We start from the raw sequence: 71,095 nt of genomic DNA on the forward strand, positions 1-71,095 counted from the left end.
AGGCAGCTAGGGCGCTCCTGACAATCAGCATGTTGCATTACCTGCAGTTACCACCAGGAAACCACTTCTTTCAGGAGCACAGTTACTAACAAACTTCTCGCATTAGACAATCAGTAACATACACTTCCACTAATGTGGTTTATTTAATTGAATGTAACCAAAAAAAAGGATGTCGTATGCAATGTGTAGGGGAAACTACAACGGACCTAAGAACAAGATTCCGTAACCACAAATTTCTGATCCTTACCAAAAAACTGGAGCAGCCTGTTGCAAGCCATTTCAACTTATCTGCGCATAGTCACTCTGATTTACAATAGAACAGTCACTGACGTGCTTGACGAAAGGGAAAACTTCTGGATCTACAGACTCAGAAGTCTTAGTCTAAATGACCTTAATCTGGAGGACAATTCAAAAGCATTACACCAATCATACCTCTGTTTTTTCTCCAAAGGAATTTTCATCTCCGGACGTTCCAAACTGCCACTCCTGGTATCCTTTTAACAGCATAGCTACTGACGAGGGCAGAAGCTGAAATGTTTAGCTCAAAATATATTTAAAATACTCTGTTGTTAGTCTGTCTGCCTTTCATATACATCTCCTTCCTTTCATCCAAAGCAGGAGTCCCCAACCTTTTTGGGTCACTAGGCACATTTGGAATTTTGAGAGAGTGTCATGGCTGTGCTCACAAAATAGCATGGCTGATCACAAAACACTGATTTCCCAGAAACCAATCTGGTGAGACTAAAAAAAAATTACTTGCCCAAGAACCTAAGTACAAGGCAGAGGTAGGGTCCAAGCTCCGAAATGCAAAGCCACTCTTTGGAACCCAAATAAAGATGGTGCTGGAGGGTAGCCCTTTGCTTTGCAGTATGCCAGCCTCCTAGTGAATTTTGTAGCAGAGCAGGGATTTGAATCTGAGTCTGCCATGTCCTTGTCCAACACATGAACCACTCCATCACACTGGTTCCTTAGTTTAAGGAGCAGGTGATCAGATCCAAAGAGGGTACATACCCAAGCAAGATCGTGCGAATATGACTTTGTCAGCCATAGGGAACTGTCAGAGTGGAGTCAGAAGCTGGGAGTTTTGTCAGGACATTATTATTATTATTATTATTATTATTATTATTATTAATTTTATATCCCGCCTTTTCTCCCATACTGGGACTCAAGGAGGCTTTACAACATTAAAAACTTTTACAGTTCAAACATGTAAATAGAAATATACAAAAGTTAAAAATATAATTAAATCATCAATAATATTAAAATTGTATAAACATCAAAAATTTAAAACAACAACAACAATATAAACAATAAACTCCCATCATATTCTCACAGGTCCAGACTATCTATCCCCATAGGCCTGCCAGAACAAAAATGTTTTTGCCTGCCTGCGGAAACATACTGTCAGGGTGGACACTGAGCCCATAGAATCCCAGAGTAGTTCCGATTCTAAGGAAGAGGAGTCGCTCCTGGGAGAGGAGCGCGCTCCTCTTTCCCAGGGCCAACAGCTGATGGAGATTCCTCCCACCGGCTTTCCTAGCTTAGATAGCAGTCCTGGGACTGACAGAGTGCGGGAAGCAGACTTGATGGACGCGCGACGCTGACGCAGAGAGTGGCGCCAAATGGAGGGCGCAGAAAGGAGGCGTAGTGCCCAGTTGGCGTGCACACAACGGCTGCGCCCAGAGGATCCAAGGGAAAAGGGGAGGGACTTTCCCTAGCCCTTAAGTTCAGGGGTCTGCCAGTGATTCCCTTTCAAACGGGGACCAACTGTTCCCACTTAGGGCATAGGTACTCTGCTGCTCATATCTAGTTGCTAACAGTAGAGTTGTTAAGTTTTAAAAGAGGAATAAAGCTTTGAAAAGAATCCCTTTGTCTGTGTCTGGACTTGGCTACTGGATTAGATTGAGAGAGGCCTCCAAGGAGCCCTTGACACATACCAAGGAGGGTGCCACTCTCACCTCCCTGGGTAGGGAGTTCCAGAGCCTTGGGGCAGCCACCGAGAAGGCCCTCTCCCGCATTCCCACCAGGCGAGCCTGTGATGGTGGTAGGACTGCGAGAAGGGCCTCCCCTGAAGATCTCAGGGCACGAGCAGAGCAGGCTCATAGGGGAGAATATGGTCTTTCAGATAACCTGGACCCGAGCTGTATAGGGCTTTATAGGTCATGACCAGCACTTTGAATTGTGACTGGAAACAGACTGGGAGCCAGTGGAGCTGTTTTAGCAGGGGAGTTGTATGCTCCCTGTAGCCAGCCCCAGTCAACAGTCTGGCAGCAGGTCTTTGAACCAGTTGAAGTTTCCGAACACTCTTCAAAGGCAGCCCCACGTAGAGCGCGTTACAGTAATCCAAACGGGATGTAACTAAGGCAAGTGTCACTGTGGCCAAGTCAGACCTCTCAAGGAACGGGCACAGCTGGCGCACGAGCTTTAACTGTGCAAATGCACTCCTGGCCACCGCTGAAACCTGGGCATCCAGGCTCAGGGCTGAATCCAGAAGTACACCCAAGCTGCAAACCTGTGTCTTCAAGGGGAGTGTGACCCCATCGAGCACAAACTGAATCCTTATTCCCTGATCTACCTTTCGACTGACCAGGAGCACCTCTGTCTTGTCTGGATTAAGCTTCAATTTGTTTGCCCTCATTCAGTCCATTACTGCTGACAGACACCGGTTTAGCACTGCAACAGCTTCCTTGGAATTAGATGGAAAGGAAAAGTAGAGCTGGGTGTCATCAGCATAAAGGTGACACCGAACCCCAAAGTTCCGGACAACCTCTCCCAATGGTTTCATGTATATGTTAAATAGCATGGGGGACAACATGGAACCCTGAGGAACCCTACATCTGAACTGGGAGAGTCAAAAGCCAGGAGTCAAGCAGGGCCAGCGTCAAGGGTAGGTATGGCTGGGCCCATTCAGTCTTGCCCAAGAGCCGTCAAAAACCAAGGCCCGAACCAGAGCCAGGGAGAGCACTGTTGCCTAGGGGCAACCAATCTACATTACAACTTTAAACTGGTTTCAAACCTGTTTTTAACGATTACGGCTACCAAATACAGGAATTCTGGGAATTGTAGCTCTAGGAAGAGGGGCCGCTTGGGCAGGGGACAGGGGTCTCTAGCAAAGAATTCTCAGTACCCTCATGAAACTGCAGGATCCCTTTAGATAAACCAGTTTGAAACCAGTTTAAAGTTGTAATGTAGATTGCCCCTAGACAAAGTCCCAACCCAAACAGGAAGCCCCTTATAGGCCATCCTGTCTAGAAAGAGACCAGTGGCCAGCTTGGTTGGGTGGGGCCAGTCTGGAGCCTGAGAACACTCCACAACTCGGAGATGCTCTGAGTTATAGTCTTGGTGGGGCACCACACAGAGCAGCTGTGCACAGAGTTGAGAGTCCCCTGCTTCTAGCCCCAGTGGCTCCTGACTGACCTGAGGTAAGCTACCAGCTGGGGCCAGTTCGTAAGACCAGTCCTCATGGCCAGTTCTCCCCCATGTTTGTGGCTTATGGTCCAATGGGGGGGGGAATCATTGGAGGCCAAATGGCTTGACACCAAACCTATGGCACGTTTGGTGAATATTTGCAAATTCAGAGGGAAGTTGGAGAATTTTCGGCAAAATTCAAAATTTACCGAGAATTTTTACAGCCAAATTGGTTTCAGCTCTGTTCCTATCCGCTGGCTTCCTTCTCCTATCCATATTTACTATAAATGTCTCCTAATTTTTAAAGCTCTTCATGATCTTGCTCCTTCCTCTCTCTTTTAAGTGTCCTCTTGTTCTGCTCAATCTAACCTTTCCAGTTAGGTCTCCTGTTCTCTTGGCATTGCCTCATCTTTGCCCTTGCTCTGTGGCTTGAACTCTCTCTGCCTCTTAATAGCCATTTTACCTCTTCTAAAAACCTCCTTCACATCCACATCTTTAGCACTGCATTTCCTTGTACAAACTCTTAAGAGGTTGTAGTCCTTGGTTCAGAACATATTCTTCCTTTTGGTTCCTTCTCTCCTCCCACCCCTTTACATTTCCAAATGTGTCGGTTAGTATTAGCTTGTGGGCCCACAAAGAGGGAATTCACTTTTTGAAAACTGCATTGCCCAATAGAAGGATCCCTGACCCTTTTTGGACCAGTGGTCACATTTGGGAATTTGAGGAACTGCTATGGGCACCACCACAAAATGCCTAATCAGTGGATCGCTGTTTTGGCATCTGCCTGTTGCAATTATGGATCTTAAGGATGCATCTTATTTTGCAAAAACCTTTGTTTGGTGTCTATTGGACACCCCAACATCTCTTCAATAAGGGATTGTCTAATTCGGTGAATTGCTGGCAGTGCAATAAAATGAATGCTTCTGTGATGTATCACCTGTCCCCTGCCTGTGATTATTATAACATCACCACTCTTCATAAATATTTTTACAATACCAAGTATTGATTCTAGCTTCAGAGTTTCAGTACCTCTATAATCTCTCAACCTCTTCCTTGAGGTAATAACTTAGAGCGAGTGTGTGTGGAAGGAATATATCACCTATAACCTGAGCAACCACTTTATTAGGATGCTGCCAGCACCCTCCTCATGAGGAGAGATCCTTCCATTTCACTGTGTGTGTGTGTGTGTGGGGGGGTGTAGATTCCTAGACTTTGGCCTTTTTTCCCATTTAACAGTTCCATTTAACCCTTTTACTGGTAACAAATGAGACCGAGAATGGCGTGGTTTAAAGAACAAATTAAACACGAAACTTTATTTACACGGTATAAGATGTTTCAATGCAGTTTGAGTTTTATGTGGTAAAATTCTTGTTTCAAGTTTTTATTAATTCCTTACCTACTCTCTACCCTTTCTAACAATAATACATCAAAGTAATAAATATACCTCCCAGGGGAATCTAACCACCTCCAAAGCTAGAGCCCAGTGACCTAATCCCACCCCTCAGAAAGCCAAACATTATCTCCCCCTCTAAAGAAACCCAAGTGCCTTATTCTCTCTCTCTCCCAACCGAAAAAGCAATAGCCAATCAGGAGACACCATTTAAATCTAACCATTCTAACCTATCCCTCCCACCTACAGCCGTTAGGAGAAAGGATGTGTTAGAATACATCAATCAAGCACATAAGCATTAAACTATACAGTTACACAACAAAACAAACTACCATTTCATCACAACTTCTTTTAAATACTTCCAGCTAGTACCTTGGAAGACAGAAACAGAATTCAAAGTGATCTAGATAGGCTGGAGCCCTGGGCAGAAAACAACAGAATGAAATTTAACAGGGATAAATGCCAAGTTCTGCACCTAGGAAAAAGAAACCAAATGCACAGTTACAAGATGGGGGATACTTGGCTCAACTATACTACAAGCGAGAAGGATCTTGGAATTGTTGTCGATCACAAGCTGAATATGAGCCAACCATGTGATGTGGCTGCAAAAAAGGCAAATGCTCTTTTGGGCTGCATTAATAGAAGCATAGCTTCCACATCATGTGAGGTTCTAGTTCCCCTCTACTCGGCACTGGATAGGCCTCATCTGGAGTACTGTGTCCAGTTCTGGGCACCACGCTTTAAGAGGGATGCCGACAAACTTAGAGGAGGGTGATGTAGATGATCAGGGGGCTGGAAACAAAACCCTATGAGGAGAGGCTGAAAGAACTGGGCATGTTTAGCCTTGAGAAGAGAAGACTGAGAGGAGATATGATAGCGCTGTTCAAGTACCTGACAGGTTTTCACAGAGAGGAAGGCCAGGATCTTTTCTTGGTCATTCCAGAGTGCAGGACATGGAATAATGGGCTCAAGTTCCAGGAAGCCAGATTCCGGCTGAACATCAGAAAAACTTCCTGACTGTGAGAGCAATACGACAATGGAACCAATGACCTAGGGAGGTGGTGGGCTCTCCCACACTGGAGGCATTCAAGACGAGGCTGGACAGCCATCTGTTGGGGATGCTCTGACTTGGATTCCTACCTTGAGCAGGTGGTTGGACTTGATGGTTTTGTAGGCCCCTTCCAACCCTACTATTCTATGATTCTATGATTAAACATATGTTTGGGCAATATTCAGTAGTTGCTTTCTTTTGAGGGGGAGGTTATTACACAGATAAATTTTGTACTGGAACAGTCTTTAATATTCATTGATCTACACTCTCTTTTAAATTATTTACCTGCTTCATAGAAATAACAAATGGTCAGTGTAAATTGATTCTCCATGCTATTTTGACAGCTAAAAGACTGATATTACAACATTGGAAGGATAAACTCTCACCTCCTATAATGCAGTGGATTGAGGACCTTACAGTGTGTTCAATATTTGAATGGGTGGCATATAGACGCCACTTTCAAATAGATACTTATTTGGATATTTGGTCTGCTTTTGTTGAAGCCTATGTATAATAGCTAGAAAGTTGTATGCATTTCACACAAATCTGAGTATGTATAATAATAATAATAATAATAATAATAATAATAATAATAATAATAATGGGGGAAACCCTTTGGGGACCCCTCCACAGATGCCACATTGGGGACCCTGGCCTAATAATTTCAGCAGGAACAATAAAGATTATTGTGGCATCTTAAAGAACAATGGGACTCCAGTCCATGCAAGCTTATGCCACAATAAATGTGATGGTCTTTGACATGATGGTCTTTGTCATTTTTGCTGCAACAGATTTAACATGGCTTTCCCTCTGGAAATGATAAGAATTTCAGGTAATTTGAAAATGAAATCTAAACAAATATTCTTTCCTCCAACCTCCAAACTGTGGATGGTGGAGAAGGCGGACAGGACAACAGGAGCAGGTATCTTTTTATACTTCTTTTTCACCCCCAGGCCAAGCCAGCTTCCTCGCTTGCCATAGCCAACTCTGGATAGGAGGTGCCTAGCTGAGGCAGAGGGGTTGAAACAGGTCTCCCTGAGGCAAGCCACGCCAGCTGCCGCTTTGCTGGACCTGGGAAAGGGGGGCATTCTGTGGAGCTGACAGACAAAAGGACCTAGTAGGATCACATTGGCTAGAATTAAGTGGGCTATGTGTGTTTAACAGAAGCAATGTAATTTATCCTGTGCTTTAAGCTGCAAGGGGAGGGCAGCCTTCCATGCAGTACCATGTTTCCTACGTGCGGGGAGGGGATTTGGCCCAGAGGATTATGCCCTGTCCTCCCCCTGGGACTATTTACGCACCCAGCATGTCTGCATGCTCAACCCCAGTTTACTAACAGAGAGGGATATGATGATGCTTGTGGTGGTTGCAATGTGTCCCAGGTAGGGGAAGTTCCCCCACCCCCAGCTCCCTTTAACCTCAGACAGCACCATCATCTTTTTTTTTTTTTTTGCATTTATTTGTTATGTTTATATTCTGCCTTTTTGTCCTCCAAGCAGCCTAAGGGTGGGTATGCAGCCCTCCTCCTCTCCCTTTCATCCTCACAACAACCCTGTGAGGTAGGGTAGGCTGGGAGTCTGTGACTGGCACCCAGTGAGCTTCACGGCCGAGCAGGGACTGGAACCTGGCTCTCCAGAGTCCAGGTCCAACACTTGAACCACTATACCACATTGGCTCTTGACCAGTGGATTCCACCAGTCCAGTGCCCAAGTCCTTTCCGCAATGCATGGTAATTCCAGGGGAAGAAGCATCTCCTTATCATAGGCTGAACTGTTTGTTGTTGCTGTGGCTTTCCTGTACGTGAGAAGTCCCTCTGTTATCTTGGGGGTCTGGCGCCCTGCAGCAGTGTTTGTGGAGGTTTCTTCTACTCCACCTGCCCCTTGACACCATGATGCATTCCGGAAGGACAGTCATAGCGTAGCCTCCTTCCTCCCAACTAGTAGTTGGGCTTCCTTCCTTCCTTGTTCACTGGGGCCTAATCCATTTCGGCTACAAAAAGGACTACTTTTTTTTTTTTTTTTGGTGTCACAAGAACTGTTCTTCCTGTGAGGTACCCCAGCATGGAAACTTTGGCACATGTTGTGGCTTCTGTGAAAGGGGAGAGAGGCGGGAAATAAAACCTAGCCAGAGGGAATATTAAAAACTGTAGAGGCCTCATTACGGGGGGAATGGAACTTATATGGTGTGTGTGTGGGGCGGGGAATGACATGCCAAGGGAAGGAGGGAGGAGGAGGCCTGCCATCTAGCGGGTTCTACCGGCTGCTTCATGTCAACAGTTACATAACCTCTCCTGGTGAGGAATTATTTTTAATGCAAATCAAGGGAGGGAGCTGAAACACAAAGGAATTTTCCAACGTTGTGCAGAACGTCAGATTCTCCCCACCACCACCCCATCCAGCTGTGTAGCTGTTAGGAAACAGCAACTCCATTTGTTGTTACTGTGATAAAGCAGCAGGCAAAGCAGCTGTCTTCTAACCCTTCTCTCCTCCCCCCATTTACTTCAGAGTAGTCCAGTGAGGCAGAGTTGTTCAAACTGGGGTACTACAGAAATGTCTGCTGTTTGGTATCAGGATTCTGTTTGTAGCTCTGAGTTTGGTTTCAAGACGAGCAAAGGATCTTGGGGTCTCTCAGTGACATGTTGTTGCTCACTGGCAATTCAACCAGCAAGAGAAAGCAACCCTGTTATTGTCGGGGACAGGGATCAGCAACAAGAGACCGGCCCTCTGAAGAATACCAGTTGGCCCCCATTTGCAGACCAGCATCATGACCCAGCCCTCATGACCTGGACTTCCAAAGGGGAGGTGCCAAAGAGACCTGGTCTGCACAATCACTGCAGCCCACCATAGCTTATTAGGAGGCACCAGGTTGGCAATCCAAGCCCCCTCTGCCACAGCTTCTGGTTACATGCGAACCCAGCGAAGGTTGACATGTAATCCATGGGCTGTTTTAGGGTTGTGGGTGGCTTGTGTACCTCCGCACCCACCCCCACTGGGTTCACATGTCATGAGAAGCCACGGCACCACCACCTGGCCATGCCTGAATATTCAAAATGGCGGATGCTGCTGCAACGAGAAACCCTGCGGGGAAATTCTCCCATGCTGGCTTCTCATTATGCGTACACCAGGCCAGAGTCTCGGAGGACCCTATAGTCCTGCTGAGGAGAAAGGTACAGGCCCCAATATTGATACTGAACCAGGCTCCAGCAGCCGGAAGTAGTTGTGTAAGCCACTAGACCTGCCCGGCCAGGACCCTCTGGGGAACTGTCACCTCCTGCACCCGAGGCCTCACGACCTCCGTCCCCCCATTTTCAAAGATGCCAACAAGTCCATCTGGAAAAAAAACTGGACAGCGGTGGAGGTGCAAGGACATGGGCAAGGTTGCGATCCCTTTAAGAGTTCTGCTCCTGGGAGAGGCAGTAGTACTGACACAGGGATATATAATGGAGCAGACCGGCTCTGGAGCAAGTCGCCTGCTCATTGGGAGCAATCCGGGGGGGTTGGGGATCTGCCTCCAACGTTTGCTTGTGCCTTATTTGTTGGAGCCTAGCTTGAGTTGGGCATCTTCTTGTCCAGCTCTTCCCCGACCTCATGTCCTGTGTCAGCAGGTTGGGAAAAGCTGCTCTTGTTTATCAAATGGACAGCTCCTGCCTCCTGACTGACAGTCAGGCAAATATAGCCCCGCCCCCCTGTGGGTTCTGACCCACTAAAAGTGGGCATCCAAGGGAGATGTATGGGGAGGGAGCAGTGGCTGCATCAATGGGGTTATTAGCTGCCCCTGGCTTGTCACCCTCCTGTTTCTCCTTGGAGTGACCCTCCCATAACAGTAGCTGTTGACCAGAGATCCCAGATCATTTAGCTTTATTTATTATTGCATTTATATCCTGCCTTTTTTCCTCTTGCAAGGAACCCAAGGCGGCTTACGTGATTCTCCTCCTCTTCATGTTATCTCCACAACTACCGTGTGAGGTAGGTTAGGCCAAGAGTCAGTGACTGGTCCAAAATCACCCAGTGAGCTTCATGGCAGTGTGGGGACTAGAACCCATATCTCCCGAGTCCAGTCCAACGCTCTAACCACTATACCACACTGGCTTATCTTTATACGGAAGAGAGAGGCAGGATCTCCTGTTTTTAACCAGGATTGCAGTTCTTTCAGCTCACTTGAACTTCTGATTCACTCCTTGAACACATGAGCAACCCAGAAAATTCACATGCGAAGAGAAAAAGGGTTGCTATTCCAAAATAACCAATAATACAGAAACCATGAACAGCTCAGAAAGAGAACCCATGATTTGTTGTTGGGTTGTGAACTCTGAGTTGTTTAAACCATGGGTTGTCGTTATGTATGAACCCAGAACCGTAGGCTGTTCATGGGTTGCTTCACCAGGCTACAGAGGTGGCGAACAAGAGTGGTAAAAAACAAACAAAAAACCAGCTGTTCTACATGCCAGTTCTACAGAGCTGCAAAGGCATTTGGGATACAGGGACAGACCAGGAGGAGGGTAACCAGTAACCCAGGGATTAAGAAAACAAACCATGGTTTGTTCGATTGTCTGGCAGGCAAACCCTAGGTAGGGCCAGGGCCGGCCTTAGGGGTGGACAAACTGAGCGGTTGCCTGGGGCAGCAAGCTGCGGGGGGGGCAGCAAGCTGGGTTGAGGGGGGCGGCAAGCTGAGCTCAGTGGCTGTGTGTGTGTGTGTGTGTTTTAATATACTGTCTGCAGTGAGCTAGGGTGGCAAAAAGGATATGGCTGTAACCTTTGTTTCTACAGGTTGCTTGGATACGAACTAAAAAAATGATCTTCCTTCAATTACCTTTAGGGCACAATCCTATGCAGGTTTAGACAGAAAGAAGTCCTACAGTTCCCAGCATGCCCCAGCCATCATGCCCAACTGGGGCATGCTGGGAGTTGTAGGACTTTTTTTCTGTCTAAACCTGCATAGGATTGCACCCTCAAAGTATGTTTCCTTTTCAGTTTCCACTGTTATTTGCACTAGGTAAAAATCAGTGGAACACAGCTTTACTTTGAGGCAACGTTACTGAGCCCTTAGCACTTCAAATACTGTTAACACTATAAGCGCTATATAAATAATAATAAAATAAACCCGTAAGCTGTAAGAGGACAGCCAGATACCGTTTTTATTTATAACTTTATTATTTTAAAAGATAAAAATAATGGATATTCTAAAATAAAGAATGTGTACCAAAAGGCAGGAAGTGCTACAAAAATAAATAAATATTATAAGTAAAGCCTCTGATAGTTCCGAGATAGTTCTGTTGCAACTGCTCAGAATGTGGCTTTTCGAATGTTGGCTTGTGCAAACTGTAGCACAGTGGCTGAGAGATCAAGGTTTTGAGCAATGGTGTTCTCGATGGACATCATATGTGCACCACGCCCCTTAAATCTTCTGAGTGGCCCTGCAAAACTGACTCCTCGCCCAGGGTGCTATTTATCCTAGGCTGGCCCTGGGTAGGGCAACAAACCATGGGTTAAATAAACCATAGGTTAATGTTATGTGCGAATCAGGCCATAATGTATCACTGTCGAAGCACTGATGTGATGCCAGACTGTGTTCATGACAGTTTCCTTCTCTCCTGTTTTGCTTCTCTGTCCTAGCAGGTTTGAGGAAAGGTAGGCAGTTCATATGCAGGTTGGCAGGAAAAAAAAAATAGCTCCTTCTCCAAGTTGGCTTGAGGACTGCTTTTCATACCTGGAGCAATGTGGTTGCAGCTAGTTCCCCAGTTGTTCCCACACTGCTCCAGTAACACACAGAACTTCTGCCTGTGTGATTCAGGTGCACAACATGTTAAGAACATAAGAAGAGCTATGATGGATCAGACCAGGGGTTCATCTAGTACAGCATTCGGTTCACACAGTGGCCAACCAGCTGTCCATGGGAAACCCAGAAGCAGGTCATTGCTTCTGGGAAACCCAGAAGCAGCAACAGCAGCCTCCCACCCAGGTTCCCCAGCAACTGGTGTCCATAGGCATACTGCCTATGACACTGGAGGTAGCATATAGCCATCAGGACTAGCAACCATTGATAGCCTTTTCCTCCAGGAATTTGTCCAACCCCCTTTTAAAGCCATCCAAATTGGTGGCCATCACTATGTCTTGTGGTAGAGAGTTCCATAGTTTAACTATGTGCTGTGTGAAGAAGCCCTTCCTTTTATCTGTCCTGAACTTCCCACCAATCAGCTTCATGGGATGACTTCTTTGGGTTCTAGTATTATGAGAGAGGGAGAAAAATGTCTCCCTATCCACATTCTACACACCATGCATAATTTTGTACAGCTTTACCATGTCTCCCCTTACCCTCGTTTTCTCCAAGCTAAGCAATCCCAGCTGTTGTAACCCTCCCTCATAGGGGAGATGCTCCAGCCCCTTGATCATTGTATTTGCCCTCCTCTGTACTTTTCCAAACTCTACCATACCGTTTTTTAGGTGTGGTGACCAGAACTGTGTACATAACATGGCAGCATTGCCCACCCTGTTGGGAAGAGCACTGCTGCCTTGTTAGGTAACATGCAGTCCATCTGAACCATCTAACAGAAAATGTGCACGTTACTCCAAGCACTGTCTGCACCAAATAACAAGTAAAGCAGCCCTAAAAAATCATACATACCCTCCATGAAATAAAGATATCCTTGTGTGATTGCTGCCTCGGCCTTTTACAAAAGGCTTTTCTCCACTACTTTTAATGTATAGCGCAATCTCGAGCATGTCTGTTTTCAAGATGCGGCCCAGACCCCGTCTACATGACACCGTTTTCACCCTCCACCCCATCGCAACTGCGCAGCATTTCAGCTTCGAATCAGCTTCTGCTGCGATACACTCACGATTTACTGCACGCTTCCCTAACAGACTCCACCGCCGTGCCCTTGCCATCATACTTTAATGCGCAGCTGTGCAGTCCTGTGAGTGTGGGGGTGTGACACTTCAGTGGCTGTTTTGTGTTTAGGGGTTCTGTTATGTCTGCCTGTCCCTCGTTAGGTAAAAAGTGGGTGTTCTGTGTGCCTTCATTTCCACGCCTTCTGTTTGTCAGTTCCCCAGCCTGAGACTCTCGAAATGGTGGCTGGAGTGAAGTTCGTCCTCCCCCAAGACCCCGCCCCCCCGGCCCTTGGGCACTGAATCCAAAAGCAACCGTTGCGAAGATATGAAGCTGCAATGAAGTGCGAAAGTGTGATTAAATAAATGAAAATGCCTCTCTGTGCCTCTGTAACTGCACAGCTGCGAAGGGACAGGGGGAGTAAAGGGGCATCACAGAGCTACGCAAACAGTAAGCACGCTTACAATACGCCCACCGCAAAATGTGAAGCCAGTTTGGGGAAAGGACAGGCAGCTTGCAACCACAGGGAAACCTGCAGCAAACCAAAAACATTGCAGCAAAACGCCTCCTCGGAAATCCGCATTTTCCGGGAGAAAACCACGGATGGCTGCGAAATGGTGACTATGTCATCTCTCCTGAGGGAACCTCGACTTGCAGCCGCCTCGGAGTAAAAGTCTCGTGTAGATGGGGCCCCACTGTGTTCAGTGGGACTTACTCCTTTGTAAATGTGTTTAAGATTGCAGCTTTAGTCAGCAATTGCCTGTCTACAGTGGCTTCTTCCAGAGCAGTAAATTGGCCACAACGGTGCCCTTTCTGAGAACTCAGGACTCTGTTTAATACAACGTTTAATAGAACATTTAATCTCTCAATGGATCTGGTTGCACTTCCATAATAGCTGCAGCTTGGCAACATTTACTCTCCAGAGAGCTGGTTAAAGGGGGTGGGGGTGGGGGAGCAGGAAGGAAGGAAAGCAGTACACGGGCATTTTGCATCCACCCACCATTCAAGGTTTGCAGCCTGATCCTATCTGTGTTTATTCGGAGGTGGTCCTACTAATTTCAGCAGCATCTAGTGTTGAAATCTGAGAAACTGCAAGCAATTTACACTAGGAGAAAAGCAGCTTCAATATCTCTTCAAGTGACAAAATAGGGACAATGATTTACCAGGGGCAGAAACCAGAAATTGTCTTGGGTAAATAAACCGTTGGAATGTTTGAAACAGCAATGACGACTGTTGTGCTTAGAATTCTTGCCACACAACTAATGAGTGGGATCAAAGGTAGGTTAGAAAGAGATTTAAGGGACAATCCTATGTGTGTTTAGACAGAAAAAAGTCCTAGAAGTCCCAGCATGCCCCAGCCAGCCATGCTCACTGGGGCATGCTGGGAGTTGTAGGACATTTTTCCTATCTAAACATGCGTAGGATTGCACCCTTAGGCTCTTTAAAAGGCTGCCATTTCTTAGAAAGAAAATTAAAACTGAAGACAATTAAAACTGGGAGGAACCTCGCTCTGTACACAACTACACCATGATCATAGAACATCCCGTTCTTTCCTGCATCACTTCAGCTTTGTAGTTTACAATGAGAGTGATTTATGGCTTTAATAGCAAGGGGCCGTTAAGTCTTGCTGTGATGGATATGACAGCTGGAGTCTGCACCGCACGACGGTGACAGCATTGGCAATCAAGGATGCAAAGGAGAATGTGCCAGTGCCACTTGTTTATTTAACGCCACCCCGCTCTCCTGAACATCTCCGTAACGGCATGTGTTGAGCGGCCTTATGTTTCGAGTCAGGATGAGCAGATGGAGACAACAGGGCTCTTTGGAAACACACTGCATCCCCTCGTCCTCATTTATACAAGATCCAAAAACATAACTTGGTGACAGAGGTGTGATGAACTCTCTTTACAAAGAATGACAAGGAAACGGGCCAGTGTGCACTCCAGTCCGATAGTAAAATTTACCTGCAGATTCAACTGTGGCCAAATTTGGTCCTCTTCGATGTTGCACCTCAAATGCTGTTCCTTCCTTAAATTTTGCATCCCACATGTTACATCTCCCAAAGAGTGCTTGCCTCTGATTTTGTAAAGCCCAAATTCCCAGGCTCCAAATTCCCTAATATTTCAAATTAGAACTCAAAAGACACTGTGCCACTTGACAAATGCCCCAAGGACACAAGATATCGTCTGCGTGTTTCCTAAGGTACTATTACTTACTTTTATTTACTACTATATAAATTGTCAGGGACTGGAAAGCTACATTCTGGGGCTGTTCACATGACATGACAGCCCTCTGTGGGTTATTTAATCCATGGTGAGGCTGCAGGAAATGCCAGCTTTGCGCTGCCACCAGTTTGAATATACAACCCCTGCTCACGGGTTGCCGTATCGTGTGAACCTGGCAAGCATGGGTTATGTGAGGCTTAAACAACCCTCACATAACCCATGGTCTGTTTTAGGATTATGTGAGGGTTAAAACATGCTCACTGGGTTCTCAAGACATCATAACCCCCCGAGCAAGGGTTGGATATGCAATACAGTGTTTGTGGGCACCGCAGTTTGTCATGGGTTAAATAACCCATGACGAGCTGCAGCATGTCATCTGAACCTAGTCACTCTGATAAACAGGTTCCAGTGCATTATCCCTTGGGCTATTTAGCAGTCTGCCAAAAGAGGAACCCACTGTTCAGCCCTAAGAGGAGGCATGATAGAACCTTATAAAATTATGCATGGTGGGGAGAGAGTGGACAGATAGAAGTTTCTCTCCCCCCCCCCACCAATACAAGAATTCATGACCATCCAATGACATTGCTTGGCATTAGATTCAGAATGGACCAAAAAAGCCACTTTTTTTTTGCACAGCGCATAATTAACATGTGGAATTTGCTGCCACGGTATGTGGTGATGGCTACTATAGCCTTACAAGCTTAGTTCCTGGCAGTATGAGCTTTAAGCTAAAATATGCTGGTATACTTGGTATCTTGACTTCGCCCTTTTGCCTTTGGTTCTGCTAACCGAATGCAGCCCCTGAGGGCATCTCCAAAATTGAATTTGGCTCTTGGGCTGAAAGAGGGACCCCTACAGGAGAGCAACAGAGGGACAGAGCTGTTGCCTTCAAACCCTGCATGTGGTAAATTTTTTTTAACGTATTTTCCACGACTAAATTTGCCTCAAATTCCAGAAAGTCAAAAAACCGGTCCACACGTCCACGGAATCCGTGTGAGTTGGGAAAAGCTGTTCCGCCGCAGAATCCATGGGTCAGATTAATAGAAATCCGAAATCATTTTATTCCATTGCAGATTTCTCCAACATTCCTAGTGCCTGGTGTCTTGGACTACAACTCCCAGCATTTTATTTATTTATTTCTACACTGCCCTAGCCGAAGCTCTCTGGGTGGTTCACAGAAATTAAAACCAAAAAGCACACAGTAAAACAATATAAAATATAAAAGCATTAAAACCACAATATAACAATACAACCAGAATAAAAACCGAGCAGCAGTACAGGAGTTTAAAATACAGATTTAAAACAGCAAAGCTAAAAATTTAGAAAGCTAAAATGCTAAAATCCTGGGAAAATAAAAAGGTCTTCACCTGGCGCTGGAAGGAATACAACGCAGGTGCCAGGCGAACCTCATTAGGGAGCTCATTCCAGAGCCGGGGTGCCACAGCAGAAAAGGCCCTCTTCCTAGTAGCCACCCGCCTCACTTCCTTTGGCGGGGGCTCATGGAGAATGACTGCTGAGGATGATCCTAAGGTCTGGGCAGGTGATCCTTCAGATAACTTGGCCCCAAGCTGTTTAGGGCTTTGAATGTTAGTACCAGTACTTTGAATTGGTCCCAGAAATGGACTGCCAGCCAGTGCAGCTGGAAATGTACTGGCATAATATGAGCTCATTGGCCAGTCCCTGTTAAGAATCTCGCTGCCCTATTTTGGACCAGCTGAAGTTTCCGGACCGTTTTCAAAGGCAGCCCCACGTATAACGCATTGCAGTAATCCAGACGAGAAGTTATCAGAGCATGGATAACTGTAGCTAGGCTATCTCTGTCCAGATAAGGGCGTAGTTGGTATACCAGCCGAAGCTGATAAAAAGTGCTCCGTGCCACTGAGTTCACCTGTGCCTCAAGTGACAGTTCTGGATCCAAGAGCACCCCCAAACTACGAACCTGATCCTTTAGGGGGGAGTGCAACCCCCTCCAGAACAGGTTGAATATCACCTAGCCGGGCAGACGAACCACCCACTAACAGTACCCCCGTCTTGTCTGGATTGAGTTTCAGTTTGTTAGCCCTCATCCAGGTCATTACCGTGCCCAGGCACTGGTTCAGAACAGCCACTGCCTCACCTGGTTTTGATGAGAAAGAGAGGTAGAGCGGGGTGTCATCTGCATATTGATGGCACCTCAGCCCACACCTCCGGATAACCTCCCCCAGCGGTTTCATGTAGATGTTAAACAGCATGGGGGATAAAATAGAGCCCTGTGGAATCCCATGGCACAATTGCCATGGCACAGAGCAATAATCCCCCAGCACCACCTTCTGGAATCGGCCATCCAAGTAGGAGCGGAACCACTGTAGTGCAGTGCCTCCAACTCCCAACCCAGACAACCTATCCAGAAGGATACCATGGTCGATGGTATCGAAAGCCGCTGAGAGGTCCAGGAGAATCAACAGGGTCGCACTCCCCCTGTCCCTCTCCCGGCAGAGGTCATCCCACAGGGCGACCAAGGCAGTTTCCGTTCTAAAACCAGGCCTGAAGCCCAATTGAAATGGATCTAGATAATCCGTTTCATTCAACAGTGCCTGGAGCTGTCGTACAACCACCCGCTCAAGCACCTTGCCCAGGAAGGGGATGTTGGCCACTGGCCTATAATTGTTAACATCCTCTGGGTCCAGGTTAGGCTTTTTTAGGAGTGGTCTAATTACCGCCCCTTTTAAAGCGGCAGGCACCACTCCCTCTCTCAAGGAGGAATTTACAACCTCCTGGACCCAGCCAGACAACCCCTCCTTGTTTGATTTAATAAGCCATGAAGGGCAAGGGTCAAGCACACAAGTGGTCGATCCGACTTGGCCAAGCACCTTGTCCGCATCCTCAGGCCTCAGGGTCAAGCATTCCAGACAATTGGCTGTGTTGGCTGAGGCTGATGGGAATTGAAGTCCAAAACATCTGGAGGGCACCAGGATGGGAATGTTGCATTTCTTCAGGGTTTCAGACAGTGGACTTTCCTACGCCTTCCTGGAGAGATGCCAGAGATTGAAAATGGGCCTTTTGCATGCAATCCATGCGCGCTACCTCCGAGTTATGGTTCCTGCCTGCCATAACACAAGGGACACAAGAGACCAATGGGGTTTCACCTTGACCTATATCTCCCCAGAATTTGCTCTGCCCCTTTAGTCCGGGCACCTTGCTTCCACAGCTAAGGCCTGGCACAGCTGTCATTTTACTATGGTAGATGGCTTGCCTTCCAGATTATTACTTGAGGTTGGCTAGGCCTGACATAATCACTCATTCTACCTACATTTATTCTTTCTTGGTGTTTCCGGGGGCTTGAGAGGTTGCCATCGTTTTCTATTTGTTTTTCGAAGCATAAAAACAACCCACCCACACAAGTAACAAATTGGGTACATGGGACTTGGTGAAACACACGTCAATCATCCAACTGTGGAAAACAAGCAGCTTTCTCAGCTTGTGAGGCCATCAACAGACCATCAGGACTGAGCAAGGAATCAACCAATAGTCCAGTTTAGGGAATCCCCATTTTTTGGAAAAGGCAAATTTGGGACCCCAGCACCAAGTTTTGTGGGCTGGAACTCTCCACCTGTCACAGCAGAAGGAAAACCTGGCTACTGCCTCTCCTCGCCATAGCCCCTGCTCTACCAATGATTTACGGTGGGAATTGTATTTATGTATTTATTATTTCATTTCATTTCATTTCTACACTGCCCTAGCTGAAGCTCTCTGGGTGGTTCACAGAAATTAAAACCAAAAAGCACACAGTAAAACAATATAAAATATAAAAGCATTAAAACCACAATATAACAATACAACCAGCATAAAAACCTAGCAGCAATGCAGAGATTTAAAATACAGATTTGAAACAGCAAAGCTAGAAGACTAGAAAGCTAAAATGCTAAAATCCTGGGAAAATAAAAAGGTCTTCACCTGGCGCTGGAAGGAATACAACGCAGGTGCCAGGCGAACCTCATTAGGGAGCTCATTCCAGAGCCGGGGTGCCATAGCAGAAAAGGCCCTCTTCCTAGTAGCCACCCGCCTCACTTCCTTTGGCGGGGGCTCACGGAGAATGACTGCTGAGGATGATCCTAAGGTCTGGGCAGGCGATCCTTCAGATAACTTGGCCCCAAGCCGTTTAGGGCTTTGAATGTTAGTACCAGTACTTTGAATTGGTCCCGGAAATGGACTGCCAGCCAGTGCAGCTGGAAAAGTACTGGCATAATATGAGCTCATTGGCCAGTCCCTGTTAAGAATCTCGCTGCCCTATTTTGAACTAGCTGAAGTTTCCGGACCGTTTTCAAAGGCAGCCCCACGTATAACACATTGCAGTAATCCAGACGAGAAATTATCAGAGCATAATATAAGTTGGTAAAGGCCCAATCCTATGCATGTTTAGACAGAAGAAAGTCCTACAAGCATAGCTGGCTGGGGAATGCTGGGGGTTGTAGGACTTTCTTCTGTCTAAACATGCATAGGCTTGCACCCTAAAGCTTTTCTTGGTGATGGCTCAGCTGAATGATGCAATCCAGAATTGGTTTACATCATCCTTTCCCAACCACATGCTCTCCAGACATACTGGACTACAGCTCCCAGCATTCTGCAAGGCTGATCTACTCGGTTTGAATATGAAGCCTCCACTAGGTTACTGCTGAGTGCATCACAGAAATGTAGCCTGGCGCCTGGCTCCTCGGCTTTTACTCAGAAATACTTCCAACAACGTTCAGTGGGGCTTTCTCCCAAGTACGGATTTGTAGGGTTGTGGCCTGGCAGCCCAATCCTATGCGAGTTTCTGGAGGAATAAGTCCCGTGAGTGAGGAGGAATGCGGGAGAGCTTTGAGACTGTTTTTCTCAGAGCAGGGGCAATAGTGTCATCTGCTGGAGCAGGAGGTTAATTGACAGGCCTTCCTTGCTCCAGCAAGTGAATGAAGGAAAAATGAGACTTGCTTGCAGGTTTTATGGTTGTTTGTGACAGATTAGCATAGGGGAAGTCAGAGAATGAGGAAAACAATCAAGAAGAGGCTGGAAACTAGGGATGTATGGACTGTGTAAAATCTGTGCTGTCTGCATTTTGAGGAATGTCAGGCATCTTTCGTTCCGCCATCTACTCATCAATGAATCAATTTCTTTAGTTTCTGAATTTGCTCAATATTGCATTTGCGCAAAAACGCACTTGCAAAAATGTGCAAATCCCCCCAAATGTGCATTTTCATGCTTCAGCCTATGGGGGAAATGCACATTTTTTGCCATGTTTTAATTTTGCCTACTTTTCTATTATTACATGTGTGCAAAATTCGGGAAAGATAGAAAAACGGTCTGCAAGTCCGCAGAATCTGCCCAACTGGGAAGATATGGTTTTCTGCAGAATCCGTGGGTCAGATTCATAAAAATCAGATTCATAAAAATCAGATTCATAAAAATCAGATTCATAAAAATTGATTCTGTTGTAGATTTTTCCGACATCCCTACTGGAAACCCCTTTCCTTTCGATGGAGCTCCTACTTAATGCTAGCAGTTTAAATGGTAACACTCCTTTGCAAGACTGTTTGCATTTCTAATTAAAAGCTGAAGGTTAGATTTCAGCCTTTTGTTAAAGCTCAGTTTATTTATTTATTTAGGGCACAATCCTATGGCTGCTAGTCAGCGGCTAGATGGCCATAGGATAGGTCGGTTCCCTGAGAACCGACCTCCACCCCCTCCAGCCCTGCGCTTGGAAGAGGAGCTTTGTTGTTGTTGTTCAGTCGTTCAGTCGTGTCCGACTCTTCGTGACCCCATGGACCATAGCACGCCAGGCCTTCCTGTCCTGCGCTCTCTCCCGGAGCGTGCTCAAGTTCATATTCATTGCATCCGTGATGCTATCTAGCCATCTCATCCTCTGCCGTCCCCTTCTCCTTTTGCCTTTAGTCTTTCCCAGCATCAGGGTCTTTTCCAGGGAGTTTTCTCTTCGCATTAGGTGGCCAAAATATTGGAGCTTCAGCTTCATTATCTGTCCTTCCAATGAGCACTCAGGGTTGATTTCCTTTAGGATGGACTGATTTGACCTCCTTGCAGTCCAGGGGACTCGTAAGAGTCTTCTCCAGCACCACAGTTCGAAAGCATCAATTCTTCGGCGCTCAGCCTTCCTTATAGTCCAGCTCTCACAGCCATACATTACTACTGGGAAAACCATAGCTTTGATTAGACGGACCTTTGTCGGCAAGGTGATGTCTCTGCTTCTTACTATGCTGTCTAGGTTGGCCATAGCTTTCCTCCCCAGGAGCAGGCGTCTTTTAATTTCATGGCTACAGTCACCGTCTGCGGTGATCTTGGAGCCCAAGAAAGTAAAATCTGTCACTGCTTCCATTTCTTCCCCTTCTATATGCCAGGAAGTGATGGGGCCAGATGCCATGATCTTAGTTTTTTTAATGTTGAGTTTCAAACCAGCTTTTGCACTCTCCTCTTTCACCCTCAACAAGAGGCTCTTGAGATCCTCTTCGCTTTCTGCCATTAGGGTGGTATCGTCTGCATATCGGAGGTTGTTGATAATTCTCCCAGCAATCTTAATTCCGACCTTTGATTCATCCAGCCCGGCATTTCTCATGATGTACTCTGCATATAAGTTAAATAAGCAGGGTGACAATATGCAGCCTTGTCGTACTCCTTTCCTAATTTTGAACCAATCGGTTATTCCATGTCTGGTTCTTACTGTTGCTTCTTGACCCTCGTACAGGTTTCTCAGGAGACAGGTAAGGTGGTCTGGTACTCCCATCACTTTAAGAATTTGCCACAGTTTGTTGTGATCCACACAATCAAAGGCTTTAGCGTAGTCAATGAAGCAGAAATAGATGTTTTTCTGGAATTCTCTTGCTTTCTCCATGATGCAGCGAATGTTGGCGATTTGATCTCTAGTTCCGCTGCCTCTTCGAAACCCAGCTTGTACTTCCGGTAGTTCTCGGTTCGCATACTGCTGAAGCCTAGCTTGTAGGATTTTGAGCATCACCTTGCTGGCATGTGAAATGAGCGCAATTGTGCGGTAGTTTGAACACTCTTTGGCATTGCCCTTCTTTGGAATTGGAATGTAAACTGACCTTTTCCAGTCTTGTGGCCACTGTTGAGTGTTCCAGATTTGTTGACATATTGAATGCAGCACTTTAACAGCATCATCTTTTAGGATTTTAAATAGTTCGGCTGGAATACTGTCATCTCCGCTAGCTTTGTTGTTACTAATGCTTCCTAAGGCCCACTTGACTTCACTCTCGAGGATGTCCGGCTCAAGTTCAGTGACCGCACTATCATGGCTATCAGGGACATTCAGATCTTTCCTGTATAGTTCTTCTGTGTATTCTTGCCACCTCTTCTTAATCTCATCTGCTTCTGTTAGGTCCCTGCCTTCTTTGTCCTTTATCATGCCCGTCTTTGCACAAAACGTTCCCTTGAGATCTCCGATTTTCTTGAAGAGATCTCTAGTCTTTCCCATTCTGTTGTTTTCCTCGATTTCTTTGCATTGTTCACTTAAGAAGGCCTTCTTGTCTCTCCTTGCTATTCTCTGGAACTCTGCGTTCAGTTGGGTATATCTTCCCCTTTCTCCCTTGCTTTTCGCTTCCCTTCTTTCCTCAGCTACTTGTAAAGCCTCATCAGACAGCCACTTTGCTTTCTTGCATTTCTTTTTCTTTGGGATGGATTTCGTTGCTGCCTCCTGAACAATGTTACGGACCTCCGTCCATAGTTCCTCAGGCACTCTGTCTATCAGGTCTAATCCCTGAAATCTATTCCTCACCTCCACTGTATATTCAGAAGGGATATGATTTAGGTCATACCTGAACGGTTTAGTGGTTTTCCCGACGTTCTTCAATTTAAGCCGAAATTTTGCAAGAAGCAGCTCATGATCTGAGCCACAGTCAGCTCCAGGTCTTGTTTTTACTGACTGTATGGAGCTTCTCCATCTTTGGCTGCAAAGGACATAATCAATCTGATTTCGATATTGACCATCTGGTGACGTCCATGTGTAGAGTCGCCTCTTGTGCTGTTGGAAAAGAGTGTTTGCTATGATCAGCATGTTCTCTTGGCAAAACTCTATTAGCTTTTGTCCTGCTTCATTTTGTACACCAAGGCCATGCCTGCCTGTTATCCCGGTGATTTCTTGATTTCCTACTTTAGCATTCCAATCCCCTATGATGAAGAGGACATCTTTTTTGGGTGTTAGTTCTAGAAGGTGTTGTAGGTCTTCATAGAACCGATCAACCTCAGCTTCTTCGGCCTCAGTGGTTGGGGCATAGACTTGAATTACTGTGATGTTGAATGGTTTGCCTTGGATTCGTACTGAGATCATTCTATCATTTTTAAGATTGTACCCCAGTACTGCTTTTCCCACCCTTTTGTTGACTATGAGTGCTACTCCATTTCTTCTAAGGGATTCTTGCCCACAATAGTAGATATGATGGTCACCTGAATTAAATTCGCCCATGCCTGTCCATTTTAGTTCGCTGATTCCCAAGATGTCGATGTTCAATCTTGCCATCTCATGTTTGACCACCTCCAGCTTACCTTGATTCATTGATCTGACATTCCAGGTTCCTAAACAATATTGTTCTTTACAGCATCGGATTTTCTTTTCACCACCAGACACATCCACAGCTGAGTGTCCTTTCGGGTTTGGCCCAGCCGCTTCACTCTTTCTGGCGCTACTTGGAAATACCCTCTGCTCTTCCCCAGTAGCATATTGGACACCTTCCGACCTGAGGGGCTCATCTTCCGGCGTCATCTCTTTTAGCCTTGTGATACGTTCCATGGGGTTTTCTTGGCAAGAATACTGGAGTGGGTTGCCATTTCCTTCTCCAGTGGACCACATTTTGCCAGAACTCTCTGCCATGACCTGTCCGTCTTGGGTGGCCCTGCACGGCATAGCTTATGGCTTCACTGAGTTACGCAAGCCCCTTCGCCACAACAAGGCAGTGATCCATGAAGGGGTGGAAGAGGAGCACGGAGTGGCAAAAACAGGGCGTTCCTGGAAGCTTGTTGGGGTGGGGAAGTTGGAAATGCCTTTACCACACATCCTACATATCATCCGGCTGCCAATTCCCATGCTCCGAGGCCCTATGGCTCGACAGCCAAAATCAGCTGTCTAGCCGAAAATGCAGGGCAGCTAAAGCACAGAGGAGTCGATCCACGCTTCTGTCCTGCATTGGATAGGTGTTCGCCTCCGAGTTTAGAGGCAGCCGCCCATCCCAATAGGATTGCGCCCTTAATTAATTTCTATACCGCCCAGTAGCTGAAGGTCTCTGGGTGGTTCACAAAAATTAAAACCACAAGATGCAGCATAAAACAATATAAAATATGAGAGCTTAAAACCACAATATAAGCACAATAAAACCACAAGCTCACTGTGGCTTACCTATGCAATCAGAAGGAAGCACCACTGGATTCAGTGGAGTTTATTCTCACGTAACTATGCATAGGATGGCACTGATGCCCCATAAACCTAACTGTGAGATTTGATTAGTAGTAGTTTGTTTTTGGACATCTGTGTTTTATGATGGAGGTTTTTAATCAGAGTGTTAGCTCCTCTGAGTATAAATAATAGAAAAGCAGGATATAAATATTCATATCCTGGGGGCTGTCATGATGAGCGCCAACACTACAAAAATTTACTGCTACTACACGCATCTGAACTCTCTTCCCCGCCCGCTTCGAGGCAAATAGCGGCGGGTGGGTGGAGGAATCTGGAGCAGGAAAATGGCGAACTGCGGTCCCGATCCAAAGCCTGGCTGAAGTGGGGAGTGAGGTGATGAAGCTTTGAGGATTGCCCCACTTCAGACTGCAGGTGGGCAATGCCGTTTACGAAAGCTCCCTTCCCTATAAATTAACAAAACCGCTCCCTGCAAGTAGAAAACTAGCATATCAGGAAGAATCACCCTCCTGCTCGTTGTGATTGCTTTTCTACTTGCAGGGAATTGATTCACTTTTTACGTGTGTGGGGGGCATTCAAAAGTGATCCCCCCCCCTTCCTTCCACAATCCAGCCCACAGCTCATCCTGCTCCTTGACCACAGCCCCGCAGAAAGCCCCGCGGACCTCCCGCGTCGCCAATAGCCGGCTCGACCCTCAGCGCGAGCACTGAGCATGCGTGAGGCGCTCTGGCTCGCGGCTCGGGCCTCGAGCGCCCCGAAGCGGCCGCTCGGGGAGGAGGAAAATGGCCGTTGCCTTGGCAACCGGCGCGGCCTACTCCGGCCCAAGGGAAAGGCGAGGCCCGCGTGGAGCAGGCCCGTCCCGCCTCCTCGGCGGCGGCGAATCTGCGACCGGGGGCGAGGCCGGCCGCGGGCCCACCCTGCCGAGCGGGGCGAGCGTGCCGCCGTGGGCCGGGCCTCGCCTCGCCCCGCGTTGGCCGCCTGGCGGAGCGCGGCTCCCCGGCGGGGCGGAGCCGAGCGAAGAGGGAGGCCGCGCCGGCCGGGGATTTCATCATGCTGGGGGCCGGGCCTCGCCGCCGCACTCCCCCTCCGCTGCTCCATGCCGTGGCCCCTTAGCGTCCTCCGCGCCGCCTCGCTCGGCCGCCTCAGCAGCAGAAGCAGCCGCTGCCGCCGGCCCCTCGCCGCCCTCCTCCTCCCGCCGCCGCCGCCGCCGCGCCCCGCCGCCGCCCTCCACGCGGCGGGCCGGGCCCAGCCCCCGGCAGCGGCCTCGCAGCGACCCCGGGCCAGAGCCCTCGCCCGCCGCCCCGGCCCCGGCCCCGCCTCGTCCTCCTCGCCGGCCCCGCGAGACCCCGGCATGGACGGGCCCTCCGCCGAGGCGCTCCTGGCCCCGCTCCGGCAGGCGGTGCGGCAGCAGGTGAGGCCTCGGTGGGCGCGAGCTCCGCGCGTTCAGGGGCCGCTTCTCCCGAAATGCCCCCGGCTCCTCGCCCCCTCCCCCTTTGGACGCCCGACGGGCCCCTGCGCAGGCCGGGGACCCTGGGTGTAGCTCTTGGGGCGCCTATGCGGGGGTGGGGGAGGGCTTCGCTCCCTCTCGGCTAGGCTGCCCATCTGCGGGGTCCCCGTCGCTCGGGGTCGTGGTACTTGAAGGACCCCCCCCAGTAATACTTTTAGGCCGCGATCACAGAACGACTTTACAAGGAGGCACGCCCGGTCGAAGCCGGTAGGGCCTACTTCCGAGTAAACGTATAGGATTGCACTGCAGTGTCTTCCAAGGATGCTCAATGAAAAGATGGGGATGGCTCTGGATAGCCTTTATATGTGAAGCGCTGGGTGGGCTTTGCCTAGAATTCTGGATCGTTGTGTTTTAGGGGATCCCCCCCCCATTGCCCCTTTAGGTCTTGGTTTGTATATACTTTCGTTGTTCAGTCGTGTCCGACTCTTCGTGACCCCATGGACCACAGCACGCCAGGCCTCCCTGTCCTGCGCTCTCTCCCAGAGCGTGCTCAAGTCCATATTCATTGCATCGGTGATGCTATCTAGCCATCTCATCCTCTGCCGTCCCCTTCTCCTTTTGCCTTCAGTCTTTCCCAGCATCAGGGTCTTTTCCAGAGAGTTTTCTCTTCACATTAGGTGGCCAAAATATTTGAGCTTCAGGATCTGTCCTTCCAATGAGCACTCAGGGTTGATTTCCTTTAGGATGGACTGATTGGACCTCCTTGCAGTCCAGGGGACTCGTAAGAGTCTTCTCCAGCACCACAGTTCGAAAGCATCACTTCTTCGGCGCTCAGCCTTCCTTATAGTCCAGCTCTCACAGCCATGCATTTGTTGTTGTTGTTCGGTCGTTCAGTCGTGTCCAACTCTTCGTGACCCCATGGACCATAGCACGCCAGGCCTCCCTGTCCTGCGCTCTCTCCCGGAGTGTGCTCAAGTCCATATTCATTGCATCGGTGATGCTATCTAGCCATCTCCTCCTCTGCCGTCCCCTTCTCCTTTTGCCTTCAGTCTTTCCCAGCATCAGGGTCTTTTCCAGGGAGTTTTCTCTTCGCATTAGGTGGCCAAAAAATTTGAGCTTCAGCTTCAGCATCTGTCCTTCCGATACTGCAGTTCCCCTAAAACTTGAAAAACTTCATCTGAATTTTGGGTCGAAAGCTTTCTTATCTTTGGCCTGTTTCCACAATTAGATCTCTGCCCTCCATTCATATGGTAGCTGAAGGATTAAGGGATATCTATAGGGATCTTAGTTCTGGTGTTTTTAAAGGATCTTTTATCTGCAGTTTAGGGTTTTTGTGTGTAGACTCTATACACAACCCCCCAAAACCTTTAGAATCGCCTTTGTCTTGGATAGAATCAAACCCCCCCCCCCCCGCTTCTTCCTTTATATATCTGAAGTTAAATTCTTCTGGATATCCTTAACCCTATAGATTTAAATCTACATGAGGACTTTGTCTCAAAGTCTCTGCCTTTTTATAATGTTTCTATTCTCTCAGAGTACCAGAGGTCTGTGCAGGGGTTCCTTCCCTGGTAGAATCAGGTTCTACTGTAGTAAAGCTAGTTTTTCTGTGGCATCCTCTTTCATACAGCTAAATTCCTATGATTTTTTTGTAGCTCTGTTTTGCGGAGGTTTATCAGCATATTGATCTGGGTCTTCTGATCTCCCACCAAAGCTGAGAAGGCTGCTTTCCCATTTTGAAGCTAGTCTTGTTTTGAGGGATGCTACAATAAGCCAAGCTATAGTGTGTCTTTGTTTTATCTAGAACTGAAACGATGATCGTTCTGTAATAGAGAAGAGTACAGGGTTCCCCTTTCCTGCTACAGAGTGAATTGACTATATAACCTCATTTCCTGTACAGGGTGGAGTCCATGTGAAGTATCTCTTTCTACATCTTTTACAATGCAATCCTATACTTGTCTACCCAGTTGTAAGTCCCATTGAATTTAATGGGTTTACTCCCATATAAGTGGGCCTAGAATTGCAGCTTTTGCCTTCTACAGTTTAGATTCACTTGGGATGTATTAATCCCAATGAAGCTTTAATTTGTCCCTTTGGTGCTCCCTAGATGTCACTGATATGACACATTGGATTGAGTCTCTGTGCTTTCTTATTCATTGATCTGCATCTTCCATGGCCTTTCTCCTTTCATAAAGATGTGGGCCTTGGGGATATAGTTAAACTTTCACCAGGGCAATGTGCCCACTGAAGTTTTGTGCCTCTTTCTTCCATGCGCTGAGCCAGTACATTTCTCTAATGTAACTTTTTGTGTGGGGCCTTCCCACTATAAAGAAGAACTTTTCTTCCCCCCATCCCATCTGACTCTTGAAACTGTTTGATTCCTGCAAGGTTCTTCTGTATCTCATCCTACCTCATGGTGGATTATATGTCTACATGCCCAACTTTTACAGGATTGGGCCTGTTCAGCTATATCACATTTGACATCTGAGCAAATGCCTCACATATATAGATCCATTTATTTGACAGGTATTTAAATGGATGGTTTGGTTTGTGTAAGTTCCCTATTATAGTGACATGGTATTCTTGCTGAGCTAGTCATATAAAGAGAACGCAGATGGCTGCCCTGTACACAACAGGATGGGGAGCGTCTTAATTATAATAGACTTTGGCTGGTTTTTTTCTGAATCATCATACAGAATCCTAAATTACTTGTTTGAAGGAAGCTGTTACTGAATAAAATTGAAGTAGCCTGACACACAGGTCAGAAGCCACCATTTAAAAGAACTACCATTTTAGTTTAGATGCACAAGTGCAGTGTGTCTTTTAATAGAAATATTCCTGCTTTCTCATTTTTGGGAGAAGGGAAATACTCAGAGTAAGGCTTGGTGTGGGAAGGGACTTTGTGAGGTGCAGAGCGTGCAGTATGATGTGAAATTACCAAAAAGGAGAGGCTGAAATTTAGCAAATGAAGAGGCGGCTTATAGGGACTGGTGGTTGCTTACAGTACAAATGAATTTTTGTTCCTTCATTAGAGAAGGAAAGGAGTACTGCAGTTATACTGCTGGGGAGATCTCCTTGATTGAGATATCAGTCTGGCTGGGCTGGTTAATGTTTTTCTCCTGCAGCAGTGCCTGATGCAATAAGCAGCTGTGTTAGAGGGTGGATCCCTTTCCCTGTCATAAGGGACAAAGCTACAGTGAAATCTGCCACATCAGTGCTGCTCTCCTGCACTTTCTTTGGGCAGGTTCCCTTAAGCAAATTGTCTCCTGTCAGCACACCCTCTTCTTGTGTGTCTGCGGCGCTCCCTTTCTTGTCATTTGAAACAGCACATGCTGCGTTCTGTTGGCATTTTGTGGTGTCCTTTTTGCAGTTTTGTTCTTGGTAACAGCCCTGCAGATTTACAGTGCCTTTCTTCTGGAGTTGACAGCAGCTGCTTTACTGGTTTCTTTTAAATTCAGCAGGCCCCTTCTCCCTTTCTTGGTTTCCAGTGTGTGTGCATGTGTTAAAAAAAAGTTAGTTCCCTCCCTTCTGCCACGTTAGCTTGCAACTGCAGTGACTTAGAGTAAAACTTTCATAGTTAGAATGTTACTGGTGGTTAGGACTGCTGCTGCAGAACTGGCAGATTCCCCCCCCCCCTATTTATTAACTTTCTGGCCTGTCATGCTTTGTACCTGCCTCTTATTTTAATCTTGTAAAACCAGGGATTGCTTGCTGATCTGAAGTTTTCCCTCCTCCCTGCCCTGGTCTTTCTTACTTAGCTGGGCTGGAATCTTGAATTTTCCTCTCCCTCACCTTTTGCTCTTCTATGCATTGCCTTCTGTGGAGGAAAAGGATAAAAATGAGCCCACCACTGTATTTTTTTTTTTTTAAAGTGGTATGAGTCCTCATAATTTTTAAAAGCGGTATGAGTCCTCATAATCAAGTCCTCTAAATAAGGAAGAGATTAGTAGGTGGAAGATAAATTGCCTAAACTGAGAAGTGTGAAACTAGGAAGATAATAGGGTCAGTCTTTTAAAATCGAGGTTAATCCTTAGCACAGCCTTAGGTTACATTAGGAGATGCATTGTGTTGGTCCATCCAGCCCTGAATAATCTCTTCCACTGGCCTCAACTCTCCATGGTTTCTGACGGTGAACTTCTCCAGCTTTGCTAACTGAGGTACCCTGTGTGCCCCTCCCCAAATCATACGCATAGGTTTTTCATTCCAACCCAGTGCCCTCAAGATGTGCCAGGCTACAATTTCCATCACCCCCAGCCAGCAAGACCATGATGGGAGTTGTAGTCTTGCACATCTGGAGAGCCCCAGCATTGTAAAGCACCACATGTACCATTTCTGACAATTTATGCACAAGTTAAAGAATTCTGTCTAGGAGTTCTGAGACCGTATACACAGTGGCCATGGACTGAACCTGAAACCTTTCGTATATCCAAAGCATGTATAAAAGGTTCCAGGACTGTTATGAATAAGAGGTAAGGAATTGCTGGAAGTGTAGACTGTCAGTCTAAACTGCATTCTTAAAAATCTGTACATTTTTATCTGTGAAACCATCTGTAAACCATCAACAAGATATCTACAATGAACTGCATCGGTGTTCTTCAAAGTTGTATGATTTTTACTGGAAGTGCCTTAATAACTTGCTTCCACCAGTTTGTTTTTTCACCTTCACATCTTTCAGAAAAGAAACATTTAAGATACTGTTTGGATTTCTTCAATAAAGTTCCCCACCCACCCAAAGGCAACTGTACTGCTACAAAAATCATTGTGGGTCAGGTATTGATTGTCCCTCAAATCCATGCCTCTGTTGTCAGTTTCAGTGGCAGAGAACTGCTGTTTCTTCTAGTGATTGTCAACCCCTCTTCCCATTTATGGGATGTAATCAGAACAGAACCAATATCTGAACTGTTTGCAATTCTTCTAGGGAGAGCTTGTTCGAAAGTTGAAGGATGAGAAGGCTCCACAGGTGGATGTAGACAAAGCAGTAGCTGAGCTCAAGGCTCGGAAGAGAATCCTAGAAGCAAAGGTGAGTCTTGGAATCCTTTTTTGGTGGTTCCTGTTTTTTCCTTTTATCCTGGAGTAAATGGCCCGGTTTGCATGTAACTTTAAACAGTGGTTTAGCATTATGAGTACACATTCCTTCCCTCCATTTTTTCAGCACTCTCACAAGTAGGAGATCAGAAGCTTCTGCTTCCATTTTAAATCAACCACAGTTTAACATTGCATCTCAACTCTACATTGACTGGGTTCGCACAACATGATAATCCACACTCAGTGGTTGAGTATGCGTTGAACTGTGGGTTGTTGCTGAAGTGTGGGTTGTTGCTGAACCGTGAGTTATCATGTTGTCTGAACCCAGCTGTGCTAACAAACCATGGCTTGTTAACCATGAACGATCCACAGTTCACAACCCAACAACAATCTGTGGGTGGCTTGTTCCGAGAAAAATAAACCACCCTGTGGAAAACGCACTGAGTTCAGACAACACGGTAACCCATGGTTCAACAACAACCCACGGTTCAATGACAACCCATACTCAGCCACTGAGTGTGGGTTATCTTGTTGTGTGAACCCATTCATTGTGGCTAGTGTTAACTACGGTTAGTGAAAATCTCCCAGCTTCATACATCATGGTTCGAAATTGTTGTTTCAACTATCCATAGTTAAGTTTAATCGCATTTTCTTCTGGTTAGGATGTATTCACACACTGAGGTTAGTCAAAATGGAAACAGAAACTTCTGAACACTTTCTGGCCGAATTTGAGTAGGATACTTGTGAGCCTGAGGCTCACTGTGGCTAGGCCTCCTAACCATGTTTTAGTTTTACATGTGAACGAAGCCACTATGTGTTGCTTTCTAACTTGGTATGGTCTAGTGCTATTCTGATGTTGAAAAGATCACTGCAGTGAAGTTGCTAGCATACATGATGTCTAGGCCTGACAACAGAATGCTCCATGTTTCATGCATGGAAAGGGGAGGCTCTTAGACTGTGTGATGATTACCCAGTTTCAAAAATCCTGGGTGCTTGGTCATCTGGGTCCTGAAAAATGATATTGGTATATATGTGTGTATTTTAGAAAGTTTCTATCTCATCTTTTGGCTTCCAAGGCAAGCTTCTATATTTAAAAAATCCAAAATACAATACAAACAATGAAATAAAAACCACAGCAGTAAATTTGAGTACTCGTCTAGTAGCTTTTAGTGACTCATGCGGGTGAGTGAGCAGGCTAGTAGAAATGTTTGCAGGCTAGTAGTAATTTTTGCCTGGAATTTTTGGGGGCTTATTTATAAGGTCGCACTACATCAGTTAAATCAGAGGTGAGGAACTTGTAGCCCTCCAGATGTCGTTGGATTCCAACTTCGATCAGTCCCAGCCAGCGTGGAATGGTCTGAGATGATGGAAGTTGCAAGTCAGCGACATCTGGAGGACCACTAGAAACAGCAGAATAAGAGGGTTATAAATCAGTTGGGTCAGTTCTCACGTCCCCACTAAGTGCACCCATAATGGTGAAACATAAAGCAGACCTCAGATATTGAACGCATTGAGCGAGCAGGTGTATAGCCTAGTATTAGGGCAGCCTTTCCCAGCCTGGTGCCCTCCTGGGAGTTCCCAGTCAACTCTGTGCAGGACTGGTTCATAAAATGTTAAATCTCTAGCCTTGTTGCTTACCCTGCGTAGTTCAAGGGCTGAAAGGAAGAGGCTGTCACTTTTGGGGGTCGTGTGAGTGCCTAACTGCTTTTCTCTCTCAAACTTCATTATATTCTGAAATTTGGCATCCCAGCTTTCTTCTGAGCCAGTGCGGGGTAGTTACATTGGATACCAAATAAATGTTAGATTAGTAATAGTACTTGCACTGAGGACCAGGCTCATTCCTGCATTTGGCCTTAAGGGAATGATAGCAGAAAAGCTTTCAGTGTTGAGTTGAACTGATACTCTTGAGGGTCCTGTACGGTTAGAGTCAGGGGGCTCTCTCAGTACTTTTCAGCCACACCTGTATCATAGGAAAATTGCATGAAGGATATGTGTTGGTTGCAACATACCTGTAGGCCAGTGCTCTTCCCTATTTTTCAGGCAGGAGCCACTTTGCCTCTAGGTATTGCCACCAAGGCCACCTTGAGGGTCTTTCACTGCAGTTGCTCTTTGCCTCTTGTGCTCTTCCAGCAGCACAGTTAATTGGCTGATTGCTCCTGCATTCTCATCTTCCACCCACTCAGTCACCTTACAGCTGGGGAGCGGCAGGTCTCCTGGCTCCTCACCCCCAAAGCCTCCTCCAGTAGCCCAGATCACACCAGCCAGCCCACCACTAAAGCAAACAAGGCAAAGCCAGAGAGCCCTGCTGAGAGTAAGCAGCTACTGCAAAAAGAGAGAATGAATATGAGAGAGAGAGGGAGAGGTGGAGAGCTACACTTGAGGTGATTGGGAGCCACCAGTGGCCTTTGGGTCTTTCAGTGAAGGACACTGCTGTAGGCTGCATTCTGCGCCATCTGTCTCTCTAAGTGCAAACGGAGGATTATGGCCAGTTCTCTCCAGTGCCTCCATCACTGTCTTCTCTGCCTGTCATGTCTGCTTCAGAGTCATGGTTCTGAGGCAACTGAATGCTACATGCCCTATGACTGTGTTTAAATGTGGCTCTTACTGATGTTGGGAACTTCAAAGGCAAGCAGAAGGCATCCTGCACTTCCTGCAGGGCACTGAAACTTAAAATAGAGAGAGAAAAATAACTTTCAAAACAGGGAAGGGCTGGTTTTGCTGAACAGTTATCATACTTCTGTTTTTCAGGAACTGTCTTTGCAGCCTAAGGATGATATCGTAGACAGACCTAAAATGGAAGACACCCTGAAACGAAGATTTTTCTATGACCAGGCATTTTCTATTTATGGAGGTACATAATTCATAATTACAATAGTAGTTGTAAGCTATGTGGAGTATGGTTTCCTGTGTTGTTGGCATTTTGCTTGGGGTCACAAGCCCTAATAAAATGGAAGGTACAGGATGCACTGGTCAATCTTCTATAGTAATAAAAGAGGATGTGTGTCTGTCAGTCAGCACCACAACTCCAAGTCCACGTGACCTAGACACCTGAAACTGGGCATTCTTACTAAGGGGGCCCTACCGGTGTGTACCTCTGAGTTAATTTGGTTTTAAATATGCATTAATTTAAATTAATTTACATGTGTCTATATGTGAATTATAGCTGCCCGGCTAGGTGATACTCAACCTGTTCTGGAGGGGGTTGCACTCCCCCTAAAGGATCAGGTTTGTAGTTTGGGGGTGCTCTTGGATCCAGAACTGTCACTTGAGACACAGGTGAACTCAGTGGCACGGAGCACTTTTTATCAGCTTAGGCTGGTATACCAACTACGCCCTTATCTGGACAGAGATAGCCTAGCTACAGAGCAGAGTTATCCATGCTCTGATAACTTCTCGTCTGGATTACTGTAATGTGTTATACGTGGGGCTGCCTTTGAAAACGGTCCGGAAACTTCAGCTGGTCCAAAATAGGTCAGCAAGATTGTTAACAGGGACTGGCCTGCGAGCTCATATTACGCCAGTACTTCTCCAGCTGCACTGGCTGCCAGTCCATTTCCGGCCCGATTCAAAGTGCTGGTGTTAACATTCAAAGCCCTTAACGGCTTGGGGCCAGGTTACCTGAAGGATCGCCTCCTCCCATATGTGCCTGCCCAGACCTTAAGATCATCATCAGCGGCCCTTCTCCGTGAGCCCCTGCCAAAGGAAGTGAGGCGGGTGGCTACTAGGAGGAGGGCTTTTTCTGCTGTGGCACCCCGGCTCTGGAATGAGCTCCCTAGTGAGGTTCGCCTGGCGCCTACATTGTATTCCTTTCGGTGCCAGGTGAAGACCTTTTTGTTTTCCCAGGCATTTTAGCATTTTAGCTTTCTAAATTTTTATCTTTGCTGTTTTAAATCTGTATTTTAAACTCCTGTACTGCTGCTAGGTTTTATTGTGGTTGTATTGTTATATTGTGGTTTTAATGTTCTATATATTTTAAATTGTTTTATTGTGTGTTGTTTGGTTTTAATTTTTGTGAACCGCTCAGAGAGCTTCGGCTATTGGGTGGTATAGAAATGAAATAAATATATAAATAAATATATAAATAAATAAATATGTTTGGAAGCCTGCACTGCTGTCAGTCACTAGGTACTAGACTTCCCTAACTGTGCACAGCTTTTCAGTTGATACAGTTTGAAGCCAGTGGAGAGTAGTCTGAGGGACAGAGTTATATGGCTGTCCCTTCCCCCTTGCTGTAGGTCAGAGAATGGAATGGGTAGACCCTTCCCTCAAGGGGCTGTAGGGGTGCACCATGGCAGGGGCTGTGCCTTCATTCAGTTGGAGCAGGGTACAATGTGTCCAACTCTAACAGCTGTGTATCTTTGCCTGAAGGCTTCACTGTATCAAACTAAGGGCTTTTCCAACCCATGTGAAGCTGGGTCTGTTTGCTAGTTTAAACATAAGGCAAGCCATATAATAAAATAGAAATCATGAGATGATAATAAAAATAAAACATGAGCATCCATACAAGGTTTTGCAGTATTTCGTTCATGTCATAACACAGAATAAAATCTGTTCTCTCATTTATTATTGGCAAGTAAATAGTCTAATTTTTGTCTATTGGGGCAGTTAATTCACCCTACTAGTAACTGAGAGAAACTTTTCCAGTCCCAGAGATTTCTGATCTCTAGAACACTTAATTTAGAGCAGAATTTTAAGAACAGCTAAAATTTGCTGGTCCTCAGGAGCCCTCCAGAATCTTCATGTCTAAGAATGATTGTTCTACCCTTTAACTTGGCTGAATCAAGGTGAAATTTCCTGTTACCTGAGCTGGTCAGCTAACCTCCAAGATAATGGTGTGGTTGGAGGTGCTTGATCAAATACGAATCAAGGTACTAGATACGGCTTACAGCCAAAGATAACTTTTTTTGTTTTGTCACAGTTAGTCCTCGGCAGACTTCTGCTGCAAAAGCTGTACAGGCCAGCCAGCAGTCTGCATGCACCAATTTGGTATCAGATAAGAGCACCGCGTGTTTCTAGCATAGAGCAAGATGGAAAGCTTTCCCTTGCAGCCTGCGAGGAGAAAGGTCATCTCCAGTTACTTCTCTCACAATGTAAAAAAAAAAAAAAAGGCAAGGATGCTCATGTGAAGGAGGGCAGGGTGTGTATATCCATTACAACAATGTAAGTGATTTCCCTTGTGTGGACAAAATGTGCATTTAGCTACTGAGGGTATAGGCATAATCCGCCCCCGCTTCGCATGAGATTCAATGCTGATGGAGGAAACATGAGTTGCTTGCGCTTCTTGTCTGAAGCTGCCATTGGTATAGATGTGTCTGTGTCACCTTGTTCTAGCCATAAGCTCTCATATTTAAGGCCTGATGCTGAGCCACACACCATGAGGCAGAATTGGGCGTTTGCATTTTAGCACCATTGGAAGTTTTAACAGGGTTAAAATTCTGGGTGGTGTTCCAGTCAGGTTGGCCTGGAGGAGACTATAAATAGGAACTGTCTGTGTTCACAACATCTCTGTCTCTCTTGCAGGTGTAAGTGGCCTGTATGATTTTGGCCCGGTTGGGTGTGCGTTGAAGAACAACATAATTCAAGCCTGGAGGCAGCACTTCATCCAGGAAGAGCAAATTCTTGAGATCGACTGCACCATGCTCACACCAGAGCCTGTCCTGAAGTAAGCACAACCCCCTCTGCGTGTGCTGCCTATTCAGCGGTGGCTAGATTTCTTGAGCCTTGGAGGCTTCATTCTGTTTGGATTTTGTTTTATTCTGCCTTGTCATTGAATACTCAAGGCAAATTAAGACACACACACATTCTCCCCCCCACACACACAACATGCGCACAGTGCACAGCGCATACACACACAGAGTGTATACACACACACACACACACACACACACTACATGCTAAAAGACCTAGAACCACCTGGGCTACAAGAACACAATGAAGTCTCAAATTAGAAAATGCCACCATTAATCTGAAAATCCTGAAGTCTTGAAACCCATTACCTTCTACTGCCCTACCTGGAAAATGAAGCTATTCCTCTTCTAAAAGCAAGGGACTACAGCTGTTCCTTGCCTATCTTCTCCCCTCCCCACCCAACATCACTCAACCTAGTGGGCCACAGCAGTTGAAAATGAGAGCTCAAGCACTGGAAATCCCAGGTTCAGAGGTTGGCTAGCTATGAATTAATTTGGTGACGTTAAGCAAATCGTTTTTCTCTCACTCTTGGCCTGTCATCAGCAATAAGGGGTAAACTAATACTGGTATGCCTTACTGGATCATTGTAAGGATTACTACTATAACAAAAGTGAATGTTCTGAGCTTTCAGGGTAGCCTTCCTTAGCCATGTCGGGGATAATGGGAATTGTTGTCCAACACATCTGGATGGCACCAGGATGGGGGAAGGCTAGCTTAGGGAAAATACTGAGTATTATTATCCAGTAAGTCAGTTCTGTCACGTTGCTGTATTTTATAAAAGCCCTCTCCTGGACCCAAATTTTTCAGACCTGCCTAAACAAAGAAAAACCGAACTAGTGAAAGAGATTAAACCCCAACTGAGGGCCCTAAATGGCCAAAATATTTGTGAGGACTCTTCATGCCTCAGCAGTATGAAGGCAGTGATTCTTATAAATATTCTCCCCACTTCCAAGGTTGAGTTCAGGGAAGAACCCCTGCTTCCATTTGATAAGCATCCCAAGCAGGATAAATTGATTTGGATTCGGGGGTTGGACTCGATCTTATAGGTACCTTCCAACCCCGCTATTCTACTATTCTGTGATTTCAAATTATAATTGAAATCCCCAAGAAAAAAGCAAATTTTTAAATCAAATTTCCCATCGATACTTCCTCTATTTCCTAAACAATGATACTTATGAATTAGTTAATCTTATGACCCAAATATTAATTTCTAACTAAATGGAGCATTTCCACTATCTAGGAAGACATACTTTCATAACTATAATAGGGTTTGTTTTGTAACTGGCAGCTTCCTCTGTGATTAAAGTGTGGGAATAAAGTGTGGGAATAATTTGCGCACTGAACAAAGTGTTGGCCTTCCTCCTTTCCAGTATTTCTGCTTTCTGCTTTCACTTCTGCTGCTCTGATATTGGTTATCTCTCCTGTCGTGCTTCAGTCCCATCTCTACAAAGTAGCTCGCTGTTCAGAACTCTGGCTTATTGCAGCTCACATGTCTTTTTTGAGAGACAACTGAGGGCCCAGAACTTTCTAGAAGCAAGAACAAGTTTCTAGAAGTTAATTACTGAGCACAAGAGTTGATTTTCAAAAGTTACAAAGGAAATGTCCTGGTCCACTAAAGGAGGTTAAATACTGGTAATTTGAGTACTGAGCAAATTGTAGACCTGAGGAGTTTAACGAGCAGCAAAATAAGAGTATGTACAAGATCATTCAGGTGGGCACAGTAGATGCTTCTCCTAATGGTGTGCCGGGTAGCATCTCCTGGAGCCAAGGGCTGCATCCCAGTCTAATGACTTGCCAGTTGGTCACCCCAGTATCAAGCTCACCATGATAGCACATATGACCCATTTATATATGCTTGACTTCAAAAACGTTTCCCACCATCTAGAAAAGGGGTCTTTAACGTAGTGCACATGATGGAGGGCCATTGATTCAGACTGAATAGATTATGCTTGTATTCAGATTTGATTTTAGCCAGGCTATTTTAATTAAAGAGAAACTTACAATTAAAGTAAATAAATGATTTTTTAAGTTTAAAAACCCATTAGTGTTTCACAGAGTTCCTTAGGGAAGCATATTTCTCATTTTGAGAACCATGGAAGTTTGTACCAGTCCACCACAATAGCTCTTTTGATAATTCAGTGACTATTTTTAACCTGAATTTTTCCAGCACAAGTTGCTTTAAGAGAGTATCTTGTGTTGATGCTATTTGGGTTGATAGTGCTGTTTGCCATTCTAGGACCTCTGGCCACGTAGACAAATTTGCGGACTTCATGGTGAAGGATGTGAAAAATGGGGAGTGTTTTCGAGCTGACCACCTCCTAAAAGGTATGCACTATTGGAAGATCAGGGCTGGCTGGAGTGCTTCATGTTAATTTATCTTGCCTCAGCAGGAGATGATCTAACAAACCTCTTGGAAGTTATTAGGTCAATCCCGCAAAAGTCATGTCAGCATAAGTATGCATTGTAGCAGACTGACGCATCTTCAAGCTTCATATTTTCAAGATGTTAAAGCCCACAGCAATCAGGGCTATAAGCTTATCTTCTTGCAGAAAGAGAGCAGAGAGACTGTGGTTTCCCTTAATATCTGGCGAGGACGTAGAGCTATATGTGTACTGTTTTTGTGAAGCCCTGTCTTTGATTTGGGCTCTGGTTGTCTTGGAAATTGCTTCTCTCACTACGTTCGATGGAGTTTAGGTAAGTTACACAGTTTTGGCTTTAACCATCCTGCAGTTTTATCTTTAGGAAATTGGAGAGGACATTCTTCAGTGGAAGAGGGTGTCCTGGTTTGGGCTACTCCTCCCGTTGGCTTTGTAGGCAAAGCAGTGCAAAAAGCTCCATGCTCTTAATCCCTTTTGATGGAAGGAGTCCTTCCCCCAACCCTGTTCCTCTACTGCCAGCTTCCGTATGGAAGGCCCATTTCTTTGGTACTCTTTGGTTGCTTTGATGCATCAGGGTCCTGATTCGTTAACCTTCATTGAGCACTCAAGATCTGTTTGTAAAGGCTAACATGCTGATGTTCAGGGTTTGCATGTGACTTTCTATAGTCTTAAATTCTCATGGCTTTTAATACTATCAAAGTACAAAACTTGAATTATTGCAAACCCTTGTTAAGATCCCAACCATAGAGTGAGGCCATGGATTCCTTGTTGTAGTAAGCCCTGCTTCTGAAGAGCATGTACAGGGAAGCCACGAGGCTGTAGAGGCTGGGGAGTGGGGGAACTGCCTTAACCATGGCTTGCTCATTGCAGATATACTATTCAGCCATCTCTTTACATCCTGGCTTGTGACTAATACTTAACCATGGTTAAGGAAAAGAAACCATTGTTCAGTGTAATTCCTGCCTGGTGTCCTGCCAACCAGAAACTGTTTTCATAGCTTTGCACTGACCAAGTGTGAGTGATAGAGCTGCACCTGCACGCCTGCTTTCTAGCCATCAGCTTCTTTTATTAAAGTTATTTGACCTGCTTCCCATGGTCAAAGTAGTCAAGTTTGTTGGTTTGGGCCACAGGGCTGGGATTGTTCAAGACAGCTCTCCTTTTCTGTAGCAGTCTGAATCTGCAAGAGCACACTGATGAAGACTGGGTGAAGGCAACTCTTTCTGATGAGGAGTTCCATTTGGATGCCTCAGTTTGTCACAAAACAGTGTAATTTAGAAAGGAAGAATTAAAATGGCAACATTTGTTAAGTGTACGTAACACACAGCATCCAGTCTTGATAGAGATTTAAACAGTTTTCTGTGGCTTAACCTTAATTAAATCTGGCTGCCCTTTATGGACCAGGGAACCTCCCTCACTGAGCATGTGAGCGGAAATGTTCCCCTAGTTCAGTGACTTTCAGACTTTACCTTCAGGAGATTCTTTCCACGTTGCCATTTGTGTTGAGGGAACCCAATGCATTCTATACTAATATCCAGGGATATTTTAGCATGTACTGGTCTGGCCTTTTGGGCCTCGCTGTCACCTTCTTGAGCTGGGAGCGTGGCCTGGAACATGCTCAACTCTCTCCTGAGGCTGTGCTTTGCAGGAGAAGGTCAGTAGTGATGGACAAAGTCTCTCTTGGGGAAGCTTGTGTGCTGTTACTGATCCCCTCAGACCTGTTTGAAAACCGCTGCTCTTGTTCTCTGTTTGCATTTTGGTGGGCTTGGTGATTGGCCATGAATGCCTCTTTCTTTCCTTTCTCCTCTTGCAGCTCATTTGCAGAAGCTGATGTCTGACAAGAAATGCACAACGGAGAAGAAGACTGAAATGGAGAATGTGCTAACGCAGGTGAGTAGGTGGTTTGGCAAATGGAAGTGGAGGTGCGAGCGTTCTAGTGCCTTATCTTCCCAGGGATAATTCTGTAAGATACTGAATGAACCTGCAGGACGTGGAGGTTAATCTCTTGCAAATGAGAACTTCCTACATGTCATAGCTCAGTGCTGAATTCATTTGTCGTTAGGTTGCAGTGTGTAGATAGCAAAGAATCCCTTGGTTGATCAAGCCTGTGAGCACTGACATTGCAGCATGGCTGAGATGTGGGGAGCCTGCCCACTGCTAACCCCCAGAGCCCCTTGGCTTGTCTGCTTGCTGCTTCCACTTATTATTGCTGCCTGTTCACCTGCCAGAGCAAGGAGAAGAACAGCAGCTTCTGCTCACCTTGCCTAATTGTTCTGGGTACTGGTATGGATTAGATCCACAGGGGAAGGGCAAACAAAGGGGCAGTGAGGAGGAGGAGGAAGGCCAAGGTGGGGGGTGGGGCAAGGATGTAATCTTGTCCATGGCGCCTCCAAAAGCTGGAGCTTGTGCTATAGGTGTACATGGGGATTCAATAGGATTGTGGGCCTTGTTTTCACTTTTTGGGTGTATTCTTTCCCTGCGTAATTCATATGCTGGGAATTGTCTCTCTGTTGTTTCTCATGGCGCACTCCTCCTCTAGAGCCTTATTTTGTCACCAGTAAAACTCTCATAGAGTGTTGTATTGGAAAACCTTAACTTGCGCATCCCCCAGTAAAATGCTAAGATGTGCATCAAATGGTCCTTGCAGTTGCAACATCTTGCAGTTTGCGCCGAAGAGGCTCGTGTCCTGATAAAGAGGAGATGGGGTGAATAGAATGAGACCCTGCTGTAACTTCCTATGTTAATTTGATTGTCTTTCATGTTTTGTTCGCAGTTGGACAACTATGGCCAGGAAGAGCTCACAGATCTGTTTGTGAATTACAGCGTGAAGTCTCCCATTACAGGAAATGACCTCACTCCTCCTGTGTCTTTCAACCTTATGTTCAAGACCTCTATTGGGCCAGGAGGAAACATGCCAGGGTATATTTAAGAGTTGACATCCTTTCTCTGATTTTCTGTGCTTGGTGAGAGTAGTTTGGTTCATGCTGCAACTGAATGCATTCCCACATAGTCTGCTTCTATCCAGCCAGCCCTCCTCATCTTATGGAGGAGGTCTTGGGCGTTTTTCTTTCTTTCTTTTGTTCGTTCATTCATGGAGGAGAATTGCACATCCCAGCAGCGAGGCAGAAGGGAATGGGGTAGAGGAACAGCAAGATGTGCAGTTGTGGGTGTGTTAAGTCTGGCAATAATAAAAAAGCAACCTTAATTCTCAAGATTATGTGGTGTCTTCCTGCCTGTGCTTTGGGAAGTTGGGCGTGGGAAGATATGGGAAGTGCTAGGAATTAAGTCACAAGGCCTGTTTCCCAATGGAAGGTAACTATAAAAGGCTGTCTGTGAGCCTGTCCCTCAGCCATGGCCAAGAAGTACTTACACCAGCCTCCCCCAACCTGGTGATGTTTTGAACTGCAACTCTCACCATCCCTGACCATTGCCCATGCTGGTTGGGCCTGATCGGAGTTGTAGTCCAAAACCTCTGGAGGGTACTGGGTTGGGGAAGGCTGGTTTACACCAAACTGTGATGTTTGAAATTAATGTGGGTTTGTTTCTTTGAATTTACGCTAAGGTAATTTAATAGGCGGGGCCGCAGTGGCTTAGTGATTAAGACGCTGAACTGCAGACTAGAAGGTCGGCAGGACAGCAGTTCGAGACCCGAGTGCTGCGTGACGGAGTGAGCTCCCGTCTTCAGTCCCAGCTTCTGCCAACCTAGCAGTTCGAAAGCAAGAAATTGCAAGTAGATAAATAGGTACTGCCTCGGCGGGAAAGGTAACAGCGTTCCGTGCACCTTGGTGTTCGGTCATGCCGGCCACATGACCACGGAAGCGTCTTCGGACAGCGCTGGCTCTTCGGCTTAGAAATGGAGGTGAGCAGCACCCCCTAGAGTCGGACACGACTGGTTGGGGACACCTTTACCTTTTTTTAATTTCATAGGCGACCAAAGCTGTCACTGAATGGATTGCTCAGCATTCCGATGGGTACATCACCTTTGCTGTTTTAGGAGGAGCTTAGAAAATGATGTGGCCAATAAGATTGATTAAAAAGGGCTGTGATGCTTCCAGCTGCTGCCCAAGGGTATCAATAGAGAAGGGCAATTAAGGGTGTAATCCTATGGTCCCTAGAGAACGTCCCGGGGACCATAGGATTTTTCGGATTCCCCTTTCCAAAGCCATAGACACTGCTATGACTTGGGGATGGGGACTCTAAAATCCAATCCTGCCCCTTTGCAGCTGCTGCGGAAAGAATCATGGCTCCCAATTTCTGAGGTCACAAAAGTGGCCTTGGGGGACCTCATAGAGGTCAAAAAGGGGCATTCCAGTGGGCGGGGAGAGGAGACGCCTGGATACAAAAAATCCTATGGTCTCTCCAGCCCTGTGACTCCTTGATGGGCTCAGAGGCCCATCTAGAGGAAAAAAGGGAGACAAGAGGTGAAAATTGCTTTGGTCACTCTTCCTGCCCTGCTGGCAGCAAGCCGGCAAGGCTCTGGATACTTGGGAGCCTCCAAGATCGGAGGCTTCCTTCTAAACGGCGGCAACCCAGTAGGGATGTGCCCTCCATGAAAATCAGTTTACAATTGAACAAATGTTAGTGCCACTGTTCTTAGTGTACTAAATGCAGGAACAAGTAAACAAAATATAGAACCTGACAATCAAATGAGGGTGAGCCTGCAAGAGAAGTCTAACGGGTCAGAACCTTGGCCTCTCATCCCAGACAAGCGAGCCAATGCAAGGAATAGGAGCAACCTGGGAGGAGACACTGAGTCTAGGCAGGCTAGCTATTACTGTGTTGCACAACTTCATTGTAAGACAAATTGCTCCAGAGATACAGTTGGGGAAACCAATCCGGTCTGCTGTTAGCTGAGTTGTTTTCCTGCTCCTAGCCATTTTTTAAATTATTGTATTGTTTGTGTGTTTTTTAAAGTTACCTGAGGCCAGAAACTGCACAAGGGATCTTCCTGAACTTCAAACGCCTTTTGGAGTTTAACCAAGGAAAATTGCCTTTTGCTGCTGCTCAGATTGGGAATTCCTTCAGAAATGAGATCTCTCCTCGCTCAGGCCTCATCCGAGTCAGGTACTGCAAGCTTTCTCCTGTGACAGAGAATCTGGGAAACGGGCCCTTCTTCTTGCTGAATGGAAGGGAGTGCAATCTTGTCCTTGTCAGAATACACTGATCATGACTATTCTAAGCCTCCCTAAAATGTCCTCCCTGCCTCATGATCTCTCTCTTTCATGGCTCAAGATGGGATATTGATTTCTCAGAGTCCCGATTATGTGGTCTTAAATGTATTTATGTAAATATATATAACGCAGGCATAGACTGTATTTGAATTCTTATGAATTCAACAACCAAAACGCCCCCTTCACCAAAACACCTTGTCTCATGCCTCCCTCTTCCTTCTTGATGCATCAGGAGGGTGAATTTGGCTGAGTATATAGTGGTAAATACACAATGCAGGGAGGTAAAGTCTCTAGTGTGCATGGTATAAAAGGCTATCCAGATTAACTGCCCCCAACTGGATTTATTTCAAATCAAGGCAATTTGGCAATGCAGAAGCGTATTGATTTTTTAAAATTAAAAGAAATTGTTTGATTTGTAGGTTTCTAGGACCTACTGAATGTTGAGCGTGTCAGTTGGAATAACAAAAAAAGAAGCAGAGGAAAACAGAGTGGTTGTAGGGAATTGGTGTGTTTGAGCCCCTAACAGGTTACAGAGCCCTTATAGTATTCTGGAGGGAGGGATTTCATGATATGTGTAGTGAGGTTTAAAACTTTTCTTTTTCATACTATATGGAGGGGTTTCAGGATGCAGGAAAGTTAAAAAAAAAAGAAAAAAAAAGACACCCTTTCCCTGTACCACTTTCCAGAAACTTTCTTCCCTCCCCTCCCCCTGCCAATAAAGTGCTTGGATTTGGAGATGGCATCCAGCCTTGAAGCTAAGTCCTTTTAACTTTTTATAGCACAGTAAAGGTTTTCAGAAGGATGGGAAAATAAAAGTTTCTAGGCTCTTATCAGTGGCTGGGGATCCGCTGCAACATTTTATTGCAGGTCTTCACATTTCATATTTCCCAAACAAGGATGCCTACTGATAGTTTCAGTTAGAGTTGTCATGTTAGTTTACAGTCAAATGAAGCATTTTTACTATTTAGGAGGGTGCATACCTATAATAGGGGACCGCGGTGGCTTAGTGGTTAAGACGCTGAACTGCAGACTGGAAGGTCGGCAGGTCAGCAGTTCGAGACCCGAGTGCTGCGTGACGGAGTGAGCTCCCGTCTTCAGTCCCAGCTTCTGCCAACCTAGCAGTTTGAAAGCAAGAAATTGCAAGTAGATAAATAGGTACCGCCTCAGCGGGAAAGGTAACAGCGTTCCGTGCACCTCGGTGTTCAGTCATGCCGGCCACATGACCACGGAAGCGTCTTCGGACAGCGCTGGCTCTTCGGCTTAGAAACGGGGATGAGCACCGCACCCTAGAGTCGGACACGACTGGTTGGGGACACCTTTACCTTTACTACCTTTATACCTATAATAATGATTTGCAGTACTTCTGATTTGCAGTACTGTCTTCTGATTTGCAGTACTTACGACAGTTTTTTCTTCTGTGGTAAAAGTGTGGGAATAAACACATAGAGCAGCACACTGAAAATGTTGCCCCCCCCCAGTGTTTCTGCTTTTTGTTGCCCTTCCTTTTCCCCGCAGTGTTCCTGCTTTTTGTTCTCGCTTCAGCTCCATCTCCTATGTTGCGTGGCTCTCTTGCCGTGGTATTGAGTTACTGGGCAAAGGCATTTATTTTTGTAAAGATGCAAGGGAATGTCCTCGCTTTTTATAGAGAAAGTAGATATTAGCAAATTGAGAACTGAAGAAATTGTAGAGCATAGGCAGTGAAAGAGCAAAAACAAAACGGGAGTATAGCTGGCGGGTGCAGAGGATGATCTGCTTAGTGACAGACAGGATGGTGTCTGTGTTTACTTGTCAGATCCTGCCCCCTTCCCACTCCAATATTAAACCTGTGAAGATAATATATGTCCTGTTGTGCCATATTTCTACTACTTGACCTCCCAGCAGTTCCCCAATGGTTCTTTATTTACAGAGAAAAGCAGCCTTGAACTCAATATACCTTTAAGAACAGGTGCTTGAGCTTGCTGTTTTTCTCCTCCCTCCACTGCTTTTTCCTTGTATGTAATGTCTTTTAGATTATAAGCCTGAGGGCAGAGACTGACATATCCCTGATCTTTGTAAGCCACTCTGGGAGCCCTTTTGGTAAAAGAGCAGGGTTAAAATGTTCTACATAAATAAATAATACCTTGGGGTAGGGTTGACACGTTTATATTCAGGTGTCATTCTAAGCAGCCTATTTTAAAGAGAACCCTATGATATAATTTTTAAAAATCATCTTTATGTAGCCTGGTTACCCTCAGAACTGTCTAGCAATTTGCACCACCTTCGCTTATTTGCAGTCTGGCTGGTTAAAAATGGTCTAAATGTGGAAATGGGAGTTGATAGCTGTGGTGACAGATGCTAGCAGCTTCAGTGTGTGGACTTAGCTCCTAGTCTCCATCTGCCAGAGTCCAGTATAGTGGTGACGCCAGTATTCTGAGTTTGGGTAGCCATGAATACTGAGAGCATTGAAGTGGCTTGGCTTGTATATGTGGGGCTGTGCTGTGCAAAGTGTGTGGGTTTGGGGGAGATACTACAGTGATCATAAAACAATAGCTGCTAAACCTAGGGCGTGTCTTTGTGCTTTAGAGAATTCACAATGGCGGAAATTGAGCACTTCGTGGATCCCAGTGAGAAACATCACCCCAAGTTCCAGAATGTAGCAGGCCTCCACATTCTCCTGTATTCCTCCAAAGCCCAAACCAGTGGGCAGTCAGCTCGTGCCATGCGCCTTGGGGATGCTGTTGAGCAGGTAATGCAAGTGTACATTGTAGTAAGAAGGTAGGCAGGGGACAACTCCATTCACTTCGCTGGCTGCTCAGCTTTGTGGAAGAGGGGATGTGGTCACAGTTTAGCCATTTCCATTAGTTCAGGAAGCAACATGCAAACTAACTCTGTGTTGACTCTACAGGTTTAAGTCAGTTTAGCTATGATGGTATCTTCCCTTAGGAACCCTGGGAATTGTAGTCCTGTGAGCTAGGGATTTCTCAATTCTCAGCACCTTCCAAGCACAAAAAATCTTGGGATATCTTGAGGGAAGACTTGCTGTGTTAGGAGTTTGGTGTTGTAATCTGTCATAGTCTTCACCATGACTGAGGATTGGTATGGGCCCTGCTGCTGAGTGAAATACCACCAGATCGAACAAGTTCTAAATGTAGGTTTAATCTTTGAGTACCTGCCATGCTTCAAAATCAGAATTCTGTGGCATAGTTTTCTTTTTTTTTATAACTACATGGAGGTCCTATTTTGAACCACAATACACATAGCATTGCACGGTGTAGTCAGTGCATGTTTTCTTGAGGAAGCTGTTTGTGAGCTTCATTGTTCCTTCTCTTTCTCCTTCTAGGGTGTAATCAATAACTCGGTGCTAGGTTACTTCATTGGCCGCATCTACCTCTACCTCGTAAAAGTTGGCATCTCTCCAAACAAGCTGCGCTTCCGACAGCATATGGAGAATGAGATGGCTCATTATGCCTGTGACTGCTGGGATGCAGAGTCCAAAACATCCTATGTAAGTGATTTGATAGGTGGGGAGGCTTTTGTATTTGTGGGGGAAGTGCACTTCTCATCCAGCGTAGTCTAGGTCAGCACAGGGATGTATAAGTAGAAGTTGTAGTGATAAGGTCTAGGGGCATATGTACACTAAAAAGATGAACCTGTTTTAACTGTCATGAAATCTCTCCCCAAAGGAACTCTGGGAATTATTCCATAATGAACCTTACAGAGAATTCTGTCTGTATGCAAACCTCCTCAAACCATATTTCCTGGGATTCCTTGGGAAGGCCATCTACTCATATCTAGTCACTTTAAGGGTGCCATCCTATGCAAGTTTAGGGGGAAAAAAGGCTTGTAACTCCCAGCATGCCCCAGGCAGCATAGCTGGCTGGGGCATGCTGGGAGTTGTAGGCCATTTTTCTGTCTAAATTTACATAGGATTGTGCCTTAAAATGGGTTGATATTTGAATACCATTGAAATTCATTCTAAAATCCATCTTGAAGCATGGAAGGTTGAGACTGTACAAAGGGGCAAGTTTTCAAGAGGCCTGTGTCTTGTTTGAAGCCATCACTTTAAGCAATAGCCTGGGCTGAAGACTTGAAGTGCTTGAAGGGAAATTTAAGGCTATAATTAATAGCTAAAATGAGGGGTGGATAATTTTGGCTTATGGCTGATTATTAGTACTGATGTAACAGCTACTCAATCTCCAAGTCATGGTTAGAAGATAGGGAGCATCCTATTATGTCACACAGCACTCTCACCTTGTATGGAAATTCCCCCCCCCCTCCACTGTTTTCAAAACTAACCATGGTTAACTCCAAACTACTATATGCAAAATCTGATTCGGAGCTGACCATGATTGTTTTCACTAATGTTTGAGACTTTGGCAAGGAGTAACTTTTATTATTTTAAAAATAATTTTTTAAATGTAAATATATAAAACTTTATTTAAAAATACAAGTCCAGCTTCAACTTTTAATTTACTAGGATTCTTCAAGGTCCAGCTATTTTTCATGTTTAAATAAGTGTAAATAAGTGTAAATAAATATGCTATAGAATAAATAGGGGAAACACACTGGCTGTAATTTGACATTTCTTGTGATCATGGGATGTGTAGAAATGTCAAACGAAGCTAAAACGCACAAACTAACTGTGGTGTCCTTGTACAGTAGATGTTACTTAGTAATTATTTATTTAGTACATCTGTATCCTGTCTTTATTCCATCTTGGAATCTCAAAGCAGCATACATGAGATTCCAGGGTGGTCTCCCATCTAGGCGCAGCAAGGTGGTAAAATTACGTGCCCTCAAGACAGTGCCTTGGGGTCTTCTTATCTGGCCTTTTGTACTGAACAAGCTGTCTACTGAGGCTGTTAGACACATCAGATTCCAACCCAAATAATGAAATTGCCATCAATGTTGGGTTAGCTTCCCCCGCTACCATCTCAATATATGCTTTGTTGCAGTCTTGGCTTCTAGCTTGCAGTGCGCTAGATTTGCAGGTACACTCCAGAGACTTGTAAATGAGGACAATCTGAGATATATTTTTTCCCCATGTTCAGACAAAGGTGCACGCTGTATAATTTTGGCTTGCATATTCTGGCCTAACTCCTTCTGTTTTATGGCACATTTGTTTTTGTACACACACTTGCAGGGTGGTAAAGAATTTTATGTTTGAATTGGGTGAAGAGAGAGGGCTAGGTAAGCATAAGGGGCTGTTGATGTTGGTATTCCAGGTTTTGCAAGTGATATAGTGAGCTTTGAGAGTGTGGAGGTGCTTTGAAATTCATCAAGTGATGCTGTAAACAAAGATAAACAAAGAAATTGGGTTGGACTCGATGGTCTTGTAGGCCCCTTCCAACCCTACTATTCTGTTCTATGATAACCCTTCATTTTTGGCTTTTTCAGGGGTGGATTGAAATTGTTGGCTGTGCTGACCGCTCTTGCTACGACCTCTCCTGCCATGCCAGAGCCACCAAAGTTCCTCTTGTAGCTGAGAAGCCTCTGAAGGAACCTATATCCTTTTAGAAATGAAACGATCCTTTCACAAGGTAAATTCTTTCTGACAGTGTTTCAGGCATGGAGGATCTCTGGATCCATGTCATGCGTTTCTGTTTGAGTGGCTAATGGGACTAAATCAGGAAGCTGTCTTGAAACCATGAACTTCCAATGATGTCAGTGTAAACCTGAAATGAGGTATCAGATGTCATAGGGATCCTGTGCTCAAGTTAGGTTATGCATCTAACCTAACCATACCATAACCATAACCATATCTAACCTAACCATGAAGTATGAATACCATACTTCATGGTATTCTGGTGATCTGCTCAATGCTAATTCAGTAGCTTAACCTAGGACAGTTGTTTAGCGCAACAGTGTCCTACAGTGCACTGGATGTTTTTCAAGGGTTGTAGAGAAGAGACTCCTAGTCCACTCCAGATGGCTTGATGGTCTGGAAATGAAAAATGTAGGTGAGGTTGTGAGTAAGAAGGCATCTTGTACATGCCCACCATAGTGTGTGCACTGTGAGATAAAAGGATGATTGGTGGACAACTCATAGAATAAATTGAATGTCAGGAATTGCCGTGGCAGTACCAAGGGAAACACGAGGAAGAGGCTGTATTGATCAGGGGCGCCTGATTCTGTCAGGTCCCAGGCAAAATAGATTCTTTGGATTACCAAGATGAAACCTGATCACTTGTGAAAGGAATGACAGTTTATTGATAGAAAATAGATGCATAATAAATATGCAAAGAAAGTTTACACCTCTCATCAGCCAATGAAACTATCACAGCTGGGTGTCTGTCCAGGTTCCCTAAGATAGATGAGAAGTCGTTCTACTAGGACTAGCAAAAGTTCTCCAGGCTGGTAGCATGCGTATTTCCCCTTGGAGTGGGACCAAAGAACAAAGCCTGCTGGTTGGATTTTATAGATGTCTCCTTCAGCTCAGGAGTCTGTCATTCGATAAACACTCCCTTCTTGAAGCATCTCAGGCTAGGAATCCCCCTTTCCCTGAGAACAGGGCCCCAACATTCCATCATGGGAGGGAGAGTTACTCAGCTCTTCCATGGGAATCAAGACACGACACCCTTATCTTTAGAAGGATGAGGTAGCTTGGTATAGGCCAAACAGCTGTAGCTGTACTTGCCTGGTACTAATTAAGGCACTTGAAAGGCCTACTTAATTAACTATAAAGCTGCTGGTTAGGCTGAACTACGCAGGTCTCTAGGTGGCTACCAACAGCATATAGGAATGTTGTGAAGTCCACCTTATTGCTCACCAACAAACTCACTACAGATTCTCTTCAGTTTTCTGTTTCCAGGCTGATTTTTCAAAAGTAATGAAATAATCTAAGGAAACTTCCTCAAGTGTCCTCTGAAGTATGGAGTCACGGTGACCTGTGCTCTAGCATGACATAGCATATGCCGGCTGGACGTTGCTGTATTTCCCTGATTAGCTTGTTCTACTTGGGTTGATGCTGCCCCACAAGAAACACATTTGTGTTCTTCCATGGCAGCTGCATTTCCTGAAATGGCTCCTATAGCTTGCTACACTGCAGGTGAAATGCACCGTGATGCTTTCAGTGTCTGACTGGCTGGGCTAGATCTTGTCATACTCTGTGGCACGGCTCTGTGGAAGGATCCTGAGCCCGTGTGTAAACAGTGTAAAACCCCAGAAGCCCTTCTGTTGTGGGCTGTGTTCTGTACAGTATAGAGGATGCAACTATGAATGCTGAAGAAGCTATTAGAGGAACAATAAATAGCAGGAGAGCAGCAAAGCTTGTATTAACCACTGTGCATGATGTAATATGGAAAAATACTCCACTTTCCTTTGGATTCCTTAATGTCAGCTGCACAGAACAGTGAATGTTGTTCAATTTGAAGCCAGTAAGGGAGCTGTCGGCAAGGCTTACAAGAAGGATGCCAAGCTGGTGCTGGAATTCCTCTCCATCTGTGATGAGTGTTACATCAGTGAGATGGAAAAACTATTGAATGAAAAAGGGTAAGATGAGCCTGGGGGGAGGTGATAAGGCACTGTTTCTATTTTGCTTATGCTGTGGTGTTCAGATTGGAGTGCAAGTAATGTATAGCCACTCATGCTAACCAGAATGTCATCTAGAGTGTATTTTGGTTCTTGCCAGATCACTTTCTGATCTTGGAATGTCTACATTTTCTTGATGATATGGCTAACAAATGGTCATTTGTGTCTGTACTATGAAGAGAAACCTGTTTTTCATGGGCTGAAGTTTCCGCTTGGCCCATAAGGACCAGTACTACATTTATCCTCTGCCAGCATTCCAAAACTTTGGCAAGGACAAAAGAACATGTGTCTAGCTGTTGTAAAGGAAATCTGAAAAAGTTTGAGCAGCTTCTCTTGGAAAAACATACAAGGTGAAAGGGGGCAGAATCAGTTGCTCTCCCTGCCCTTGCAAGCCTTGAAAATTTCCACGGCAGTGTCTGAAAAGAAATGGAATATGCCATATTCCTCTCAGAATATGAATGGCTAAGTGAGAATGGTGCTTGCTTATTTATCTAATTTGTATAATTGCCCTATTCACATTTTCTGGCTGCAGTATTCTAAACGTCCTGAGCATCGTGAACTTAGCTTAGGGATGTAGCAACCAACTGTCAAACCTGTGAAGATGTGAAGCTGCCTAAATCCATCCTTCCAGAAGTTTGCAGAGCGGCACAAATCTACTCTTCCCCAGGTGCTTGCCTTGAAAAAGAACAAACCCAGTCAGGACTTTGTTGCTGGTACTTGCCTTGATTTGGCTGCTGGTCTTTGGTTTGCTCACTCCTTTTTAAAATTTTGCATCTCTGCTTTCGATGACTTGGACTTAGTTGACTGGGGTATCACTGTTACTAGGCTCTCCACAACTTCTTGGTTGACTTCCTTGAACTCCACGGTGGACTCTTCTTCCCAAAAGGAGCCTTGTGTTGATTTTGAAGCCCCTTTTCTTCTTTACAGGGAATTTACCATTGAAACTGAAGGGAAAACTTTCCAATTAACAAAGGACATGGTCAGTGTGAAGAGATTCCAGAAAACCTTACATGGTAAGTCTTTCTGCCCCTGCAGTTGTTGATGGTTCGTGGAAGATGTCCTCGAAAGTCAGTGGGAGCTTTCCCATTAACTGTACCATAGATAATTATGGCTGAATTAATGTTTCCTTGGAAATTCAACAGCCACTGAAATTACTTCCTTGTGGTCAAGGGTGCAAACCGTTGTTGTAAACCTATGCAAATACCAATTTCATCATTTGACTGGATTGTATAGTTACTTCCTATGGCTGTGTCAATTCCATGGGGCTCTGCTAGGTTGGACATAACCCCTCAGCCATGCAGTTGGTATTTGCATGTGTTACTGCCACATCACTGGAGCCTTGATACCACTGACAAGAGTCCTGTTAAACACAAAAGCTCACGTACTCAGCCATCAACCTGCGTTGGTCCAGGAAAATATACCCTTTGGCCTGTCTGATAGCTCCTTTTCTTTTCTAGTGGAAGAGATTGTTCCCAATGTGATTGAGCCTTCATTTGGTATTGGAAGAATCATGTATACAGTATTTGAGCACACATTCCGCATCCGGGAGGGAGATGAACAGCGAACGGTAAGATTTCCTGCAACTTTAGCTTGGTTAGGAATTGACGTATCTACATGGATCACTAAGGAGGCATCTGTGAGTTTTGCAATCCCGTCTGTTAATCCAGTGACTGGTGTGGAAGATTTGGTGTTATAGACTTGGTTTAGATCTGTGCTCAACCTTAAGTGGCTTTGAGTGAACGTTTCTCTCTCAACTGCCTTTTCCCATCTGTAAAACAGCAATATTAGTGACTACATAGGCTAACTGCAAGAAAAATGTCAAAGATTTTTCACTTTGCACACCAGCTATTCTGTGTAAACAGTGATTTGTGAGTTCTTTGGAGCGGGGAAGATATCAGGGCTGCTTAGCGCAATTATGATTTTTCTACGCACAGCCCATCTCCAAACAGGCGATTCATGTTTCTCATACTGTGTGAGGGGTGTAAGCTCACAAACTGAGCAGTTGCTGCATCCGTTGATTGCCAGGTCACTTCACTTGGGCCACACAAAACACCTGCACTGCATGCCATTATGTTAAACAATTTCCTGCTTTGAGTATTAATGTTGAAGAAAAACAAATGTGTGAAGCAGGTCTAAAAATCCTGTGCGTGTTCAATAAATCTGAAGAGGTTTTTGAAGTCTGGAAATATCTGAGTAATTTAGTTTTTTGTGAAACGCTTAAATATCATGTACACATATCCATTGTGTATATGCGGATGAGACTATTGGGCAGTGGAGTAGGTTGTATGCATTCAGCACAGGTTCTAGACTTCATCTTTCCCCCACTTCTTTCCGTCCCTTCTCTCCTCCCCCTGCCGCCCCAGCAGCTCCTATTCTGCCTGCTCCTAAGCTCCCATTACCCCTCTTTTGAGTTTAAACCCTCCTTTCCCATTCCTGAAAAAGTACTTTGATAGGAGGAATTTGAAATTTGAATTTGAAATTTGAATTTGAAATTTGAATTTGAAATTTGAAAAGCATCCAATGTCTAAATTGCAGGATCAGAATGAAGTGTCAGTTTAATCTAATTTAATTTAGGCTTGATTTTCTAGCCACAGAAATCATAGCTTATATAGAGCAGAACTGAGGTACTGTACTTCTAATTCTCATGAAATTCACTCTTCCTCTCCTTTTGTAAACCACGATCATTTTTACACACACACAGCTGATCTGTCAGCTTCATCTGTCTGAGCATCTGTGTTACTTTTCTCTTTGCACCAGTTCTTCAGCTTCCCTGCTGTTGTGGCGCCCTTCAAATGCTCTGTCCTTCCCTTGAGCCAGAACCAGGAGTTCATACCGTTTGTGAAGGAACTATGTGAGTAGATCTAATGCTTACGAGGTCCTAGGGTAAGGGTAAACAAGACTGTGAGTTGTACTGATGAATTGTGGGAAAAGGGGGTTACTGTCTTCCTCCCTGCAATGCATGCCTGAAAAGACAAAGATCTCCAACAGAAAGATTTCATGAGCAGCTGCCAATTGTCTAGTTGTGGATCTTTCTTGTGACCAATTCATGCATCACGTGTGCTTCCTGACAAAGAATTGGCTAAGAACCCAGTTGATTAAGGTTTTGGACATCAGGTCCTCTTTTATTATCCTTTTGGCATTAGGGAAGGCATAATGAATCTGGAGGGCGTTGTGGTCTTGTGTATTTTCTGTTGTTTTAGTTCATGCTGACTTTATAGAATGTAGTTTTTCCTGTTGCAGCTTTCTCTGTGTACTTTAAAACAGAAGCAGGCAGACTTCAGGCTTGTAGATCTTTTGTTTTTTACTAGAACCCCAAGATCCACCAACTGGTGCTTGGTGCAGAAGACATACACTTAGAATTTAAGAATGTTGAGCTCAGGAATTTGTTTTGAGGGCTAAGACTGAACAGAGCTCACAGTCGTTCCACACGTAAACCCACTGCTGGTTACTCCAAGCGGTCTTCATTTCAGCAGTATACTTTAGGGAGGGGGAGTAATTTTGTTGCTACTTTTGTTAAACCTTTGGGAGTCAGAAATATTTGCCGATCTACTGTAAATCACCCAGCCAACTACCAGTAGATCCAGATCTACCTTCTGCCCAGCCCATCTTTAAAATATGTATTCTACCTTATTCCCAGGATTCAGGGTTGGCAGCTGCTCCAAATATTCAGCACTTTAAATTAAAAAAACAAAACCTTGTGCTGGACTTGCATAAGCTGAGACTTCTAGTCATCGGTTTAGTAAGGTTTTGTAGATATTGTCTTTTATGTTCACATTTTAATTCTCTAAAGCCAGACAAGTTGAATTGTGCTCACTTCTGCTTCTCCTGCCTTCTCATCAGCTGAAGCTCTCACCAGAAATGGGGTCTCCCACAAGGTGGATGACTCATCTGGATCCATCGGCAGGCGTTACGCCAGGACGGATGAGGTTGGCGTGGCTTTCGGGATTACGATTGACTTTGACACTGTCAACAGGACACCACACACAGCCACCTTAAGAGACCGTGACTCAATGCTCCAGATACGAGCTGAGGTAGGACCTACTGACCCTGTTCACATGCAGTGGTGGCAAATGGTGGGTTAATTAATTTCCCACGATTAGCCAGGTTGTGCGCAGCATGCAGGCTGCTGTTGCTTTACATAGTCAACCTCTGATTGGAGGTTGTTGTGTGACATGTGGACCTGGATACTATGAGTTAAACAACATGGGTTAAACAACGGTTACAAGATGGGGGATACATGGCTCAACAACACTACAAGTGAGAAGGATTTTGGAATTGTCGATCACAAGCTGAATATGAGCCGACCATGTGATTTGGCTTCCAAAAAGGCAAATGCTATTTTGGGCTGCATTAATAGAAGCATTGCTTCCAAATCCTGGGAAGTACTAGTTTCCCTCTACTCAGCACTGGTTAGGCCTCACCTGGAGTACTGTGTCCAGTTCTGGGCACCACACTTTAAGAAGGATGCAGACAAACTGGAGAGGGTTCAGAGGAGGGCAACAAAAATGATCAGGGGACTGGAAACAAAGCCCTATGAGGAGAGACTGAAAGAACTGGGCATGTTTAGCCTCGAGAAGAGAAGACTGAGGGGAGATAGGATAGCGCTCTTCAAGTACTTGTAAGGTTGTCACACAGAGGAAGGCCAGGATCTCTTCTCGATCATCCCAGAGTGCAGGACATGGAATAACAGGCTCAAGTTCCAGGAAGCCAGATTCCGGCTGAACATCAGGAAAAACTTCCTGACTGTTAGAGCAATATGACAATGGAACCAATGACCTAGGGAGGTGGTTGGCTCTCCCACACTGGAGGCATTCAAGATGAGGCTGGACAGCCATCTGTCAGGGATGCTCTGACTTGGATTCTGGCATTGAGCAGGGGGTTGGACTTGATGGCCTCGTAGGCCCCCTCCAACCCTACTATTCTATGATTCTATGATAACCCAAAGTTAATTTAAGAACTGATCATAGGCTAACTTTGGGTTGTTTAGCCCATGAATAACTCATAGTGTTTGGGTTTGCATGTCATGCAACAGCCTCCGATCATCCACAATTTGCTGCCATTATGTGCGAACCGTATCCGTGAGGGAAATTATGTAGGTGACTCTGAAAGTTCTGTTCATGCTGAACCTTGGCCTGATTATGGCCAGGATGTGCTCAGGGCATTGGGGCAGAGGGAGCTAAAAATATGCCCCAGTGATTGAAAGGAGGAGGGAGGAAAGACTCTCTCCCCTACAGCCAGGGGGAGACACAGTTCCAGGGGAAGGAGAGGCCAGCTACACCTACACATGTTTCTGGAGACACTGCAAGCATTCCTATTCCTAACCAGCTTTGGGGTAAACCTAGGAATCAGGGCACATTACCGTAATTCAGTGAGACTATGAGGAAACTGAGAAAAAGGAAGCAGTGGCCAAATAGTGAGTCTCCTGAAGGTCATGTTTAGTGGAGTAACTAAGGGTGGGGAATGCTGGGATAAAGGTGCACGAAACTTACCTGTGCCCTGCTGTGGGTTTACCCCGCTCTATGTGTCTTGGGGGAAGGTGGGAGTTATAGGGCAAAGAGGAACCCACAGGAGCATTCCAATGTGCAACCATCTACTTACATTCTGAAATGATACAGTCCCGAGAGGATGGAACCCTATGCTTCTACTGGCTTTGTATTGATTTCTGGTGTGTGTAGTAACGAACACATGTGTCTAATAGTGCACTTTCTGTTCTTGCTTTTAGATCTCTGAACTTCCTACCATAGTTCGGGACCTTGCAAACGGTAACATAACTTGGGCTGATGTGGAGGCCAAGTATCCACTCTTTGAGGGACAAGAGACTGGCAAAAAGGAGACAATAGAGGAATAAAGCTAACTACCAGAAATGAAACCTTATCAAGAAGTCTACTTTTTACTGTTGATGTTAATATGAAATTTATGTGTATTATTCAAAACTGCATTGTTTGCGCACCCAGGGATCGGTCTGGTTATTCTCCCCTCCCCCCAGTGCTGCCGAATTTGAACACCCATGTCCAGTAACCACCATTAAAATGCATAAAAACATGGCTGAATTGGCTTACTCTCACTGTCTAGCTTAGGGCTTCTTTTCTACAGGAGATCCTTGGTACTGAAACCATGACAGATAATCTATTTATTTCAAGTTGCATTGCTTGTCTCTGGCCCATTAAGAACTGGGCCCTTTTTAACATGCCCTTTTTATCCATTCATCTCTTCGCTCAACCTTGTGAAACATGCCCTTTTTATCCATTCATCTCTTCGCTCAACCTTGTGAAAATAGTTTAACAACCATTTATACAGGTAGGAAACCAAAACTGATAACGTGATACTGCCTTGTGGAGCTGATATTTAAATCTCGGTTCCCCTTGTCCATGCTGTTCAGTAGGTTGCATTCATTCCCTCCCAAAATTCACCACACTTTTTGAGCCAATGTCATAGCTGTGGTGGATTTGACTCATCATTTTTGAATCTTTGTCACCAAATAGCAGACTTCCCTCTAATTTTCTGGGCCTCTAGCAAGTTCTTTTGCGTTGGGTCCCGCAGTTTATGGGGCAAATTGTACTTTGGAAGGTTTGTTATCTGTATACAGTTTTTACAAGTGCCCAGGTGCTTAACAAACTGTTTTTGAGAAATAGAAGTTGTTCTAGGAAGAGTAGGCTGTTCTAGATGCCATTGGGTTTAATTTCTTGGGTTTAATTTCAATATGCTTTTCAACAATATAATAAATCTGGGGCCAGCAATCCTATGGCCGCTATTCAGCGGCTAGACGGCCATAGGATATGTGGTTTTCTGGGAACCAACCTTGGAGCCTGCATTCTGAGGTCAGTTCCTGGAGAAATGACCTCCCCCCTGCCTTCTGTGCCGCCTTGCAGGCAGTGCAGAACAGCGCTGTGCTCGGAAGAGGAGTGCGGAGCAACCGAAACGGGGGATTCCAGGAGGCGTTCCGTGGCGGGGAAGGCGGAAATGCCAGTGCGACACATCCTGTGTGTCGTCCAGCACCCTCCTCCCTCGCTCTGCCTTCCTCTGGCTAAATCGGCTGTCTAGCTGCAAATGCAGGGCAGGAGAAGTGCGGAGGGAACGATCCCCTCCGTGCTTCTCCTGCCCTGCATTGGATAGGCGGTTGCCATAGGATTGCGCCCGTAATGTATTAAGCAGAGTGATTGACTTAAGTGATCCAGCCCTACTTGACATAGGAAGACTTGGTGTGACTGAATTTAAGACACCTGGTCTCTTCACAGTGTACTTTACCAACTTTCCAGCAGAGGATGCTGTGGGTCTGAAAGTATAGCAGTAAAAGATATAAAGGAAGGGGAGAAAATCAAGACTTTGGCAACTCTTGTTGATGACCTCATGCGCCATCTCTCTGTGACATAAAAACAACAATAGGCCCCAGTCAGAAGCAGTAGTATGTATCCACACTCTATCAAGTACTTTACAGCCTGCATGGCATTGACATTTGAAACTTCTCTGTTATATCCATGTTTAGGGATATAACACGCTTAAAAGCAAATTATCTCACTAGTAGTCTGCATTCAAATGTACAAAAATGGGGGCCTCTGGGTTCCTTGATGATACAAGTATGAGCGAAGGATCTTCTCATTAGAGTACGGGAAATCAACTTTTCAATAGTGATAGGCTCAGAACCTCTTCCATTATGAGTTACATGGAGAAAACAAAATGGTGGTGAGAATGAAGGGTGCTCTGGGTTTTGAAGGAGACCAGATCTGTTTCCAGGTGGTTTTTCTGTATTGCCATTTGACTCGGCCAGGGAACCTGCAATGGATAGCTGCTGGTGGTCTTCCTTCTGCTCTGCTGCAGCGACACATCTTTGGCCCCTGCTGATAGCTGGGGACTTCTCAGAATGCTGAATTCCATTCTGGATACCAAATTCTGGGCTTGCATGGTGACCTCTTCAAATGAGTGAATTACATGCAGCCCCATGAAAGCTTGGCTTAAAATGAGCAGAAACAGTCAATTGACGTGATCAGCTATTTCTTCAACCCATTTGGGTAGTGCAAGTGACTTTAGCCATACACAGAACTCTCCTTGAGGGCAACATACTGTACACAAGGAAATGATATCTGGACTAATATTAGCCCAAGAAAATCAGCTCCATGGTCTCGAATGTTTTCACTAGGAGCACCCTCTTAACCATGTCATCTGTGTGCTGTGGTCAGGCAGCACATAAAGGGGGTGGTGAACCTCTTTCAGGCTGAATTCCATTTCAAAGAAGCTCTTGGAAGCTGCATGCTAGTGATGGGTGCTGGCCAAAGGTGCAGAACCAAATGCAAAAGGCTGGGACCGAAATGCCCAAAGTACTAGCCAGTTTTAGCTGAAAGCTCGTACTGCCGATAACTAAGACTTGGGAGAGGCATTTCAACTTTTTAGAATGGGGAAAATGTTTCACAAAAGCTGGGAAACCACCAAATGGTGGTAGTTTGGGAAAAGGATGCAGCCAGGAAAGGAGGTTGTGGCCATCTGGGGAATGGGATGTGGTTATCAGAGAACCCTGGAAGGCCAGACAGGGACTCTAGAGGGGCTGGATTTGGCTTCCACACCTGAGGTTCAGCACCCCTGGCATAAAAGGAGCAGCCCCATAACTCCTTGCCTTTTAATCTTGAGTAAGTCATAAAGCCTAAATCTAGGGATCGGATATGGAGGGAGCAATCCTATCGGGACAGGCAGCGGTCTCCAAACTCAGAGGCGACCACCTATCCAATGCAAGGTTGGTGGAGCGCAGAGGGGATTTTCTCCGTGCTACAGCCACCCTGCATTCGTGGCTCGATGGCTGATTTCGGCTGTCTAGCCGCAGGACCTCGGCAGGGGTGGGGGAGAAGGCTGGACGATGCATACAAAGCATCGTACGGGCACTTCTGGACTCCTCACCCCTCGGAACGCCCCCTTTTGCCCTTGTCTGCGCTGCTCATCTGAGTGTGGTGCCTGGGGACATTCCAGACTGCCTACGATGCTGCATGGGAGGGAGCGGGGAGGTGGTTGTCCTGGAAACTGACCACTCCAATGGCCGTGTAGCCACTCTCTAGCGGCCATAGGATTGCCTTAGGTTGGAAGCGTAGGGCTTTGGTAGGTTTTTAATAGGATTGCTACTGAACTGGTAACACCACTTTTTTCTTTTACCAGGTCTTATAGACCCTCGGTTTATCCGGTGTCCCAAAAATAATGACAACTTGCTCCTTGCTCGTTTCAATGAAATTAAAATGAGATTTCCCCCACCCCAGTATGTTTGTAGAATCATAGAACAGTAGGGTTGGAAGGGGCCTATAAGGCCATCGAGTCCAACCCCCTGCTCAATGCAGGAATCCAAGTCAGAGCATCCCTGACAAATGGCTGTCCAGCCTCGCCTTGAATGCCTCCAGTGTGGGAGACCCCGCCACCTCCCCAGGTACTTGGTTCCATTGTCGTATTGCTCTTACAGTCTGGAAGTTTTTCCTGATGTTCAGCTGGAATCTGGCTTCCTGTAACTTGAGCCCATGATTCCGTGTCCTGCACTCTGGGATGATCAAGAAGAGATCCTGGCCTTCTTCTCTGTGACAACCTTTCAAGTACTTGAAGAGTGCTATCATATCCAAGTTTTAATAACTGAAACACCCAAAGGTAGATTTGGGGAGGGGTGGGGGAATGGGCAGGCTCATAAATGTTAAGTAACTTCATTATTGTTAAGAGCGAAGATTCAAGGCACTGGGCAGAGTTTCCATGGGACCACTTGGCTTCTGAAACCCCATCTTCCTATAAGACGCTCCTCCCACAAGACTTGAAAAGCTCCTCAAAGGCAGGACTTCCCCGAAAGTGCCATCTGATGTGGTGCAAGGTGTTGCAGCCAAAAACGAGCCTGCGATGGCCCAGTGCGCTTGTGAATGGGCTACTGCTTGAGCACACATGTGAAGCTCTTTGGCCGTCAATGAAGCCCAAATCAGCAAGGATATATGGGAAAACAACATGGGGGGGGGGCTATTGGGGGAAAGTCTTTCCTAGTCCAAAGAACAATGCTAGACTGGCAGAAACCTTTGCTACTGATCTCAAAGGCAGTCCAGGATCTGTTGGATCAGGAGTGGATTTTTGTGTGGAAGGACTATGAGCCCCATTCAGTTCTGGTACTCAGAACAAATGCCTGGGCTCTGAGCTCTTTAATTCTGTCTTCTGAACAAGGCTCTGGTTGGCAAATATTGAGGTTTTAGTAAAAGTATATGGCTCAAGCCTGAAGTCTGCCCACCCCTGGGTTAGACAGAAAACTTCGCAAACCAGGCAGATGTGCTTTGGAAATCCAGGTTTGCGCGACTGTAATCCCTTCTGATTCCTATCTTTGCTGCAACCTGCTACTTTTCCTGTTCAGGGGGAACAGCTCTTCCATATTTATAAGAGGCTTGCAATTGTGCGGCTTACCGCTCCCACCGCTGCCCTGCTCACTTCTATATTCATGCACGGGGCGATCCCATAACATGCCGCTGTCTGCTGCAATTGGCAGATGGTTTCCCTGTCTGGAGTGTATGTGACTGAATTCGTTCAGCCGTCATCTTTTCCTCCTCCTCTTCCTTTCGAGAGACTGAGGAAGAACGGATTCTGTTAATGGTTAGAGAACTGGCATCCGTCCTCGTGGTGTATATCTTGCACCAAAGTCTATGGGCACTCACACTCGAGTCTGTGAACGAGCCTGTGTGTTTAGAAGCCGCCAGCAGCTGTATGGGCTATCAGTACCAACTGCTTATCCACCCACCCATACTGAAACCTCTTCCAACCCTCTGGGCAGAACCGGCATCGCCACCAACTCACACTTCCCCTAAAACAAGTTGGCTTCTGGCAGCAGAGAGGAATAAGAAAGTCGTAACTTTCTTGCTATGTTTGGCTGCCAGAAGCCAAATGCTAGCAGAGAGGGAGTGAGTGGAAAGCGACAGCGCTGCTAAGAGAGGCAGAAGAAGATTCTCTACAAGTGATGGTAATAGCTGCTACAGGCATCTGGAGTAGTTGCTGCTACAGGCACCCATAGCTGCTACAGGCACCTGGCGGCTTCTGAACACATGAATTGGCCTTCCCCAAACGGATGCTCTCCAGATGTGTCAGACTACAAGTCCCATAATCCACAGCCAGCATGGCCATCTGGAGAGGGCACCAAGTAAGGGAAGGCTGATGAGATTGATAATTTATGTGACCAGCGCCCAAGTGTCCCAGCAGGTTTTCCAAGCCAGCGAAGGATTTCATGTCTGGCATGAAGACTCGACTCCTGGTCTTAAAAAACCAACCAGCCCAAACTCCTTTATTTCCCCAACCCTTATGATTGTGGCGCAGCCTTCCCTAACCCGATGCTCTCCAGATGTTTTGGACTTCAACCCCCATCAGCCCCAGCCAGCATGGCCGCTGCTCAGGAATGCTGGGCATTGTAGTCCAAAACATCTGGAGGGCCCCAGGTTGGGGAAGGCCGAATGTCGAGAATAGAGTCATAATGTAGTCAATCACACCGATTAACAGGGCCTGTCTGAGACATTTTGCTGCCTGAGGTGAAGGCAAGATGGTGCCCCCTGCATTCCATGGACAGAAGCCACCCAGACTGAGAACTGAATCGTACTTCAACGCTGGCAGTGGGGCAGCATCCTCCACTACACCCGAGGGCAGCAGGCTAGCCTAGGGGTGAAGGGAAGACCCAAACGGCACACACAGCTCTGTCCTCCCAAGACCTTGCCGCCCCTCAGCATCTGCTACCCGAGGCGGCTGCTTCACTCTGCCTAACGGTAGGGCTGGCCCAGCTGACTACTCCTTTAACCTTTGCAGCCCTACTCAAGCTGCTAAATGATTGCACCACTTGAGTGCACCCTGGAAAATCTGCAGACAAGGGAAGTGTCTAGAGTCTTCGCTCTAGAAAAATATAAGTTCCCGATTGCTGAACAGGGAAGTAGAAAGAATGAGCAGTATTAGTCATTCAGAACAGATTATACTGTTCCCAACGTTAATCTACTTCTCATCTGCCCAGAAGACAAAATGTTTCTGTGTGGTTTAGTCCTTTCTGTTATCTACATAACATAATTGGAGTTACATAAAGGCAATCTTTATTTTCAAACATGAAGCTTGGTTTTCCATCAGCAAAGGAGCAATAATGGGACAGAGGATGTCACTCATCAAGTGTTCTCGATTAGGAAGGATTAGGGCTACTGATCCGCTGGCATTAGCGATCCAGGTTTTTCACCCTCTGGATGCGATGCATATTTATTTCTTTGATATCTGCCTGCTTGCAGCACTCGGAACAACTATCATGCAACTGATTTATTTTGCAGATCATTAAGGCAATTAGCAAATAAGAGTTCTCTCAACTCTGTTTTCCCGAACAGATCATCTGGATACTAATTAGTTCACCATGGGCTTTTAACTAAAGTGTTCATGGTCTTTGCAAAAGTGTATACATCTTGGAGAGCCGAGCTGAATGTTCATATACAAAAATTGGGGGGGAGGCTGAAAGGATTCGGAGTGGGGAAATTTTCACAGTCCCCTTTAATAAATAAAAGTTCCAGGCAAGTATGTTTTCGGTGACTTAGGGTACATTCTTAGGCCATTTGGGTCTGACTCACACTATGGATGACTTTGTGTGTGGAGAAAAACATTTGTCACTGATGACTCTACCCAGTGAGTTACTTCATGTACCAGTTCACAATGGGGAACTGGCTCCCATCCCTCTCTGTGCCAGCAAGGATGAGGCCTCATCTATACATGCGGCAGAATGGGGCAGGAATAAGGTGGCAAATACTTCTATGGGGCAGATCCCATTTTTTTAAATGCACCCTCGAATTTAAAACTCCTTGCAATTAGAAAAATAGCACTTCAAGAAACAGGATGGGATTGTACTTTTCTTCCAGGTACACTAGCATTTACTTACAGAGAGGTGTTTTTTTTTTTTTAAATGGGGGGAGCATCCAATAATGGAACCCCCTTTGGTTATAGCTCGAAGTGGTCCATTCTACCACCACAGGCCTCTATCCCTGGCTTCCTCTCTGGGCTCTATTCCTGGCTCTGGCTCAAATTCCAGCCCAAATTCCTTTCTCTCCTCTGATAGCTGCCTACAGCTCAGCCCTGACAATAATATCCTGCCTGTCAAGCGGCGAGGAGAATCTTACCAGAGGCCCAGTTAGAAACCCAGGGAAATGGAAAAGATATAAAGTTTTATTAGCCTCTTGGCAGGACAACAGAGGCCAGCCAACGTACAAAGCGGCTGGCTACATAGAAGAAGCAAGCTACCACATGGCAAATGGCTAGTTGCATTCAGGTCTGTGCACATGCTTAAAAAAACCCAGACACAAACTAATTAAAATTATGAATCTGGTCTATCCAAATTATGCACCAAGAAAACCTGAACATTGCATCCTGTATAAATGATGTAAATTTGTTTAACCTCTTTTTAATTTGGCATCATTTATTCTGGTTTTGCTAGCCATGGAGAAGGGGCAAAGGACACGGCAGGGCAAAGAAGCTGCACAGTGAACCTTTAGCCACGGGGAATCTAATATTTTTGCAGCTATCACCTTGCTTCTTTTCCCCCTCTCAAGCGAAAGCTGAGATTCACAGGTGGCTGAATTCTGTGCCCAATTCCACGTTCCACTTTCTTCTGGAACTCGTGCAAAGCTGGGTGTATTATTCACCTTAGGTGGTACAGGTACTGCCAAAAGCCATTTCCTCCAAGCCCCAACAGATCTTCAGCAGACCTGCACTATTCAGAAGAAGAAAATTGGGTCAACTACTGTTTTCTGTATCATGTTGGGGGATCACCTAGGCCGGAAATGCAGAACCACAGGCCTGGGGTCTCAATCCAGCCCTCAGGGGTTCCCTAGAATGCTCCACCCCCTTTTCCCCCACCACCAATCACTTGATGGTTTCCCAGCTTTTCTGCAGTTGTTTTCCAATTCTAAAAGGTTGAAATGCTTCTCCTAAGGCTTGGGTACTGGCATTAAGAGATCTAAGCTAAAGTATGTTGGTATTTTGGCCACATCCCTTTTGTCTTTGGCTCCACCCGCTACTAGAAATGAAAATCAGGCCCTGCACTGAAAGAGGTCCCGCACTCGTGATCTAGGCACTTTCACTTCAGTTTAATTTTTCCCCACGATTCTCTCCTGCGTTAACTCCTCCCAGGGCCAAAGCCACCCCCGTGCGTTCTGCAGATAGACGGTGGCTTCTGGCCATGGATTTTCTGATGTCGCCGGAGGTATTTCTTCAGCCGGAATCGTTTCCCACACGTGCAGCACTTGTGGGCCCCGTCGCTCCTGTGAAGCTTCTGGTGCCCGACGAGGCTTCTCCTCTGAGTGAAGAATTTCCCGCATTTGGTACAACTGCACGGGCCCATGCGGATGTGGATCACCCGGTGTCGGAAAAGGTTGCCCTTTTGATTAAAGGTTTTCTCGCATTCTGGGCACTGGTACGGGGCCTCCCGGGTGTGGATTCTCTGGTGTCTAACCAGATTGGAGCGTTGCTTGAAGCTTTTCCCACACTCGGGACATTGGAACGGCTCGCTCATGTGCGTCCTCTGGTGCCGGAGAAGCTGCCGGTTCCTTCTGAAGCTTTCTCCACATTCGCCACACTTATACGGCCCCTCCGTAATATGGATTTTATGGTGCCGCGTCAGATTGGACTTCTGATTAAACCCTTTCCTGCATACAGGGCACAAGAACATTTTATCTCCTTTTGGATCTTCTTTCCCGACAGGGAGCTTTTCCTCCCTTCTTATAGCATCCCAGCTCTCGGCAAACCCCACGGCAGCTGCGACTCTGTTGTCGGGCAGGGGGCTTGTGGGTTGGCTAGCCTTCCCCGCACGCTGCGTTTCCCAGGGATATTCACCCTCTGTATCCGTTTCCTCTTTGATCTGGATTCTCTGAGCTGCAGCTGGAGTGGGATTTGGGTGGACGGCGCTTTCGTATTCAGTACGCTCGAGTGCTTCCTCTTTGATGTATATTTTCTGGATGTCTGTAAGATGACCTGCACCAGCCGTGGTGCCCTCCAGTTTGTTCACAGTCTGAGATTCTGAACGCAAAATGGGAGGTATCTTTGGGTTTAGGCCATTTTCTTGGTAGATGGTTTCCTGCATTCCACCCCAACTGAGAGATTCCAAGTGCAATGCCAAGCCCTCTGCCACCGTCCCCTTCCATTCCTTGGTCGTCTCCAGTTCTTCTTTAACCTGGATTCCCCAAGAAGTATTGACAACCATCTTTGGGCCACCTACATATTCATCAACGTTCCTCTCCATTTGTACTGGAGTTCCTGATGTGGTGGCCTTATTCACTATATGGAAAGTTTCACTTCATTCGAGAGGCATATCCGATTCCGCTTTTATCTGTGCCGTTTGGAACAGATTTATCTGCCCGGCCCTGTTTACGTGGCTGCCGGTTGCACACTGCCTGCTTTTCAAGTGGTTCCTCTGACGAGTGGCAAAATACTTCTTAGAGCTCAGTCTTTTCCCGCACTTGCCACATATGAAGGGCTCCCCGCTACCATGGGTCTTCCGGTGGCCACATGGAACAGCATTCTGCTTGAAGCACCTCCCGCAGTCGGGACACGCGAACAGCTTCTCCAGCTCATTAGCCTTCTTGGGGGCCATCAGGGTCTCCTTCGCGACAAAGCTATTCACATGTTCTGCACATGAGGACAACCTTTTCCCTGAGTGCGACCTCATGTGGATGCTGAAATGGACTCAGGCTCTTCCCACAGCAGGGACAGACACAAAAGCCCACCTTCCACATGCGTCTTATGGTGAACCATTAAGACAGATCTCCAGTTAGACATGCCTGTCACATTTTCCCGATGTTAATGTTGGCCATGCTGGCTGGGTATGATGGGAGTTGTAGTCCATCGCATCTGGAGGGCACCAGGTTGGAAAAGGCTTGCGTAGAGTAAAAAAGAGAGTATAACAAAGAACCCATTAAGTAATCTAGAGTGCTATTTCCATTCTGTTTCCATTCTGTGTAATTAAGGGTTTCTGAAACTGACTATTATCAGAGTGCTGGTATCAGCCTTTAAAGCCCTAAACAGCTTGGGGCGAAGTTACCTGAAGGATCAGCTCCTCCCATATATAGCTACCTTGACCCTAACATCATCTTATATGTAGTGATGGCCACCAAACTGGATGGCTTTAAAAGGGGGTTGGGCAAATTCCTGGAGGAGAAGGCTATCAATGGCTACTAGTCCGGATGGCTATGTGCTACCTACCTCCAGTACCAAAGGCAGTGAGCCTGTGTACATCAGTTGCTGGGGAACATGGGCGGGAGGGTGCAGTTGCGCTCATGCCCTGCTTGTGGGTTCCTGGTTGACAGCTGGTTGGCTACTGTGTGCACAGAATGTTGGACTAGATGGACCCGTGGTCTGATCCAGCAGGGCTCTTCTTATGTTCTTATGCCTTCAGAGGGTCTCCTCCAGGTGCCCCCACCACATGAGGTGAAGTGGGCGGCTGCTAAGGAGAGGGCTTTTCCATAGATGGCATCCCAGCAATGGAAGGCTCTCCCCGGACAGGCTCACTTGCCTCTTACTTGTGGTCTTTTTGGTGCCAGGTGAAGAGTTTTTAAGGGCGCAATCCTATGGCCGCTAGTTAGCAGCTAGATAGCCATAGGATAGGTCTGTTCCTGGAGAACTGACCTCCAACCGCTCCTGCGCTGCCTCATAGGCAGCGCGGATCTGCCCCATGCTCTGCACTTAGAAGAGCAGCGTGGAGCAGGGAAAACGGAGCATTCCTGGGGGTGGGGCGGTTGGAAGTGCTGGTACGACAGTTCCTATGTGTTGTCCAGCCACCTCTCCCCATGCTCCGAGGTCCTGCGGCTAGACAGCCGAAATCGGCTGTCTAGCCCGGAAAGCAGGGTGGGGGGAGCAGGGAGGACATCTGCTCCTCACTGCTCCTCCCACCCTGCACTGGATAGGTGGTCGCCCCCGGGCTCGGAGGTGGCCATTGATCCAGATAGGCTTGCTCCCTCTAGGTGTTATGGTGTTTTTGGATCTTTCTACTACTGCCGGCTTTTATTCTGTTTTAAACTTTTAGAGGTTTTGTGTCATGTTTTATCATGTTGTGTTTTATGGTTTTAATTTTTGTGAACTGGCCAGAGAGCTTTGGCTTTTGGGTGGTATAGAAATGTAATGAATGAATGAATGAATGAATGAATAAATAAATAAGGGAGCAATCCTATGTCCCCTAGAAAGCATCTGGGGGACATCGGGTATTTTGGTTTCCTGGCTCTGAGCTCAGAGCCAGGAAACCGTGCTCCCTGCTGCCTCCCTCTCTTAGCCAGTGTGGAGAGAACCACGCCAGCTACCTCTCCGTGCTCAGAAAATAGAGCACGGAGGTGGGGAAAAGGGGGTGTTCTGGGGGGCGGAGAGGGGAGGAGACCAGGGTAGCAGCCATACAACACATCCCATGGCTGCCCCAGCCTCCTTCCCTCCCCCTCCCTGAAGCCTCTGCTAGATGGGCGCAAATGCCCATCTAGCTCAAATGCAGAGCTCTGCATTGGATTCTTATAAGCCTCTGAGTACCCAGGGTGGATCTGATAAGACTGCGCCCTAAATATTGTTATTTAGATATTTCATTTATATCTAGCCTTTCTTCCACAAAGGGACTAAAGGCAGCATCCTAGTGCTCCCAGGCCATCTCCCATCCAGGAAATGACCACACCCAAGAAAGAAGGATGGCACCTCCCTGCCCCCAAATATGGGGGTTCTGGGAGGCAGTTCCAGGCAGCAACTTTTGTTCCTGTGTCTTCCTCTGTAAATAATCCCGTAAACCAGTCTTCCCCAACCTGGTGCCCTCCAGATGTGCTGGACCACAACTCCCACCATCCCCAGACAGCATAGGATGATGGGATTTGTCATCCAGCACATCCGGAGAGTGGTTGGTTGGGAAAGGCTGCTGTAACCAAAGCTAAGTCCACATAACTGAAATAATTCCGTATTCTTGCCCTGTGTACCCCTCAGGCCTCCACTCCTCTCTTCTCTGTTGCTTCCCGTGTCACATTTTAGATGGTAAGCTCCACCAGGCAGGGATCTGCTTTTCTCTTGTATTCTGTTGTGCCAACAATGCGCATAGCTCTCGCAAATAATGATTTAAGACAGCAAGACTGTTGCTGGAGGCCCAAGTGGCCAGCTACGGCCTCTCCTGGACAGGGATAGCTTGGCCACAGTGGTACAGGCATTCGTAACCTCAAGACTAGATTACTGCAATGTGCTTCATGTGGGGCTGCCCTTAAGGCTGCTCCGAAAGCTGGAGCCAGTGCAGAATGCAGCAGCTCGGCTGTTATCAGGAGCTGCCCCTTTTCAGCATGCAACCCCTTTGCTGAGAGAACTGCACTGGCTGCCTATTTGCTATTGGGCCAGGTTTAAGGTTTTAGTACTAGTATGCAAAGCCCTAAACAGCCTGAGACCAGGATACTTGAGAGAAGGCCTTCTCCCTTACCAACCTGCCCAGTCGCTGAGGTCATCAGAGGGTATGCTCCTGGTGGTTCCACACGGGCCAATAGCCCGACTAGAGTCCACCTGGAGAAGGGCCTTCAGTGTGGTGGCTCCCGTCCTATGGAACTCCCTGCCTCTGGAGGTCAGGCAGGCACCAACACTGTGTTTTTCCAGCATCTCCTGGAAAACATCTTTATTTCAGGAAGCTTTCCTTGAAATTTTCCTTGACTGACCAGCCACGGTTCTTACTGGAATTCTTTTTAAAAAATAATTTCTAACATGGAGTTTTATTTTTTTATCTTATCTTTGCATCATTTATTGTTCGCCGCTCTGGAATCTGTCTGGATGTGGAGCGGTATATAAATGTTGTAAATAAATAAATAAATAAATAAATAAAAGATGCTTTGGGGCAGCTGAGCCCCATTCATTTTAACTGCTCTTCCTTAATTCAGATCCCACACTCCTCTTGATTTTTAAATGTCGAGTGGGAAAGTGTATGCCTCATTTTTAATAAATTCTGATCAGATTAGAGCAATGACCAGATACCATAGAAGCAGAGGCACCTAGAAGCCTGAATTGCTGTGTACAATTACACAGCAGGCGGAGGGATTATTTTTACCTTTGCAACACTACGACCTAACCAAGCGACACCTGACAAAACGCTCACCTTTCCACAAATGTTGAAGACACAGGTGCGTGGTTCTTTAATGCACCTGGCTTCACAGTCAGATGCAACAAGGTTTGGACTAAAATGTCATCAGAATGCGGATGACATACAGTGCTATCTCTCGTTTTTTCTATCTTCCAATCTCAAGGAGGCGGCGCCAACTCTGAACAGGTGTCTGTGGGCAATTTTGGGGTGGATGAGGACAAACAAGTTGAAGCTTAATCCAGACAGGATGGAAATGTTGTGAGTGTGGAGATCTGCTGAGCTGGATGGAGGCGTGCAGCTGACTTCGAATGCGATTGCACTCTCCCTAAAGGGCCCAGCGCACAGCTTGGGACTCTGAGCTTACCAGACCAATGCAGGTGGTGGCCAAGAGTGCTTTCTACCAGCTTCGGATGGTTTGCCAGCTTATCTAGAAAAATAAGCATTACACATGTTCGGGTTATGCCCAGGCTTGATTATTGTAATGTGCTTTACGTGGGACTACCCTTGAAGATTGTCCAGAAACTGCAATTGGTGCGGAATGC

At 46.1% G+C, this 71,095-nt stretch overlaps 2 protein-coding genes across 4 annotated transcripts in view; one reads left to right on the plus strand and one right to left on the minus strand.

Annotated features, from left to right (window-relative positions):
• Nucleotides 1-25,298: 25,298 nt before the first annotated feature.
• On the plus strand, nucleotides 25,299-58,138 carry GARS1 (glycyl-tRNA synthetase 1). The gene is made up of 17 exons (XM_084859437.1): nucleotides 25,299-25,695; nucleotides 30,647-30,748; nucleotides 33,502-33,604; nucleotides 36,274-36,415; nucleotides 38,678-38,766; nucleotides 40,630-40,706; nucleotides 41,590-41,735; nucleotides 43,731-43,880; nucleotides 46,550-46,712; nucleotides 47,307-47,471; nucleotides 49,364-49,471; nucleotides 51,312-51,457; nucleotides 52,424-52,509; nucleotides 52,954-53,063; nucleotides 54,254-54,347; nucleotides 55,337-55,527; nucleotides 57,219-58,138. The coding sequence occupies exons 1-17, from the start codon at nucleotides 25,381-25,383 to the stop codon at nucleotides 57,342-57,344; spliced, it is 2,313 nt and encodes a 770-aa protein (XP_084715563.1). The 5' UTR covers nucleotides 25,299-25,380; the 3' UTR covers nucleotides 57,345-58,138.
• Nucleotides 58,139-63,531: 5,393 nt separating this feature from the next.
• Nucleotides 63,532-71,095, minus strand: part of LOC146345219 (uncharacterized) — an 8,301-nt gene continuing 737 nt past the window's right edge. Inside the window, exons 2-3 of one of the 3 annotated variants that reach the window (XM_084855099.1) lie at nucleotides 70,918-70,980; nucleotides 63,532-67,355 (exon numbers count right to left, since the gene is read on the minus strand). In XM_084855099.1, coding sequence (XP_084711225.1) covers nucleotides 65,601-66,722 — 1,122 coding nt within the window. In that variant the 5' untranslated portion in view covers nucleotides 66,723-67,355; nucleotides 70,918-70,980 and the 3' untranslated portion in view covers nucleotides 63,532-65,600. Of the gene's footprint in view, nucleotides 67,356-70,568; nucleotides 70,981-71,095 lie in introns of all 3 variants that reach the window. The other 2 variants (XM_084855100.1, XM_084855098.1) reach the window with 2 other exon arrangements.

This window comes from Heloderma suspectum, chromosome 5 (genome assembly GCF_057233095.1).
Source record: "Heloderma suspectum isolate Gila_16-S chromosome 5, 16-S_ref, whole genome shotgun sequence".
Taxonomy (NCBI): domain Eukaryota; kingdom Metazoa; phylum Chordata; class Lepidosauria; order Squamata; family Helodermatidae; genus Heloderma; species Heloderma suspectum.

Excerpts from the sequence above, each read along its gene's own strand:
- GARS1 (XM_084859437.1), top strand. The coding sequence starts at position 25,381 with ATGCCGTGGCCCCTTAGCGTCCTCCGCGCCGCCTCGCTCGGCCGCCTC. Across the intron at positions 47,472-49,363 it reads CAGAGTCCAAAACATCCTAT|GGGTGGATTGAAATTGTTGG; the intron begins GTAAGTGATTTG and ends TGGCTTTTTCAG. Across the intron at positions 54,348-55,336 it reads ACCGTTTGTGAAGGAACTAT|CTGAAGCTCTCACCAGAAAT; the intron begins GTGAGTAGATCT and ends CCTTCTCATCAG.